The sequence below is a fragment of the Sorex fumeus genome, unplaced genomic scaffold, assembly GCF_029834395.1.
Source record: "Sorex fumeus unplaced genomic scaffold, SorFum_2.1 ptg000122l, whole genome shotgun sequence".
Lineage (NCBI taxonomy): Eukaryota > Metazoa > Chordata > Mammalia > Eulipotyphla > Soricidae > Sorex > Sorex fumeus.
Genome location: NW_026606179.1, coordinates 27,447,956 through 27,520,044, shown reverse-complemented (window position 1 = coordinate 27,520,044; position 72,089 = coordinate 27,447,956). Strand labels below are relative to the sequence as shown.

The window sequence follows — 72,089 nt, the reverse complement described above, 5'->3', positions numbered from 1 at the left end:
TGGGATGAAGATCCCAGTTCTTCTAATAGCGACATAGACAATAGGGAGCAGAGAGGGAGAGTGAAATCCATTTCTGTATATGGACATGGTTCCTTGATGTCTAAATAACTGGATTTAACATTAATTTTGCCATTTGGACTATGGAAAGTTTTATATTTTCATTTATAGTTTATTGGTTGCATTTTGTTTTCAGGGAGGTCTCCTATATATATATGACATTAAGGCTACCAGAGGTCCGCAGCAGCAGAGAGATGTGTGACACTAGATGGCAGTGCAACACAAAGATGGGATGCTTCCCTCTGTCTTCTCTGTGTCTTGAAGTTATTTCCAAGCCTTTCAAACCCCCAGTTTATTGGTTCCTACTAAAAGCAGCAACCTTTGGGGTCCTAGGGATAGTATAAGGCTAAAGCACTTACCTTGAACACGGCTGATCCAATTTGATCCACAAATTTTCCCCTGAGCACAGAGCCAGGAATAAGCTCTGAACACCACTGGATGTGCCATCCACAAAATAAAATAAGCAGAAGCAAGGCAAAACAAAAACTTTAAAGAATATCCGCCTTAGTACTAGAAGCCATAGACATCAGAAGCCAGAACTGTTTTCCCATAAACAGTGTGACAATTTTTATCACACCCTGCCAAAATGTTATGAAATCAAGTGGTTTAAAGAAAATAAAAGATCCTGGAAAATTGCTCGGTCACTAAAATCTCCTCCTCAGCAAGCATTAGGCTCTGAGTTCAAATCTCAGCCCTACTCTCTAATCCTTGATAAAATTAAAAAAATTAAAAATCAAAGGTTAAAAGGAGAAAGAAATTATGAGATCCTGGGGATGATACATAATGTCTATGACATTCAGAAATTGATGGTGCATCAACAAAGTGGAAGGAGAGGAAGGAGAAGCCATTCTGCTAGAAGGATTCATGGCAAGATTGTCAGTCTGTTATAAGATTTGTTGGTTTGCTTTTTAGAGGTGCCCTTTATTCCTTTTACTATGAAATGATTTTCTGCCCAGTGACCTTGTTATTACCACAGAGACATGCATCCCTGCAGAGTAAATAATAAGACACTGGGCAGTGATGTATAGACATGAGCTCATGAATTTCATGTGACAAGTTTCCTTTCCTGTGTTTATAGAGGTAGAAATTGAGACAAAGGGAAGCTTAAGTTACTTAGCAAAATTGCTACCAATTAAGCTTTATTTATTTCCTTGACATTAGTGACTACCTGGTGACATTTTTTTTTTCATGACACGTGAGTTTCAAACCATTTGATTTCCCTTCTTCTCCGCAAAGGACAGAAAGGCAGGTGGAAGAGAGGCCTGGGTGAGAGAGGAAAGTGGGATAGTGGGCTGTATGTAGTGATACCAGTGTAGGCCCCCATATCAAGAGCCATTTGTAGCTTTGGACTTGAATTCAATGAAAACCATTCCAGAAGAGAGTGACAGAAACTGAACCAGCTGAGAGGCTAAGAAATCTTGAGTTCAAGAAGTAGCATGCTAAGCATTCAGTTCTGGAGGTTCCACAAACACCCCTGCTCCCAATCCCCAACAGTATAGCTTGCAGATCCTACTACAGGAAAACTGCGTGCGTGGATTCAAACATGGTGATTGTTTCAGATGCAGAACCTTTTTTCCCATTTTTATTTTGAAAGAGAACAAAATTAGCAGTGCTGTCTCAAATATGAAGAAGGAACCCTCATCCACTGTTGGTGGGAATGCCAATTGCTCCAACCTCTTGAATGACAATATGGACACTACTCAACTAATAATTAATCTTGCACATTACCCAAAAATTTCACATCTCATCACCACCCCAAAGACCCCAAGACACGATTTTAAGAATTTATTTGTGTTCCACTGTTCATTGCAGCACTATTCACAATAGCTGAGATATTGAAACAACCTGTGTACAAGAATAGTTGACTAGTAAAACAAACTATATATTATATATAGTTCTTTATATATACTATATATGCAATGAAATAGTACTAATATATAATATATAGTTATATGTATAACTACATAACCATATACATATATGTATATGTACCTACGTATATAAGTATATATATAAATGTGTATATATATATGTATATACTTGAAATACTACTCAGCTGTAAGAGAAACAAAATTATGCAATTTTCTGTTATGTGGGATGGAAACAGAGACAATTATACTAAGAAGTCAACCAGAAGGAGAGAGACATATGCACAATGATCTCTCTCATATATTGCATATAAGAAGCATAGTATGGGAATAACAAACAGCCAAAGACAACCAAATGTGATAATGAATGTACAGAATCTGTTCTGAGTTTACCAAGGGTGGAGTATGGGATGTGGGGTTGTTGGGATGAGACTCTGAGACAGTAGTGGAGAGAAGTAGACACTCATGAGGATGTGGTGTTGGAATACTGTAAGTATTAAACCCTATCATTCTAGTATTGAAAATAATGCTACTTTAACTAAAATAAATTAAGTAAGATAAAATATATGTGCCCAAAGATCTAAAATTTTTAAAAAATGAAAATGCTCTCAGGGAAGGTAATAACACATAAGACTGTCTCTGACAATATGAGCACAGACCTGGCAACCAGTTAAGACTAATAGAGTAAGAAGTGGTTGGGGGAGGAGGCAAAGAATCTCTGGGAAGAAAAAAAGAAAAGATAACTGATTGACACACTCTTGGATTTTTTTCTTTTGGGTCATACCTAGCGATGGTCAGGGGTTACTCCTGGCTCTGCACTCAGGAATTACTCCTGGCGGCACTCAGGGACCATATGAGATGCTGGGAATTGAACCCGGGTCGGCCGCGTGCAAGGCAAACGCCCTACCCACTGTAGTATTGCTCCAGCTCCACACCCTTGGATTTTACCTTTTTGTCTCTATGCTGAAAACCTGGACTTTGACTATGTCTAAATAAAAGGATAGAATCTAAAATATGACTGAGAGAGTCAGAGACTGAGACAGAGACAGAGAGAGAATAAAAGCCCCTGCCATAGAAGCGGTCTGGGGGTGTGGTGCGGGTGATGGAAAGGAACCTGGAGACACTGGTACTGGGAAATATACACTGTTAGAGGGCTGGGTGTTGGAATATTGTATGACTGAAACCTAATCATGAACAGCTTTGTAAGGGTCTATCTGACAGTGATTCAATAAAAAGATAGAATTAATTAGTTAAATAAATATGACTGGGTACAACAGGAAGAAGTAAGTCCTTCCACCTTTTCCTGGTCTCCCCCTCCACAGAGCATCTGGATAAGCTGGAATACAAGCTCCTGTGAATGCAGGAACAGAGAAGTTCCACTGTGGGTCCTTCCCCTTCTGTAAAGTCTCCTGGGCCTGTCCAGATGTGCTGGTATTGGGTCCTCCGGACCCCATTGGTTGCTTCTGAAGGTACTCCAACTCCCTATACTCTCAGAGACAAACAGCTTTCCAGAAAATCCTACCAAGGCATAGAACAGACTCTTCCCGTAGTGCCTGAAAGATTATTTGTTATGACTATTAAGTCTGGAACAGAGAAGCAGGCCTGAGGAGTAAGTGCTGCAGAGACAGCACATAAATTCTCTCAGAGGCCAAGGAGGCCCTTCCTTTTCCCCCACTTATTAGGTAATTGATCAGGAAAATTGATCAGGAAAAAATTATGCCTTGTTGACCTTCTTGGATGAAGATCAATGGAGTTAATTTCCAGCACATCAATTCCCACACTGGGAGCTAACAGGAAGGGCTAAAACTGTGATGTGTTGTTTGGTGGGACCCAGAACAACCGTACTCTCAACAGAGAATTGATTTTAGCAACTTGCTCAACAGAAAACAAAGTGTAAACCTGCCCTGTTCTGTGAACTCCAAAACTGTTCAGTCTTACACGACACTCCTAGGTGTTCACTGGGCTGGCCTCTTCCTTGAAAGGCAAAATGTAGTGCTCCTGCTACCTGGATCCCAGATGCGAGTCTCAGCATTTACTTTATTTCCCCGATGTCTTATTTTTTAGTTTTTTTTGCCTTCCCGTAGCACTGCCCACAGCATAGGCAGGTGACTTTCAGCCCTCCACACTGACCCAGCATAAGAAAATGTGACTTTTCCAATTATTACCACTGTAGTGAGAGGAAGTCCTGTGTCTTTGACCAGGAAGCTTGTGTTTCCACAGAATCCATAGCACTGCCAGAGACTGACTAACTTGCTCTCAATTAGAGCGTGAAGGCAGACCTTCCAGGTTCCCGGCAGAATCTCGATTGCCAGATTTATCCTCCTGACTCTTGAAAACAGTGCTGGGTATGTCTTTAGCCACAGACAACTGATTCTGAGTGCAGAATTTTGATAAAGGATATTTTATTTATTGGATAGCTTTGTCTCTCTGTTTTTTAAAAGACACACAGAAATCTCCTAAGGAAAGATATTTCTCCAATCCCTTTTCTTAGCAGGATTTAAGAATCTGTAGGCAAGAAGAGGGCAGGTGGGAAGAGGGATTTTGGATACCTAACAGAAGGAGATAAGAAGTGCCTGTGACTGTTCACTAAAGCTTGAAGGACCACAGCTTGGCAAGGTCAACCATACTTCAACATGACCTATAACAAAGACTTTACTGAGCACTTTGTCAAGATTTTCTATGTATATGGTTGTCTGGACAACTTGGGCTTTGACATGGCCAATTCAATCTTTCATAACCAAAAAACACAGATTATGGCTATGTATATGGCTCAGTTATAAAGTTCCTATCTTGTATACATAAGGCCCTGGAGTCTATCCCCAACATACAGCGACTCACACAACATATTTATTTCTCATACTTCTCGAGGTAAGATTTTTCAAGATCAAGATGTCAGCAGTTTCAATTCTGTTGAGTACTCTTCCTTCTGGCTTACCAGCAACTGTATTTTCATGTGATAGAAAGAGGAAACAAGTTCTCTGATGTACCTTCTCCATGAGGCACTCATCTTACTTTGGGAGTCCACTCTCATCACCTCATCTAACCCTAATCAATTCCCAAAGGCTCCATCTCCAAAGGTCAGAGTTCAACATGGGGACATAATTTATTTTTCCATAGTCTAAGGTCTCCTGACCTTCTAGTACAGTTATAACTGCTGACTTATTCTACTGCATTCATGCAGTCCTCAGTCTTCAATATAACAGAATCATTATCATTTACTGGTTTAACCTTATGTCAATGCATGGAGAATGTCAGTGTTATTGAAAGTAGATGACCCTTCTCTCAGTCAACTAAGTATTCTGAGGGGAAATCTGACTATATTCCCTTTTGATTCAATTTAAGCCAAATTTCTTTAAAGACAGGCCTCTGTGTTGGACACCGTGGGAGGGAGGGGATGGAGAGATGTGAACATGTTAGTCTCCAGGAATAGATAGGCCTATGTCTTAATAAAGGACCATTACTGACAACTAAACATGTACTATGACAAGTCCCTCTTGGGATAGTGAGTTTGCTGGCTGAACTAAATGTTCTGAAGTTGATTTCATTTACTTATGGACTCTTGTGCAAGTAGCTATTGTCTCTGCAAGAAGAGCCCACTCAATCACACTGCCTTTGTTGATAGATGGGTTCAGACATTTCCTATTAATTAGGTATATTTCTCATTTTGATTATGGAAAGAAATTTCTTGAAGATTGAAACACCTCTGTTCTCACAGCTTCCCCTTAACAGAAAGACAGAAATCCAAGTTAATCTGAAAAATGTCTGCCGAGAATTTATAGTGCACAGAGGGGCATTAGGAATATAGGAAGACAGAGGCATTAATGAGAAATAGTCTCCATTTTTCATCAGATTTAATCCAGCTGGGGAAGAAAGGGTGACAGGGGAAGTGTCATGTCACTGAGTGATAACAATCCTGTAAATATGCAATAGATAATAAGTAGATTGTTGCAGATGTTTACCTGCATCTGGAAATGGAACTTTATTATTTATAACTGCAGAGAAAATCAGAAAATCTAAGTGACTTTTTAAAAGAACACTTAATGTGTTCATTTCTGTGGGTCAGGAATTTGAAAATGTCTTAACTGGCACGAGGCTATACCATGCCATCAGCCAGGTGTTATTCATTTACAGGAGGAACTGGAACTGAGAGTTCTGCTACAAGAGGACAAGTTCACATGGATGTGGGGATGTGGGCAGGGGTCATGGGTCTTCGCCATGTGTGCCGTTAGGTTATTTGACTACTGTTACTGTATAGGATCTGGCTTTTCCTAGAATAAATGTGTTAGAGAGCAATGTGGAAGCTTTATTGTTCCTTGTTATTTCCTTTTCAAGGATTATTTCTAAAACATTAATCAACTAAACTGCTCTTATCCTACTCAAAGTGAAATAAAGGCAACAATACCAGGAGGTGGGGATTATTGGGGGCCATTTTGAAAGTTGGTTCACAATGATTTATCTCCTACTGGCAAAAAAAGACACAGAAAAAGAGAACAGAGGGCCTCCACTTCCAATCAAATTTCCTAGAATCTTTTCTTTCTCTAGAACAAACTGATTCCTATGCAGGGACTATTTGGGAAACTTCTACTTCCTGTCCCAGACAGCAGAAAGAACTTTATTCTGGACTGCAGATGTTGTTGGTTCTCACTTGTGAACATGGAAGTTCTCATTTTGAAGGACTCTCCTGGCAAGGCACCACATGGCAATGCATTCTGTTTGTCTCTGCATCTGCTTCTGTAGGTTACTCTCTGCTCCACTCTGCACCTCAGAGTGAAGCTGTTTCAGCCGTCACATAAGCTGTGGGGTCACCTTCTCCCAAAAAAGTTTATGCATTTCTCACCTTGATTGGTCTTAGAAGAAGCAAACTGCATTTTCTCCTAGGCCTTGAGGCAGTCAGCCCCAAATGAAGTTTATTTAATAAAGGAATTAGTTCCAGTTGAATTCTCAAGGTGAATTATAGGCTCAGTTGAAGTAAAACAGAAGGGGCAGCAAGTTCAAAGATTAAGGAGAATCTAATGAACTGTTTTGAAGTGTATATGATGCACCATCTGAAAAGTGCAATTTCCAGAGGGACATTTGCATTTCCCAAGCTTGAAGCTCTTTGTCTCTGTTTCATGTGTTTGTGTGTGTGTGTGTGTGTGTGTGTGTGTGTGTGTGTGCATAACCATGGCCCCTGTATCTGTGTTCCTTCTTTCTTTCTTTCTTTCTTTCTTTCTTTCTTTCTTTCTTTCTTTCTTACCAAACTTCAATCACTTTATTGTTTCCTTTAAATTCCATTTTATATTTCACAGATATAGAACCAGAATATAAAGATGTTTTGTAACACATATAATTTCAAGAAATAAAAGCATTTTTCTTCCAGAGTTACCCTGCAGTTACCCTGCAGTTTCTTCCGTATGTTACCCTGCAGTTATTACTTCATACACATATTTTTATTTTGTTAAAGCCCATGATTTGCAAAGTTATTCATAGTTGAGTTTTAGACATAAAATATTGCGACACCAATCCCACAACCAATGTTCCCAAATTCCCTCCCATATCCCCCTCAAGCCTGCCATCTTGACAGACACCTTTCTAAATTAGGTTGTTAATGTTTAGGTCTCTTGATTTCAGTGTTGTTTGGATATTTGACTCTGTCATTCCTTAACACCACCTTCGTACCTGAGTCCCCTGACCTGGTCCCATTATTTTTCATCTGCTTCTTCTTCCTCTCCCCTTCACTCTTTCTTTCCTTCTTTGACCTCTATTCTGGGGCCATGGTTGATCTGGGCATCACTCTTTAAAACATTGCATTCCCTCATCCACTTATTCTAAATACCACATAGGATTTACATCATTATCACTATCACTATCACCCCATTGTTCATTGATTTGCTCAAGTGGGCACCAGTAACATCTCCATTCATCCCTGTCATGTGCTAGTGCAGCCCTATGTCATATTGGGGGCTCTTTCAGGGTCAGGGGAATGAGGACCATCATTGTTACTGCTTTTGGCATATAGAGTATGCCACAGATAGCTTGCCAGGCTCGCCATATGGGCAGGATTCTCTTGGTAGCTTGCTGGGCTTTCTGAGAGGGATGAAGGCTTTTGGGGCAGCCTCTAATCATCTTTACAGGTATTCCCAGTCAGGCATATATGTGGGCAGGAGACTCTTGGTAGCCTGCTGTGTTCTCTAAGAGTTAGACAATAAGAGGTCACACGGTCACAAATGCAGCTGCGCGCTTCCGGGAGCTTGGTTTTATAGTCTCTGGATCTTGGCCATTGATGGGGTTATGGGGCAGTTGGTGGGTGTAACTGTCTATCAACTAGGAGGTGGGGGATCTGGGTGGAGGAGGCCCAGTCCTGAACCGACCAGGCTTGTAGATCTCAGCCCCGGGTTCTGCACATCTGGGTTCCTCTGCCAGTTCCTTCATGCATGAGGTGCATCCTAGTGTGTGAAGAGTGGTCTCAGCATGGCTGTGGCTGGGTCCTGGAGGTATTCAGCTGCTGGAGCTCTGCTCAGGGCAGAGAGGGAAACTCAACCCACCCTCCTCCAAGGGGCCCCAGTGAGAACAGTCAAGGGGCCAGGAAAATCTGCCCTATGTAATAATTTACATCATTTTAATATAAATTATGTAATAATTTACATAATTCTGTGTTTATCCTTATTATTTTGACTTGCCCAACTTAACATGATGTCGTCCAGTTCCATCCACATTGCTTCAAAATGTATAATTCCATCATTCCGTTGTACGTGTACAGCACATATATACCACATCTTCATGATCTACCTATTTGTTGTTGAACATCTAGATTGATTCAAAATCTTAGCTATTATACTGAGTGCTACAATAATGGTGTGCATACATTCTTTTGAATGAATAGTTTTCTGTCCTAGGGATAGATATCCAAAGGTGAATTGCTGGGTCATATGGGAGCTCAATTCTTAGTTTACCGAGTATGTTCCATGTTGTTTTCTAGAGCGATTAGACCAGACAACAATCTCACCAGAAAAGGATGAGGGTTCCTTTTTTACCACATCTCTGCAAACAGATTGTTCTTTTCTGGAGAATTTCCCCCCAGGTGCTGCTCTGGAGCATACTCCTCAATGTTTCTGTAGGGGGTGTGAGGTGTTCATGTCCCCAGTATAGACTGCCTTCTGGGAGTAACTTACCTGATGGCTTTGGCTATCTGAATGCAGGCAAGAAGTACCTGTTCTGGGCTCACCCAGTTAGTACATGTGGTCTCTCTGGTGTCGGTGGTTGCTTCCAAATAAGCATATGACTCATGCCAAGACTGTCAAATCAAAATTCAATTCTGGAGCATTCATTGAGCTGTGGACTCGCTGCCATCAACTCATCACCTAATATAGACACTTGTGCACCAAGAGATCTGAGAGGTGGAGTGTTCCAGTCATTACACTTCCAGTTTTGGGAAGTAGGAAAATCCAGTCCTATAGACAATCATCATAGACAATCATATTAAGTCACTTGATGCATTTTTACTTTGTAGAAATCTGGCAAGCTCCCCGTGACGTATTCAATATGTCAAGCACAGTAACAACAAGTCTCACGATGGAGACGTTACTGGGCCCGCTCGAACAAATCAATGAACAATGGGAGGACCATGACCATGAGAAATCTGGTGGTTGTCTTTTTTCTATGTGGAATTGAACGCTCTTGAGAGTGGATTTTTTGAGCATATTTTGTATGCCACAGCATTTTCACTGAGGTGAAATTATTGTACCCAATGTAGTGTGTCATACTACCCATGAAGAAAGACTCTTAACTCCAGTGCATTTATGGAATTTTCTGTCACCAGTCATGGTGTAGCAATAGCGCAGCGGTAAGTCGTTTGCCTTGTGCACAGCCAGCCCAGCAGAGCCGGATTCGATTCCTCCGCTCCTCTTGGAGAGCTCGGCAAGCTACCAAGAGATTCTCGCCTGCATGACAAAACCTGGCAAGCTACCCATGATATATTCAATATGCCAAACACTGTAACAATAAGTCTCAAAACAGAGATGTTACTGGGCCCGCTCGAGCAAATCGATGAACAATGGGAGGCCAGTATTTGTTTGTTTTGTTTTTCTGTCACCAGCCACAGGTGCAGGTTAGAGTTTGCAGGTATGGACGAGTAGAAACAAATCTGAAGCTTGTGGTCAGACTGCTATAGTCTAGCATATGACCTAGCTGTGAACTGTAAAGCTGTCCTATGGGAGAGCAGTATTTGGATCACAGAATTGCTTTCACTCAGATCTGGATCTACAACATTCTCTTCTTCTGTCATTCTTTTTCTTTCCTCTTGCTCCTATCTCCTGGGATCTGGCTCCATTAATTAGCCTCCTTGCATTTCTCAGCTTTCTCCTATCAATGACCTTTTCATCCACAAACTATGCACAGATTGGATACTGAGCAGAAAGTATTTCTCCTCCTACTTCTGTTCTTTGTTCCTGTAAATCATCTTCCCCTCTATGCCAAGTTTCTTGAAAGTGTGACCTCCCTCTTTTCCCACCACCCACACATATTCCCGAGGAAGGGAAGGGTGTTCCAGTACTGACTACTGCAACCAGAACACACACTTTGGATCCATAACACAATATCTTGTCTCTCAGTGGCATTGATAAACAAATTTCTGGGGCATTAGATATTGTGTTTTATTGATATTTTCTGACAATTCTCCAGGATCTGGACTCTAGTATCTCAGTCTCATAATTATTTTCTGTCTGCCTCAGTGGCCACAAACCTTTACAGGTTTTACTCTGTAAAATACTGTCTTTCCTCTGTTATACGTTCTCTTAGTTCTCTAGTTCTCACAGTTGCACACATGATTTCAATTGCCAGTTATATATAGTTGCCTATATTTTTCTTGGGTTTCGAGCTCTCCCATTACTTACAGTTTACCAGATATTTATTGAATATTCCAGAATAATCTCAGAGTCAAAATATCTGGTATATATTTTTAATACATGCCAGAGAGACAGTAGAGGAACTAAGGCACTTGCATTGCAGACAGCTGACCTCAGTTCATTACCCTGGCATTACATATGGCTCAACCAAGAATTTCCAGGGATGATCCATTGAAACAGAGCCAGATATAAGATCTGAGTACTGCTGGGCATGGCCCAAAAACAAAGAGGATGAAGTACACTTCTATTTCTGCTTCTGACAGGAAAGGGACAAAGAAAGAGAGAGAAACTGGGGACATTGGTGGCAGGAAATGTACACTGGTAGAGGTATGAGTGTTGGAACACTATATGACTGAAACCCTACCATGAACAGCTTTGTAACCCTGTACCTCAAGGAGATTCAATAAACAGCAACAACAACAACAACTGAAGCAAGATGTATGTAATGGTTCTTGAAAAATGAAAGAAAGCAGAGAAATGATTCTGGTGAGAAGGAAGAACAAGGAAGTGAGAATGGATTGCCTAAAATTTTTGCCTAAAGTGGTAAACTTCTAGGGAGAGAGTGGCATCCCTAAACTGGGACTCTGAGTGAACAGAGGTCAAATTAGCTCTGATTTGCAAGAACAGTAGAGCATTAGAGGGGAAAAGAGGGGAAAGAAGTGGAGAGAGTGAGAGTGGAGGAATAGGGGAGAAAGGAAAACTAGGATAGGGAAGAGAAAGGAAAAGAGAATGAGAAAGGGAGGGAGAGGGAGGAAGGGAGAGAGAGGAGTGAAGAAGAGAGGAAGCGAGAGGGAGGTAGAAGAGGGAAGAAGGAAGAGGAGAAGAAACCTGTAGGTTCTGATTATGTTTCTGAGTACCAATGAATACATGCATCTGAGATATTGGAGATGACTAAAAGAATAACTTCTTCTTGCAGGTCAAACAACCTCTGAAATTCACGTTGTGCTAAAACAGATCACACTTCCAATACCCATAGTGAAGAAAGTTGATAATACACAAATACAGGAAGAATTACTTAGTACTTAGTACTCAATTACTTAGTACTCAAAATTTAGACAAAATGACATAATTTTTAAAAAACAAAAAAAGTACCAAAGTTCACTAAAAGTCGTGTATGTGTGTGAGGGGGAGGGGCAGGAGTGGCAATTACAGAAATAGTCCCTTATTAAGAAAATGAAATTTGTAGTTAAAAAATTTTTATACGAAGAAAACTCCAGACTATGGTGACTTTTGTGAGTTATTCTATCAATCATTTAAGGAATAAAAAGTACCTGTTATATCTAAACTCTTCTAGAAAATTAAAAATTAGCAATTATTAATTAGTATTCATCATTCAGTGGGACCAGAATTAGTCTTTAATCTCAAAACCAGGAAAAGATATTACACAAAAGAAAGTCAATAAATTAATATTTTTCATTAACAAAGATGGAAAATTCTCAGCAAAATTTTAGTATTTTATCTAACAAAACAAAGAACATACTACATTTAAATGAAGATGATTTCACTTGAGTGGCTTAACATTTGGAAATAAATCAATATAATTTACTTTTGACAGACAATTCAATAAAATTCTGTAATTATTTCAAAATATGCAGAAAATTTTCTTTCCCAAATCTATCACCGAATCATGATTTAAGAAATCCTTAGCAAACTAGAGATAGGATCAACTTGATAAAGGGTTTCCATTCTGCTAACATCACAGTCATAATGAAAGATAAAGAACTTTTGTCCTAAGATCAGACAGAATGATTTCTGTTCTTGCCACTTCTGTTTAGGTCTATGTTGGAGGTTTGAATGAATGCAGTAAGAAAAAGTACAGCATAAGTTTAATAAAGAAAAGTAAAATCATTTTTATTTGTTGACAATATGTAGAAAACATCTTGTATTTCTAAATAGCACTGTCCTCCCATTGTTCATTGATTTGTTCATGCGGGCACCAGTAACGTCTCCATTGTGAGACTTGTTGTTACTGTTTTTGGCAAGTCAAATACATCACAGGTAGGAGCTGGAGTGATAGATCAGCGGGTAGGATGTTTGCTTTGCACGCGGCCAACCCGGGTTCAATTCCCAGCATCCCATATGGTCACCTGAACACCACCAGGGGTAATTTCTGAGTGCAGAGCCAGGAATAACCCTTGTGCATCACCGGGTGTGACCCCAAAAAGCAAAAAAAAATACATCACAGGTAGCTTGCCAGACTTTGCCGTGTGGGCGGGATACTCTCAGTAGCTTGCCTGGCTCTCTGAGAGGGGCAGAGGAATTGAACCCGGGTTGGCCGTGTGCAAGGCAAACGTCCTACCTGCTGTGCTATCGCTCCAGCCTGTATTTCTAAATACTAACAAATATTTCTTTAATCATAAAATAATACAATTTTCATTAGCATAAAAATTTGTGATACCTGCAGATACATTTGACAACACAAGTCCATGTTCTGTAGATTGGAATCTAGAAAACATCATTGACTAAAAAACAAATAACAGAGAAAAACACTATTGAGAAAAAAATCACAGACACCTATCTAAATGGGACAAGATATACCATTTTCATGAATCCAAAACTTGGTATTATTACCATGCCAACTCGCTCTAGAACCAACATAATACTAAACCCCAGAAATTTTTGGCAAAAAGTGGCATGCTAGTTTATAAATTAATAAGGAAATGTGAAGGTCCTAGAATTCCTAAAATAACTTTATAAAGAAAGAGCAAAGTGGGGAGGCTAATACTAACTAAAGAACCATGTAAGTACTTAATGGTGCTTGAGGTTTTATGACCAGGATTGAAGTCTGCAACTCTCCTTCCATACACATTTTACTGTCAGAGAAGAGTTACAGACTAGCTATTGTGAGCCTTGGCATACTCTGATACTCTTAGCTACTTTATCCATGCATCTATACAAGCATCTATGGGTTTTCACTAACAGACAGCTTCTTCAGTCTTCAGTGGGATGCTCTTGGGCACCAAAGCATCCCTCCCACACATGTGAAAAAATATTATGTTTTCTTCCCATCGGCTAGACTAATTGCCTGGGAGAAGAAAAATCCAATGTCTCACTTGTGCAAGTCAAATTCTGAGGCATGATTTGTGCTCTAACACTTCTCAGGATCCGGCTCAGTCTGACTTTTCAAATGGACTCAACTCTGCCTTCTCCCCTTTTCTATCCTGGAATCCACTCCTCCCATACTGTCTCAATCTTTTTTATGTTTAAAGGGTGGATGGGATAGAGGGTTCCCAAACAGTGCTCAGAGATCTCAAGAATCCACTATATGTAATACTCTGTCAACAAAGTGGGGAAGTTCAATGCTCAGGCCTTGAGTATTGAACCTCAAAACTACCAGCACCACCCTTACAATACTAGGGCCCACTGGTACTATACTCATCAGTGTTTGGAATACCATGTGGTGCCAGGGTTCTAATTTGTGTCCTGGACGTATTTTGTACTGAGACTAAGCCATCTCCTGATTCTGCCTATTTATGTCTAATTTTTATTATAGACACAGTCAGGTCTAGGTTTGCCTTCATTAAGAAACATCCTCAGCTTATCTTTATCACTCAGTGGCTCTGTTAATGTGGATGTTTCCTTTCACTGTACTGATGTCTGCAGCCAGGAACTAAGCTACATTTATCCATGTATCTTTGGTGTTCACACAATCAGCAGCAAGCATGTAGAAATTGTTGGACATATGCCTCCTCAAAATTCATGTCTCTGCATGTGTCTGCTTCAAAGGCAGCATGAGTGTGACCCTAGAGGTTTTTGTTCTCTATCGCCTCTCTGTTGTGGGAATCTGAGATGTTCTAGAAGGCAGCTAGAGAGGGAGAGCACTCTGGCTACTGTTGTCTTTGGGCCAGTTTTCCAAACTCTGGGCTTTGCATGAAAAGCTAAATCACCCTTGGCCCCCAGGCATTATAGTTCCAGAATTACACACTCTATTGCTCTGCAATTAAGCAGTAATGCAATCAGACAGAACTAATGCAGCAAAGATGATGATCTGTGGCGCTCAGTTCATGAAAATGCTTCATTTAAATATTGAGCTCGGTGCAGAGAAAGAATAAATAGACATATTTCCCTTTTCTTTTCTACATAAAAAGTAATTGGTCTCAAAACAGTTGTGGGTTTTATGAGTCATCATTTCTGTTCAGCCTGAAGTTTTGCTGCTAGATGCAGAGGAGGAGCCTCTCCCCTGTGGCCTCCACTTCACTCTGCTCCACCAAGCGGGGGAGTGGGTTGGGGGGAGGACAGGCAGATCAATTCCCTAGCCACTGTGCATCCCTACAACTCTTTGCCTGGTGATATGATGACAGTTGCCTTCTGTTTCCCACTCTTTTCTCTCGCTGAGATTGAGTCAGGGGATGGGGGAGGGATACAGAAGCAGGTTCTATCCCTGGTGCAGAATATGGGCTCTCGAACATTTCTGTGTCAAAATATGAACAGTTGTCCCTGAAGAGTTCAATGTGCTGTACTCCTGACTTCTAAAACTGGCCCAATGAGTGCACCCCAGACAGCACAACAAACACTCCATAAAGCACTGTGTCCTACATTTAGAATGGAGACCTAACTTCCTTTTCAGTTAAAATGATCTTTCCTATTTAAGATGGTCATAATATTGCCCCCTTATAATATTTTCTTGCTTACTAAAACTGATTTCCCAAATCATTTCCTAATTGGATGGACCACATAAAAATGGTAATATTGGACTGTCTTGACCTATAAAATGGTATATTTTGCTATTAATTCACCTTTTTGACCAATAAAAACAATTGATTTTGGTAGCTGAGAATTTAGCTCAGTTGTAGAGCACATGTTTAGCATGTTTAAGGCTCAGGGGGTGTCTATCTCTGGCATCCACATGTAACACAAGTCATTTTGAATGGTGCAATATAATTACTAATTCATGAAAAAAAAACACATTGAGAACTAGTGGTTTTAAGGAATGACAGTAGGATATGCAGGGTTTATATATGTTTGATTTCTGTATCTTCTACAAACTTTGGAAGTCCTTTGCCTTAGATAAGTTTCAACCCTTGATCTGAGCTGAGCTCTATCCACAACCTCCCAATTCAAAAAGTGACATAATACTATGGCATTAAATTGCCTCTTCAGTGAGAGAGTGTCCAGTACCTGCACAAATCCTCCACTGAGGCTCTGAAAGAAAGGTGATCCTCTTTAAACCTAGATTCTATCTCTTTGTGCATAATGCATAGGAGTACTCATTCTAAGGACTAAGACCATCCTTGAGATACTGCATCTTTGACTTATTGTGGTAGTTCCCATCAAAAGTCAAAACAATCGGGTTAAAAGTACACAATTCAAAAAAAAAAGTACATAGCTCAATCTATCATTTTCCAGAAGGTTATGCAACCAGTTTGGATCTTTCAAAACAAAAAAAGAAATAGACTTTATAAAGAAAACTTAAAATTCAAATTTCTTTCTTCAGGGTGACTTGGAGATGATGTTATTTAAAATGTTGTGAAATTCATATAATAATATCAAAAGAAAAATGTCATCTTCCAAAATGACATTTCTAACTTTTAAACCTCATAAAGTGAATTTACTCATAAAATTTACTCAGGATACCCTGTGTCTCTATTAAGTGTTCTTTGTAAGCAACTTGATACAGCATTGGTGTTACTCCTATTATAGACCCTGAGGAATGAAGACATTCTCTTTGTTTGTTTGTTTGCTTATTTTGTTTTAGGGGCCATACTCAGAGGAGCTCAGGGATTATTCCTACATTTGTGCTCAGGGATAATTCCTTGTGGACCGTGGGGGACAATCTGGGGTGTATGAATTGATTTCTGGTAAATCATATGCAAGACAAGTGCTCTACCCTCTGTACTATGTTCCCAGTCCCCAGAGACATTTTCAAATGCTGCCAGGACCTGCAGGACATGTGGTTCTGCTTTATCTTTGGAAATCACAGAAGTTGTTCTTTTCCAGTCCCTCTTTTCACTCTTCACATTTTAGTGCACACCAACCCCTTCAGTACCCAACCCCTTGGATTTTGCATCACAAGAAACCTTTCATCTCTGGGCATAGTAAATCAGGGAATCAGCAACTCTAGGAGCAATTTTCAGAAACACCAGATACTAAAAGTGTGATCTATGATTTTCAGTCTTCCAGAGTTCCTATGGTGATCAGATATCTGATGGTGGTAGAATTAGCTTGAAGATGTACCTTTCATCTTCTCCCTTCCCAGTCCAGTCTAATATTGCCTTTCTTCTACAGATATTTCATTCGAATCCAGTATGAATTTTTGTTCAAAACATTACCTCAGGATCTAAATCTGGGACCAACTAAATGAATTCATTTAGTGATGTGGAAATGGCCAAGATGTGACCTCACAATATTAACAATACAATGCTATTGAGGATTATGTAGGACATATTATTGGACATATCAGATGACTGCCTATATTTATTATGGGTACAATAACTACAATTGTCAGAACTTATGCTTTGTTCCTTAGCATTTCCTTATTATAACCAAACTATAACTTTCTTATCTTCTTTTCTGAATTTCTTCTTACTTCCCTTTAAGGAGGGCACTTCTACAACTCTTGAGCCTAGAAATAACTCATGACTCCCACCAGCCAATAAAAATTCCACGAATCCTTGGTCTGTAGGTTTGGTTCTCAATCTGCACATAACCTAAGCTGAACACGAGACAACTGGGAAATTTTGCTGGAATTTTAGAAAAGAAGTAGTCTCTTTCTACTAGCCAACAAATTTATGGAAGGTAAGTATGATAAGTTGGCCATACTTTTAAGCATCTATTTTCCCATTACTTGCAACTGAACCAATCCTAAACTTTCTGTTGAACTGGATATAGGGTTTCTTTGGTAGTAGTGCAGGTGCCCTTCTCAGAAATTGTTTTTTCCCCCTTTCTCACTATTGTTGTGAAGGCTAAATATGTTGGATCTCAGTGGGGCCACTCTGAATCATACTTATGCACAGTGATGCTCAGAGTACATCAGGGTCCTGTCTGGTTATGTTGTGGGAACATTTTGGCTTCACACATACTAGGTATGTGCTCTGTCACTTGGTACCCTGGTACAGAAAACTGCCACATTTTCTTTTATTTTTCTTTTCCTTTCTTTTCTTCTCTTTTCACTGTCCTTCCTTTCCCCAGCAGTTCTTGAAAGGCCGGAGCCACTGATGCCAACCTAGCATTGGGGGCCTGACAGCTTAGTACGTGGGTTGGCTTGCTAGGGGTAAGGACAAAGGTGCTCACAGGTCCGTAGTGCTGGGAATCAAACACAGGCATATGCCCCACCACTTAAGTCATATTCTGAGGTCCTAAAAATTGCTTTCTTGATGGGTATATGGACAGAAAAGGAAATTCTTAGCTCTATATGCCAGGCATACACAGAAAATTAAATTTTGTGAGAACCACAGAATTATTTGGAGTCAGAATCCTACGTCTAGAAATATTGGGAAACTTGCTTTTGGTGGTCCACAGCATTGAGTAGTACTGTGTTCAAGTTACACACGTAATCTCAGGATATTCAATCAGAGGCTTTTTTATACGAATTTAGATTAGGATTCCCCCATGTATGTCTGTAAGCACACATGTAGGTGTCTGTTTCAGAGTATGAGAGGGAAAGACAAATGAACCCAGTAGGGTGTATAATACTCTTACTTGGGAGTCCAGAATGACAACTGAGGACACTTTAGGGACTGAGCAAAGAAAACTTAAAAGTAGACAATTTAAACTTGGCCAGTTGATAGAACTATGCCAAGTGTTGTGTTAAAATGTGAAATATCACTGTTTTAAGTTAATCAGCAATGTTCTCATCATAATCCCTGACAAATGAGGGATGAGGCTCAAGGCTAAGGTTTGATTTGATCAGATTTGATCATTACCTGGTGTAAGTAATTACTTGGCTGAAAGTTTACTGGTTTGAATTGTAGGCAGAGGTAAAATTCCCTGCATTAAATCAGCAACAATAACAAACCATCAAAATATCTCTGACAGGGGCCAGAGTGGGTGGGGTACTTGCCTTGCATGTAGCAGACCTAGGTTCAATCCCAGCCATCCCATATGGTCCCATGAGCCCACTAAGAGTAGTCTCTGAGCACAGAGCTAGGAGAAAGCCCTGATAAAAATCAAAATAAAAAAGTCAGATCCAACTCATTACTTCTCCACCTGCAATAATTCTTCTTTTTAATATTCAGTGTAGCAAAAACTCTCTCCCTTTTGGATGTGGATATAGATGGGGCTTCCTTAGGGATATTGATACTGACTGGTGAGGGATGCATGTATCCTTCTGAGCTGATACTGCAATGCCTGCCCCTCAAGTCTGGGTGACTCTCAGCTATATCAGCAGCACTGTGGGCTGGCTACAAATGTGAACTCTTAAGGTTTACCCAAAACTGTAAGTAAACAGGTCCTCTGACCTGTGTGTATAGAGAAGTGTGGAGATGAGAGTAAGTGTCTGCTGTCCTCTCTTCCAGTTCCCATCAGCATTCTCTCCCCTTACCAAAAGCAAGTTGGAGGAGGCAGGCAGCCAGATTGTTATAATGACCCCAGCAACCTGTCACACATGAGTGAATTAGGTTGATCCTTTGACTTAAGGAAGGTCAATCAGAGCCCTTTTATAGGAATTGCATTGGTATTCCCTGTGTGTGTCTGCATGCACATAATCATGTGAATACAGAGTATGAGAGTCAGCGACAAAAACACACAGTGGGGTATATAATACATTTACTTGGGTGTGGGTAATCTCTAAATGTCTGAAGGACCCTGAAATCCAGATGAAAGGCCAAGCCTGGATTCCATAAGGCCCTGTTCCTGATAAATCCCCTTGTCATCCTATCCTGGAGGAAGGTGGCTTCTGTTACCACTACTAACCATGTCAGATAGAATTGTGAAGGTAGCAATGAACTCTGAATCTGACTGTCTTCAGTCCAGAAAAATCTCTTGGTGGGAGATGGGATTACAGAGAGGATGGAAAACTAAGAAAGATGGCTCAATGGACAGCAGAGACCACAGTCACACAGCAAAGACAGTCCAGGAAAATGATCCTGACTTATCTTGTTCACCCTAAGGTTCTGCTTGGGAGTCACGAGACTTCTCTGGGGGTGGAGAAGGGGGATATCTGGCCCTCTTGGCTAGTTAGTAGAACCCTCTTTGAGTACAACTCTTAAATTTTCACATACCAAGAAATGGTACATTCATACAGGAATGCCTGATGAAAGAAGAATGAATGCTAAGAATCACAAACCTTCATGGCTTCTTTATGATCAGAGCTTGATATCAGTCCTTGAGGGAGGTAATTTACTAGGAAGTGATTTGAGATAATGGAAGGGACAGAGCAGATAGATCATGTCTGGGAATAGGAAAATCCAATAAAGGAAATACCCCCCAGATGATAAGAATTTCGCACTGAGTATCATGCACTGAGAAACAATATCTTTTAGGATGATCTGAGAATGCAGAGGCAGTGACATTTAACCACAGGATTTCTCAATATATTCTGCTTTGTCTGCCCTTGAGATGAACAGACTTTGGGTAGAAAGACAATGAGCACCTATGAGGTGGGACTTGGTCAGCATTTGGAAGTCTGAAGTCACAGGAAGCTAAAGGGCATCCTGTATTACACAAAAGTATCTGCTAGTCACAACATGGTAACCAATGTGCTCTCCATGTGCCTGAGACCTCCCTGTGGGGGATATTATTAATAGATGAAATGGCTGAATAGAAAGGTAGACAAATAGTACAGGAATTAAGGCACTTGCCTTGCATGACTCATCACGATTTCAAGCCAAGTCCCCCAGGTGTCTCCAAGAAGGATCCCTGACACAAAACCAAGAATAAGTCCTGTGCACAGTCAGGAATGTGCAACTGCCCCACCAAAAGGACTGAATAATTATCTAAGAGACATTAATCAATGATCTTTTAGTGATAATTCCCACCTTCTAATCTTTATTGACAACATAAAGTGGTAAATTAAGTGCTTTATGTAGAGTAACATGAAAAGACAAAATCTCTAAACTTTTTCTCATGTTTTATGGATTTCCACAATTTGCTTTTTAGAAAATACACACAATCACATGTCAAGTGCCATACATCTCTTTAAATAAAAACCAATTGCTGAAATATTTCCTGCCTGATAGATCATTTTCTTAGTCCCTGCCTCATAAAATTTAGGTGGAAATGGCCAATTTTTTATTGATTTGACTGATTTTAGATTTCTACACCATCCACAATTGTATCTTCTGTCCTTGAATCTGCTTTTCTCTTTATAAACACTCACACATCTCCTTCTGCTGTTATGGGTGAGTCTCACTGTGCAGAATGCTGGCTCTGGCAAAGATAGGAACAAGGATTTGATATTTCTTTATTTTTATTTGATCAGAGTTTTTCCTTGTTATTTTTGATTTGTGGCATGCCAAGCTTCCTCCATGTGTGTGCATCATGGCAGGGGTCCTCTGATTCATGCCTCTCAGGCTGCACAGGGATCCATATATGTTCCAAAGAGGGTTTAAAGACCCCCCACAAAGGTTGCCTTTTGCTCAGATACCCTAAGACTTATAGAGTCTTGCTTTTACATTTCAACACACCTTAGGAAGAGATGCACAGAGGTGACTTTTGCTGACAATCACTTTTTATAAAGCACCATTTGGTTTTTCTTTACTTTTTCCCCCTAAATGACAGCAGTTTGAATTGTAGGGGAAATACAGCTAAGTCTTTGTCTAATAGGGCTCTCCAAGCATCAAGCATAGGGAAGGAGGCCTCTTCAGGGCCAGCTCAAATGCCACTTCAATTCAATTCCACGGATGTTTGATGAGCTCCTGCTGTCCTTCCCCCAACCTGTTACAATTAATTATTCCCCTCCTGGGTCCTTTTCTGCCTCATTACTTTGCTTATTGTGGTCCACAGTGAATTCCAGATAACCATAGATTGTTTATACTTCTTGCCAAATTATCAGCTTCTTCATGGGAAAAGGGAGTCCTTCCAAAGTCATGGCCATCTACAAAGTAATAAATACTCTATGTTTTGATTGAATAAATACTTCTTTTTTTGCTAGTGTGCATATGAACCGTTGGACCCATGACATACACATACTCAGCCTCCTGTGGTTATTGCCTCTTCAGTGTGTGGACAAACAGGTCCATCTTTGGGGATGGTGAAATATAGTAGATCATGGACTTCAGGCATGCAAGTTCTGTGCTTAATCGTGGCCTCTACTTTTGGGGCTTCCACACTCAAAAGTGTAAGATTTGATAAATATATAGATGTTTATAGAGCAAGTTTTCTGAAAACCACTAGGAGATTGCACTTAATACACTAAATTGTGCATTTAGATAGTCTGTTCTTGAATTAAATATATTTATTGCTTTTACCTTTCATCTTTTCTGTTACAGAAGTATAAATTTTCATCCCATATAAATCAAACTTTATAATCAGGAGTGCAAGTACACATAATGCCATGTACCCTGGATACATAAATTTTAAACCGTGCTGATTAACCTTTCAACCCTTGGTGTATATGTGCTTTTCTTCCTCTATATGATAACATTGGGATACATACATATTCTACGTTAAATACATATTCTACAGGAGTTTGCTATTTAAAACAATTTTAAAGTTATTCCTTTGGGGACATCAATAATTACCCTGGGATTTATTTGTTCTACTGGTTTAAACAAAATCTGGACATTATAAACTGTTTATACTTGGGGGATGTTACTTATGTGTGACAACCTTTGAAAATTTCTATCTGTCTCTGACTCCATAGTCAGTCAGCCTGCCAGCCAGCCAGCCAGCCAGCCAGCCAGCCATCTATCCATCTATCAGCCAATCATATATTCTTAATTGAGTGTTGAGAGATTGGCATAAAGGTACAGACAGAGAACTGGGGCTGACTTGATTGAGTGCCCTCCGCAGGGAGCTGCATGCACTCAGTGCCACAGATTTATGACGTTCCCCAAGGACTGGATTACTCGGCAAAAGATTAACATCCCTGCTGCACAAATTAAAAATGCTCTATTATTTGCAGCATGGAGTGGACGAGCTGAAGATCAGCATCTTCTCTTTGAACAACATAATTGAATGTCTCTCAGCCTGAACCCTTCACTGTATTGATTTGAATTAATTATTTGTGCATTTGTAATCTCCTGGCTTCCTCAACTCAGGGGTGCCCCACGTGGCTATGCTGCATGGCCGCCTCCTCCCCAGCCATCACCAGGAGTCTGGAAGCCTTTGACAGTTGGGAGGACAATTAATCAGTCAAATAGAATCAGCTTTTGCTGATAAAGGAGAGTCTTCCCTGTAAAACTGACATTCCATTTTCTGGAAATTAAGGTTCTGAACAATGACTATGGGCTGTCTTAGTTAAAAGTCTCGATTCATTAGGGCCCAATTTGGAGAAGCTATGGGAAATGGTGGTAGCAAGATCAATTTTTAGTATTGAGGGGCTTAAAGCTGATTCATTGGAAGAGAGCTGGAACAGTTCCAAACGTTTTGGTATCTGGACGGTAAGGATATTTCCAATTGCAAATGGACTTATTCACTTATGCAGATGAGAAGAAGTCAGTAGATTTTGTTGTTAGAAACATAGCAGACTTTCTTTCAAAGCAAAATAGGAAATCTTGTATACTCTAATTTACTTTTTAAAGGCTCTGAAAAATCAACACTTGAAAGGAAAATAAAACTCAGGTTACCTGCAATCCAATTTAACATTTTTGCTGTATTCTTAAATTGAAAAGTGGATTCATTTTTATTGGGAAAAAAAAATCAATTACCTGTTTAGCTGCTGGGATTCTGATCAACCCTAAAACTTCTTTCTTTTGCTCCATTCTTCTTTAGGAAGCATTTTAGATAGCTACAGTGCCCCTTACTCTGTAAGCTGAGTCTGCCGACACCAGATGTAGGATGGAAATCAGCAAAGGACTTCTTGGTTGCAAAGGCAAATGGGAGGAAGGCAATAGGGAGTGGGAGAACTAGAATAGTAATGGAACTCCATGCGCAGGACAAACACAAGGCATCTGTAAGCAAGAGCTGTCTTATAAGAGCCAATTTGCAACTTCCGGACGGGAGTTTGAATTAGATATAAATTTGTCTTGAGGACTGTGACAGAGGAATGTTTTGTTTTTTCTTTAATATAAATTCCCAATGGGGAATGGTTCCTTTGTGTGTGTAGAAGTGCAGGGTGGCAAGGATCTAATTTATATGAGCAACATTCTTTACCATTGAGTTACATCTCTAGAAGTTCTTCATTCTTAATTTTAACTTTACCCTCACAAGTCTGACTGAACACTTCCTTTGTTTGTGATATGTTCTTACATTGATTTGTGCATTGCACAATTCATTCATTTAAAACAACATGTTTTAAATGAAGCAATAGTACAGCAGGTAGACTGTTTACCTTGCACACAACTGACCCAGGTTTGATCCCTGGTATTCCATATGGTTCCCGGAGCAATTCCAGGAATAATTTCTGAGTAATTATTGAGCAGAGCCAAGAATAACCCCTGAGCGTTGCCGGGTATGACCCAAAAAGCCAACAACAATAATAACAACAAGAACAAGAACATGAACAACAATGACAACAATAATAATAATTAATAATAATAAAACAACGTGTAAAGTACACTTTCCACATTGTTTGAAAACTAAGATCTTGATAATCAGTTATGTCCAACTGTGGATCCTCTTTAATTTCATCCCCCCTCCTGTTCACCAATGTAATTTTCTTCCTATATTCATGTCCATCATTGTCCTTTTCCTTTTAGATAGTTTTTGTCTTGTTTGGGGGCTACACTCAGCGGTGCTGTCACTACTCCTGACTCAGTGATCCAAGGTCACTCACAAAAGTGCACACAGACAATATTGGATTAAAACTGAAGGCACTAAATGCAAAGAATAAGTCATATACAGCCCATTCAGGAGCCTCCCATGCTACTTAGTTTTTTCCTCACCTATAATTTTAAATGAGTCTGTCTAGCTGTCCATTCCTCCCTCTATTAATTAGATTTTAGTAGGTTTTAGCACTATAAAAAAGATAGCAGTGTAAGGAAACTTTTCAAATTTACAATTAATAGATAGCTAAGATATAGTTAAACTATTTTTACTTCAATATAATATCTTTTCATGAGAATACTCATTCTCCTATTTGTGTAAAATGTTTCAAGATTATATGAATAGAGATATCATTAACATTTTTATATTTTTCCTGGAGCAAGACTTTTTGCCACTTAGGAGTGGAATTTCTGAGCTACAGAGTAAATGACTAGTGTGGGGAAAGTGATTCTAGTGTGTTAGTGCCAAAGTGATTCTTCTAAGCTTCTGCACCACAAAAGAAACACTGACCAAAATACAAAGATGGTCGACAGAATGGGAAAGGAAATTTTCCCGATACACATCTGACAAGGGCTTGATATCAAGGATGTACAAAGAACTGGTTGAACTCCACAAGAAGAAAACATCCAACCCCATCAAAAAATGGGGCAATGAAATGAACAGAAACTTTCTCAAAGAAGAAATCCGAATGGCTAAAAGACACATGAGAAAATGCTCTACATCATTAATCATCAGGGAGATGCAGATCAAAACAACAATGAGATATCATTTCACACCACAGAGACTGGCCCACATCCAAAAGAACAAAAGCAACTGGTGTTGGCGTGGATGTGGCGAGAAAGTGACCCTCCTTCATTGTTGGTTGGAATGCCGACTGGTTCAGCCCTTCTGGAAAACAGTATGGACGACTCTCAAAAAATTAGAAATTTGAGCTCCCATTTGAGCTAGAAATGCCACCACTCCTGGGAATATATGCCAGAGAGGCAAAAAAATACAGTTGAAGTGACGTCTGCACTTGTGTTCATTGCAGCACTCTTTACAATAGCTAGAATCTGGAAAAAACCTGAGTGCCCGAGAACAGATGACTGGTTAAAGAAACTATGGAACTTCTACACAATGGAGTACTATGTAGCTGTTAGAAGGGATGAAGTCATGAAATTTATATACAAGTGGTATTACATGGAAAGTATCATGCTAAGCGAAATGAGTCAGAAAGAGAGGGACAGACATAGAAAGATTGCATTTATCTGGGGAACATAAAGTAACAAAACACCCAAGAATAGCCAAGATAAGTACCAGGAGGTTTACTCTATGGCTTTGAGGCCAGCCACACATGCTAGGGGAAAAGGCAGCACAGATAAAGAAGGGAGCACCAAATAAAGGGTGTTGGGAGGATCCTCCCAGGATGGTAGACTATAGACCGAACATGATTGCTACTCAATGCCTCTTTTGCAAACCACAGCACCCAAAAGGAGAGAGAGAACAAAAGGGAATGCCCTGCCACAGAGGCAGGGTGGGATAGGGGTGGTGGGGGTGGGAGGGATACTGGGATCAGTGGTGGAGGAGAATGGGCACTGGTGGAGGAATGGGTATTCAATCATTGTATCACTGAAACCCAAGCACAAAAATTTATAAGTCTACAACTGTACCTCATGGTCTTTCACTAATAAAAATTTTAAAAAGAACAGCAAAGTGATTCTTCTATTCTTGTTTTTGGTTTGGAGGTCTCACCCAGTGATACTGTGCAAGAATCATTGAGAATTATACACTTGAGCACCAGCATTTAAAGCCCCGTAGCCACAACCCTGGAAGCTCATTGACTCTGCCATAGTCCACCCAAGAAATGCCCTAGATTAGGCAGGCAACAGTCTATTTGAGGAAGAATAGTAACTAGGATGTGGAACAGAGATGGTATGAGACTAAGACTGCAATGACCTCTGGGCACATCACTTTCCATAAAATGCAGAGAATTTCCAAGTCTGAATATAGCAATGCTGATAAAAGGACCCAAGAGGTTTGGCAACATTGGGCAGTATCAGCCAGGAATGTCCTATTACAATGGGTGGATGCAAGTTCCCCATCAGTGTTAGAGTTGAGATTCTGTCTCCCCAATGGATAACTCTCTTTATCTCCTTTGTCTGTTCTCATTCAGCAGAGGCAACTTTGCTCTGCCTTCTCTTTTTCTCCACTCCTACTTCCCTGACCTTATTTTGGTTGGTGTGTGAGCAGGACCCCAATTTCATAGTCCTTTTGAACAGACTGTGTAGTATTCACTTTCTGGAGCCAAAGTTCCCAGGTCATGTCTGATGCATTCTTCCTAACTTGAAATAAATCATCTTGTCATCATTCCCCAGTTGTCTGCCTTAGTCTGGAATTAAGGGCCAGAGGAAGACATTATTGGGGGCGTGGGGGATGGGGAGGAGGAGAATCTCATTCACGTTTCCATTTGGGGAGGTTGCCTGTCCTTCCTGGATTGTGTGCTTCTTGTGAATTCATTGCACACAGTACATTCTCCATCCTTACCTTGGAATATAGCATGAGGGACTCCAAAAATCTGTGCACAGCTCTCCATCCTTCTTTATTGTGGATCTGCAGGTACACACTTCCCTTCTTTAGGGGTGCTATTCCTAGTGGACTCAAAGCCACAAGAACTTTCTTTAGCTTCTGTGAACTGCACTTCCTCCTTTGTCGTACTCTGGTTGCTTCTGTTATGGGGATGGGGAGGGGAGAGGGGCTGGGGTGGCAATCAAGTTCCCATTTGAGAAAATTTGTCCAACTTCATCCTCAACCTCTTCCTTAGTCTCTAGGAGACTGGGGGATTGCTCCTTGCATGTGAGACACTCATTTCTGTGAAGAACATGGGCATACCAGGAGAGCAGTTTCTCCCAAAACTACTGTCTGCCTCTCCCTGTGTGCATTAAGTCAGGCCGTGGCTTCCAGGCAGCAAACTTGCTGATGGCTGCAGGCAAGTGAGCCTGGTTCTGTGCAGCTCCTGGTCCCTGGAGTGATATGCACAGTCAGATCATCACAAACACATCACTACTATCCAGTATAGTGTCTGGAAGTGCCTTTTTCTTTTCAAGCACAGCAGGTCCATATTTAACATGACATTAGTCTGCTGCACTATTGAGTTAACTATAAAAAGAGATGATCCTTCTGGACAGAATCACTATCCACCAGACAAAATGATTAAATTTATAGCTCAATTGGTGCTGATCAATAGAAATGAAATGTGAAACAATAATGTGTCCAGCAGAAATAGCAGCCAACGAGTCATCTCAGGCATCCCATATGTCCCCATGTCACATTAAAGGTCTCTGCTCATGTGAGACTGTCTAAACTAGGGGTGGAGAATATTTTTTCTTCCAAAGACAATTGAGATATTTATATTTGAGACATTTATAATCATTCGTGGGCCAGAGAATACAGGCAGACTGGTCCTAGGCTGCCAAGAGAAATTATACATGTCTGGCCTTCCATGTATCTGGGCCAAACCACATGATTTGTGGTTTATGTAGCCCACTTAGACAAAATGGTTCCCAATTCTTGTCTAAATGTATGTTTCCCTTTTTCTTTAAATAACAGTACCTAGTCAGTAGGATAGTCTTGGTCCCATGAGAACAACCATTTCAAGGGTCTAAGGCTGACACAATGAAGGATGATATCTCATTCTGCTACATTTTCAGTGTTTGGAGGCTCCTACCAATTGTGCAGTATCACATGGTCACATCGGAGGTTTGCCTGAAATGTTTGTTTCACAGAAAACATGGCTTTCCAAAGGAGAAATATAGCCTGTTCACAACTCAAGGCCAGAGTAGGTGATGGTTCCCCAGGGCCACGGGATACCCAAAATTAAACTCTTGAATCCCTGCTTATAAGCAGACAGATGAAAACTTTTGATCTTTTTATGAACAACATCAACAACAAATATGTATATGTATATATAAACTTATTCTCCATTCTCCATCTCCACCAAGTAGACTGGTCCACATCTCAACTTAAGATGTGCATTCAAAGCTTTCTCCCATTGGAGGAGTCTGTGTTCTGTGTTCCATTTTATACATGTCTTTTTCTCTCTTACTCTTCCTTCAAACTTATCTAAGTAAATTTCTTTAATTAAAACTATTTTACAAAATGACAATTTTTTAAAAAATCTATTATTTATGTGCATCACAAGCTCCTGCTACTTGGGGCCAGAGTGATAGTACAGCAGGTAGGGCGTTTGCTTTGCATTCAGCCAACACGGGTTCAATCCCCGGCATCCTATATGGTATCCCAAGCAGTGCCAGGAGTAATTCCTTTGTGTAGAGCCAGGAGTAACCCCTGAGCAATGCTGAACCCGACCCAGAAAGCAAAAAAAAAAAAAAGAGAGATCTTGTTACTTCATACAAATCTATTATAGAATGAAGAATGATAGCCCCAAGGTAGGTCTCCTTCTTCAAGACATGTAATCTGAGCAAAATGCATGCATTGCAGAGAATCAGAAATGTCAAGATACATGAAAATACTGTAGAAATAGCATCTTTCAGCAATTCAAAGTAGTAGTAAATCCAATAACTGCAAATGAACCTAAATGTCTCATCTGTGAGGAATAAATTCATTTACAGTTGGGTTCTAAGGACAAGGGGAAAGAATAGGTCTGATTTACATCACACTTCTCCCAATGACCTCTTCCTTGAATGATCCCAATGGAGGGTGCCTCTAACTCCAGCCTCGATGAAGTCCCAGAAGGCTACATAGATGTCCTGACTACTTACAGTGCTGTGCACTGTGTCTTAGTTAGGCATCATCTGGCCAAGAACGAGAGATTAAGACATTTGGGCTGCAATAGGCCTTAAGGTTTAACATGGATGTATGTATGTATGCATGCATGCCTATAGAAAGGATATTTCAAAGTCATTCTTTATTCAACTGTTATTTATCAATATACAATAGTTTATAAACAAGTGTCTGACCTTGTTTCCAATCTTTATTTAAAAATAAATATTATTGACAGTGAATTTTTAATTATGATGTGTCTTTTTTAATCAAAATGTCTCAAACGAAATAATTTACTTCAATAAAAAAGAAAATCCCCCAAAGAAAAAAGGTAAATTAAAAAATCCCGAAACACATAATTTGCTAAAAATATTTTGCTTTGTCAGAAAGGCTTTGATCCAACATTTTTACATGGTATCCTAAAGATAACTGCTCAACAGTTCGTGCAAAATGAAGATTTAGAGGAAAAGTTTAGAAAATAAAAATACCTAGAAGTAGAGAAATCACTGATCCCATGCAGAATGCATGGGCCAAACTCCATCTTACTTGGAAACTAGATGCATTTTTTTTAGTTGTTCTACATTTTTTATCTTCCAAAAAATATGATTGATTTATTTTCCATGTGGACTCTTCATGCTTCTCTCAGTCTGTGTATGTCCTTCTGGCGCTGTGGTCCTCTTCCAGGGTCTAGCAGGCCTGGAATCCCCACAGGGGTGAGCGATCAGCTGTGACATTAGTGCCCCAGAAGCAGGCGAAGGAACTTATGCAGAGCTAGCAGGAACAGGGACAGGAGGGGGTCTGTGGTGTAGCTAGGATCAGTGCCTACAGGGGATAAGAAAAAGGGAATGGTTAGCCAGATCCTCCATAATTTGAGGCTGATGAACAATCCTGGGAAATGAGACTTCTCCCTTTCAGGCCCTTGGGAGCACCACAGCAGCTGGTTGCATCCCAGCATAAAGAAAGTATGTTTCTGCTGCTTGTTATCTGCTGATAACAAATCTGAGAATTTCACTGTGGTCAGATTCAAAGTGACCATGACCTGGAGGAGGGTGTAGTTCTAAGTCATCATTTCAGCTCTATATGCTGAAATGACAATATGCTTTTTCCCCACCCTACAATGCAAAGCATCTTCAATATTAGAGGCCAAGCTTTCTTCCTCCATGAACTCAATGGGATACTCCATGATTCAACTCAATTTTATCTCTCCCACTTCCTCTCTGGAACCTGCCTGGGCTGCAAAACTTAGCCTTCACAAGTTCCCATTTTCATGGTTCCAGTTCTGAGCATTCTTTTCGCATGCTATCACTCAACCTTCAGGATGCCAGTGGAAGTTCAGAGGTCATTGGTTGGTAGATTCTACTCCTAGTGTTCCCAAGGAATGACTTCCAAGTCACCGACCTGCTTCTCCAATGTGTGACCTTCTGACCAGAAGCATGTGCTTTTATCCTGCTTCCATTGGGATTTTTACCCGCCTCCTCATTTTTCAGCAGAGTTTCCCTAGTATTGGGTGGCTGCATGCATTTGCGGAAAAGCTCACTGAGAAACCATTAGTTTGAGTCAAATCCATTTTGTCTCCAACTGCCACAGTATAATTTCTAGGTGAGAAGTAAGAAACCTGACAACTCCTGGAGATTAGTAGAAAGACACCAAGGATAGTTTTCACTATCATTAAGAGAGAGATATGGAGGACTCTCACTCATTGTTACCAAATCCCCCACTTCACCAATTTCTTAAGGTACCTATCAAAAACCAACCCAACATTCCATCAATGGCCCGAGTAGTCAGACCACTTTCCTGCTGGGTCCTTTAAAATATCCCTCTGGCTTGTTCCTAGCGGAACACCAGGACACCCCTTATTTGTATTCTAATCATGATGTCAATTCTCAGATAAATATTTTCTTGTACTTTTAATGACAGTCTGATATTTTTCTAAGTTAACATGTAAAAGGCAGAATGCTTCTTTCAAGTTCTGAAACCACTGGGAAATGGATTCCCAAATCCTGGGATCAGCAGTGCTCACTTGCATAGAGTTGCCTTCCTGGTGGAAGTTATTACCAGCCACATTCTACAGCTAGTGGCCTCTTCCCATTCACCCTGCCCAGCCAGCTGGACTAGAGCTCTGCCCCTAGAGGAGAAATACAGAAGGTCCTACTCTGCCAGAAGATGGTGAGGTTATGGCCACTCCCACTTAGCCTTCTGAAAGAGTAGCTACCAGACCAGCTAGACTTGAGGATTTCTGACCATGTGGGGGCTGAACCCAGGACTTCTCTCCAATTGAAGGAACCATCAGTACTTTCTATCCAAGACAATCCAATGCAAATCTTCCCTGTTCTGGGTATGGTTGTGTCACAGAATTCACTTTATGGGTAAGAGAGGTTTTCACTCTGTGAAGAAATAGAATTGGACAAATGTCCAGGGGCTAATTCCAGTTGGAGCCCATAGAATTCCACCTGTCCACATGCAGGGTGATGGACTATGCCTAGACTTTTGAGTGAAAAGGTAGTATAGGCCATCAGTTGTGCAGATCCACTTAAACTGTCTCAGACCAGTGCCTAGTCCCTGTCAAGAAGCTGGGAAAAATGAATCCAGATGCGGCAAACTATCTCTCTATATTTTTTCAGGCAGCTGGCACTTCTGGAGGTTCTCCATGAATTTTAGCCCAGTCTTTCTGCTGCCATGGGTAACACAGAGGACTTCTGAGTATGAGGATTGCAAAGAATGGGGCCCTCCATTGCTGCTACCTGATGCTATGTCTCCTGGGAAGGATGAGAGTGCATGCCATGCGGAATAGTCAGGAGCCTGGATGTAGTCAACAAGGTGCCAGAGGCTTCAGGGACAATAGCAGCAGAGTGTCTCTTGATCTCAGGTTCATGGGCTAAAATTGTGGCCAGACTGGCCCGAGGATTCTTGAATCTCAGCTCAGACCTTCATGCTCCTGCAAACCCTGACACTTAGGATGGTGGCAGGTGGGATAGAAACACTGTTAGGCATTTAAAATGTGAGTGTTGTGAACAATGGATTTCAGAACCTTCAGCTCTGCAGAAGCCTGAGTTAAATGGAAGATATTGAGAACGTCTAACTTGCATCCAATTGTTGCCTCAATAATATAGCCATTATTACCTACTCATTCATTATTACCTACTAGTTTTGCTTACTTGTGTTGAGGAGTTTTTAAATTGCATACAACATCATATAGTCCCAGACATGAAACTGCCCCTGTATGTTGGGTTAGAGAAGGAGCAGCAGGGACTAGAAATGTGGTAAGGTGTTCTCAAGATAGAGTCTAGGCAGAGTGTACCAAGATTTGTAGTATCTGCATCCACAGAGGCTGCTGAGGTTTGGCTGGCTCAGCATCCTCATGGGACAGAGCATAGGAGGCAGGATGGGGCCATGGACTGGCACTTGGTACAGCTTTCAAGTCCAGCTCTATTGTGGGCTTATGTGATACTGGTTGACAGTGTCCACCACACTAGGTTTTGAGCAAAACTGTATTAGGTATGCAGGGATGCATCTATGCATAAATTTATATAGCTCAAAACCACAGGATTCAAGGGGCCCTGTATGAAATACAGATATAACAAGAGCATTGCAAAGAATGTCAACAAATGTTTCCCTTCCCTCAGAATCGAATCCTAACATCTTTATCCTAGAAAGGCATGCCACACCCTGAACTAATGGTTTGGCCATATAACTTGCTTTGGTCAATGAACATTGTCAAGAGAAAATCATGAAGAGGTTTAAAAGAGTTTGTATATGAAGTGTTGCCCTTTCAAGGTGAACCACCAAGAAAGAACTGGGAATGACTGCCTGCGCTAGATAACAATCTTGAGAGGTTTCCACTGAAAGCTTGTAGTAAACTAGTTTCCAACCAAAAGGACAAATGGACACTATGGTGTGAAAGAGCCAAGCAAAGCCTAATAGAAGCGACTATTAATCCACAGCCCCAAAGTTAATAAATGCTTCTTCAATCATATAAAAACTTCTGTGTGTCACGGTTGCTTGTTACTAAGCAAAAGCTCACTGTTACAAGAGAAGTACCTGAAACATGGGACTGGAGCAATAGGACAGTGGGTAGGGCATTTACCTTGTAGGTGGCCAACCCAGGATCAGTTTCTGTTATCCCATATAGTCTCCTGAGTTCTTTCAGGAATGATCCCTGAGTACAGAGCCAGGAATAAGTCCTGAGAACTGCTGGGTGGGATTCAAAAATAAAACAAGACCATTTTTGAAAAAACAGTGACTGAAACCAGTGTCTTACAAACAGACATCAACCAAAAGGACAACACTGCTACTTCTCCAAAAGGTTCTAAAAAAGAGCATATTTGGGGATGAGGAGGGAGTCTGTACCTCCTTCGAGAAATATTTTCCAAGAGAAAAGCAGGGCAAATACCACCCCTGACTATAGATAGACTCCCTTGGATCTCTGTAGGCAGAAAAAGGATCCACATTTTAATCACAAGATAACCTTAGTCTATTGTTCTTTTCTTTCCTCAGATGATTCAGAACAAGCCCAGCAAGTCGGACTCCCAGCCTGGTTCTGGAGGAACAGGGGTTGGGATTTAGGAGTCTGGTAAGCTACTGTTTATTCAAAGAGACTGACAATTGTCTAGAACTCAGCTGAAGGATCACTTAGCATCTATGGAGGAGACAGAACACCCAGTGCTGTTTGTGCTTATCCAACTCCCCAGGAACTGAGATGGCTCAGCATGTGGGGTCTCCTAGACTGGACTCTGAGTATGTGACCTAGAGACCTCTGTGTCAGCCCATGGGGGCTGCTGTGTCGATGGAATGTTCATGGCCTCTTTATCTATTTTTTTCCTTTCCGAAGCAGTGCCTGGAATAACAACGGAATAGGCACTCATTTATTTGTCATGATTCAGCTGGAAAATCAGGCTGCTTGAAAGTCAGGGAAGTCCTTGGATGGAATTGAAGCTGATTCATTCTTTGTATTAAACAAGTTTCAACATTTGGATAATCATTGATAAAGAAATCAAAGCTGTTCTGGCTCTAAGAATATAAATTTTTATCATTTAGAGAGTGGGATAAAACAGGACCTAAGGCCATTTAAGGGAGAGGACCCCCCAGAGAAAACAGAAAAGCGCCAGTCACTGGAGGCATGCCAAAGACACCAGCCCTGATGGCTCTAGCTGTAACATTTCCCTTCTCCACTGATCTGCAGGGGCAGCTGGGAAGCCTTATTAAGAAAACATGGAGAGCAAGCGGCTGCTAGGGTTGGGGAGGAGGGGGAGGGAGCTCTACTTGGGTGGGCACAAGGTTGATCCCGCCTTCCCCAGGCTGACCCCAAACCCATGTCTGATGATAATCAATTAAGAAAACAATTCAAGAAAAAAGAAAACATGGAGATCCAGAGACCATCCCAGGCCCACTGGTGAAAGAAAGAAGGAGGCTTAACTGTCCCAGAGGGAACAGCTATTACCCTGCCAGCCCTTGGAAGATCACAGAAACATCTCTCAGTCTTGAAGGTCACTTCCCCATCAGGAATCCATAGTCATTGCAGGTCTGCCAGTATTGGTGGACAAGGAGCTGGGCTTGGAGTTTAGTATCCCTGAGGGTCTGGGAAGTTCCGTGAGATTGTTTCCATCCTAGTATGCCCTACCCTTCATTTAAAATCTTAAATTTATTTCAAGAGTAAGCAAAGTTCAGATATAGTTGAGGCCTGGCTCTACATATAAGAGTAAAGAGAAGCTCATTCTAGTTTGTGTAGTTGAGACCCTGGGAGTCCTGTCCAGAGGTGACACTGGATTCTTTGCCTCCCTCTCCATTTGCTTTAGGAGCTATCCCATTTGGTCAGCTAGAAAGAACTCACTGTGACCCTGTGGGAATTAAGTCCAGAATAGGGGGTGACCAGCCACAACCCCAGCAATCTCCTCTCTAGGAATCTAATTTGCTGGCAGTGTAGGCATAGACACAGAGAGCAGGGTGCCAGAAGAGAGCAAATCAGTCTTAGTAAACAAAGCTATTCACCAGGATCACGGACATACTCCCAAAAGGTCTGGGCCAAGGCTCTCAAGGCCAGTGGTCACCTTGGGTCAGGCTGAACCAGCTACTGGCATCTGTTCTGCACTTTGGACTCTCATCACACATCTTTGGGCTTCCTGACTAGGAGGCTGGATAATGGGCAGAAGACCTGCATGCTAAACTTCGTTTCCTTTCCCTGTGCTGCCATCTGAGTATAAGAAGGCAACAGTAGAAACCAGACTGGACTATGTGATTGCTGAGCCCTGACATCCATTAGTACCTAGGCACAGGGGCCTGACTTCCTGGGATACCTGCGAAAAAACTGTCTCTCACCTGTAGGGAGGGCAGAGTCCCAGAGGACAGCTGAGCCAAGCTTCCTGTCCATCCCTGCCCTAACGTGCTCCTGATCCTTGCCAATCCCTATTTGTGACAGAGGGCCACGCCCTACCAAGCTAAGGTCTCCTTTTAAAGTTTCCTGTAGCCAAGGTGCAGGGGTTTCTCTTGGGATATGCAAGGGTCGATAAAGTAAAGTCAAGAGGGGCATCCAGGCTACTATGCCTTTAAGGTGGAGCATGCAGTATGGTCCAAGGAAGCAATAGGCCAATGGCCAGGCATTGTTGGGGATGCTTCAACATGCTAACCTTTTCCTCTCCTTCCCCACCCCGCCTCTCTGGATATACATCTACAGCGTCTAAGGGCAATTTTAGGAGTTGGTCTGATCTACAGAAGGGTATGCTTTGGTACAAAGAAGAATGTTTTTAAAAGTAAATTATAATTCAAATCGGGCTAGAGCAATAGCACAGCAGTAGGGTATTTGCCTTGCTCTCGGCCAGCCTGCCTGTCTGAGCTGGGTCCAATTCTGCCGCCCCTCTCGGATAGCCCAGCAAGCTACTAAGAGTATCTCAACCACATGGCAAAGCCTGGCAAGCTATCTGTGACGTATTCAATATGCCAAACACAGTAACAACAAGTCTCACAATGGAGATTTAACTGGGCCCACTCGAGTAAATCGATGAGCAATGGGGAGGACAGTGCTACAGACAGTGCTATATGAAAATTAAGGACTCTGGCATATAGCTACAGATTTGGGAAGACCTAGCAACCATAGGCCTGCTTTCCCATACTACTGTGGCTCAAACCTCATAGTTTTCTCAGCAGAAATCCCTCCCTCATCTCCCTTTGCACACTCTGACCCTTTAAGTAAGCTGTCTTCTCTTTGCTTCACTTCCCTTATCTCATCGCTAACCTGGCCCTGCAAACCTTGCTAGTTTGTAGCCTTAGAGCTCCATTAGTACAGGATCTGAGAGGCCTGCTTCTTCTAATTCTTTACTGCTTCCATGAAGTTAGGGCTTTAACATTCCTGGCTTTCTGATGTCTGCTGTCCCCACCACACTGATTTTATGCCTTTCCCTGACCCCTGTACCAGACAGATCAGCAGACTAGCCATAGCTGAGAGAGAAAATGCCATTTGTAAGCTGCTTCCATTGTTGCTGGTCTAATTAAAGCCTCTTCATAGATACTTATCCCAAGGGCTCAGTTGGGTAAAATTGGGTAGTAATAGAATTGGAGAGCATTTCTGCCATGAAATGAATGTGTTTGTACTGGAAACACTCAGTGCTGTTGAATTTTAAAGTAAGTAGAGAGCCTTGCATGCAGCCAGCCCCAGTCTGATCGCCAGGACTTAGTGCTATAGTTCCCAGAACACTGAATGACAAATGGACTCTGAGTACTCCTAGGTGTGGTTTAAATCATACTCTATACCCACAGACAATAATAAAATTAAATTAAAGTGATGGAAATGGAGATATTTGAATGAAAGGTGTTTGTGATGCAGACGCCACTGGTCTTGTACTACACTGACCACGTGTCTGCAGGTCCTCCCCAGGCTCCCAGCTGGCTTCTAGATACAAGGGGAAACTGTCCTCCTGGTGGTGGTGGACATCCTCCGGAGTGAGACCCACATAACAATCCCAGTGCATAGTCATGTGGCATCTGCTGACACAGCACCAGTGCTCAGGCAGGTTGCCCTACCTGGAAGTGCCTTCCAGCAATGTCCTCTCTCCTTTGCATAGCCTGAATCCTGGTCACTGGTCTCCCCAGTGAATCCTAAACTTGTTTTCTGGGTCATGTGTCACTACCTCCTTCCAAAGATCTGGAGAACTCTCCAGAAAGTAAAGAACCTCCAACAGCCCCTCTGTTCACTCCTAGGACAAGTCTCCATCTCTATGCCACACCCCTGCCAACAATCTCACCCTCACCATTCCCATGCGCAAGCCCAGTCTCAGCCTCTCTTCCCTTTCTGCCAGGAGTAGACTCGGGAATTATTCCTTCCTTTTGGTCTATGTTTTTACTCTGCCTCTAGCCTAGAAAAACTGGCCCCTCCAAAAAGCCCTCCCTGAACACCCAGGACAAAGGAGTCCTTTGCCTGCATCTCATGTCCTCATAAGCAGGTCAGAGGCAGTGGAAACAGTTGGAACTCACCTGACAGCCTATTCTGGGCCCCACTTACAGCTGGGGGTGGTGATCTGTGTTGGAGCTTATTCACAGATAGGAGTGAGCTGCAGGAAGCAGACCCAGCCTAGCTCAAGCAGAAAGAGTCAAGTAACTTCAGAACAATCAAGCAAAACTAGCTAGTGCTTATGAGAGACAGGCACTAATCCAGTCTTCCAAACTGTCTGAGTCACTATTTGACCACTATTTTATAGATGAGGGATAGAACAACGACACAGGAATTACAGGAAGTTCAATTAAATTGTAATTTCATATAAATTTTCGGGTCATTTCAAGTCATTTCAAGCACATGTATATTATAAACATTAATCGTACATACTTCTATGAAAATGGTGTTGGCTGTCTATTGAAATTCAAACTTTATCAGAATCCTATGCTTTTATTTAGTAATCTGGCAGCCCTACCAAAACTATGCCAATAACTCAGAGCCTTAGTTTGGCTTTTTTTTCCCCCACATGCCTCACTGCCAAGAATGCTGCTTCTTAGAATCAATAATAGGAACCTCCTTCCCAGTGCCTTGCTTGATCACTCTACACTGTTTCCAAGAGAAAAGTGTGTGTGTGTGTGTCTCAGGGGGTTGGGGAAGGAGGTGCTAATTCCCTGTATTTTAACAATCATAATGACCTTTTAATGTAGTCAACTTTCTTGCTAACTCCTTCTCAGTTTTTCATTTCTTTTGAAATGAGATCTTGGCCCAAATGATCCTTTAATAGCATCACTTAATGAAAATGGTTAACAGGCCTTTCCCTGGGAAGTTCTGACCATAGTCAGCATTAGGGTAGTACCCAAGAGAGACGACATGGGGAGTCCAACAGTGCTGAAAACAACTCTCCAGGGGAAACCCACAGGCAGGTCCAGCTTCTCTAAGTTCTGAGGCTGTGGATGCTAACTGGCACTTCTCAGTGACAGGAAACATTTTCCCTTTAACTCTCTCTGGCCTGTGACCCAAACTATAATGGAGTTACTTAAATCAGAAAGAGGAGTACTCACAGGGAACCTGCCTCACCTAACAGCTCTTCTCAGAAATCAGCAGAAGATACCAATCAATTCCCAAACAAAGTCTCTTCATGCTATCTCTGGACTTCCTTCTTCCCCAAATCAGCTACCTGTCTCAAATATTCTTAGGCAATAAGACCACTAGGCAACCAATAATAAGACTATCAGGTAACCAATAAACTGAACAAATCAAACAGCTTCCATTATTACCCATAACTATCTATATCATCCATTTTATCCGTAAATCCCTGGTGCAATTTGCAATCCAGTGCTTCTTGCAACCTTCATAAACATAACAAACTCTTCCTTCTGCTTTGCTTTTTCAGTAGGTAGAATTTGGTTTTGGATCAACTTTAGGAAATCGGTGAGAGCTGAGCCCCTGCCAGAAATATCTTCACCTCCCTACTCCTTTAGGTGTCCGGGCTCCAGGCATGAGGCATTAGGTGTCAGGACTCCCACATGAAAGGTATACTCATCATTCAGGCCTTCACTCTTACCCCCAGTCCTTTACTCCCTACCCTCTGACTGCAAAAATCCCATCAATCTTCCCAGTCTAGCTCAGAGGCCCCCACAAGTCAATCTCCAAGATCTTGAGACATAAAGTATGTCCCGTTTGTTGCTTGGATCCCTTACCCCTCATTTATCACATAATCTCTCATCTGGTAGCAGTCACATTCTTCATTGGTTCCCCACATCCACTAACCACAAATTGGCATGTGCCCATTGCTCAGGCCCCAGCCTCAGAGCTTAATCCCCCAACTCAGGTTGAAGGTCAAACTCCTGACCTGTCTCCCAGCTCACTATCCAGCCTCTCATATCCCTTTCAGCTCCATGGGCCTCAGACCACACTGCTCTCTGGTACCCACTTTTCAATTGCTACTTCCTCCTCCTCTTCCCTGACTTTTGTCCTAAGAGCTCCGAAGAAAGTGCCATTTTTTCTCGGTTTGTCTATCATGGGCATATTTAACTTCTGGTTCTTGAATCCCCCATCAAAAGGTTCACTCATAACCCTGTATCCTGCCTGTCCACTGAGATGCTCACAGAGTGTTTGCTGAAAGACTGAATGGAAGTCGTAGGTGTAACCAGCTTAGTGTCCAGTATGCCCTGGCCATTGTTCAGATGCTTTCCATTCAATTCTACCTTAGAACTTCAGTTCCAAGCTGGAGTTAGAGGCCTATCCAGTCACAGTGGTATGACATTCCAAGTACTCACAACTGCATGCAGACAGCTCTTTGTCTAAGTGATCCTCAGAGAAATGTCACTATGCCTTCTTTATTTCACCTTTTTCTTATTAAATTTATTCCATTTGGTCACATGCAGGTTTGTAAACCATTTCAAATTCCCCCTTCAAAACTGGAATACAGACTTTGATATGATGAGATTATATTCATAAATATTTATGTCTATAGCTATGTACAGGCATTTCTATATTTGGAATACAGTTAAGTTGTTTTAATTGCTGCATGGACCCCAATATATCAGATCATTAGAAGCAGAGCTGTTCTGGTTGAAGTTGGGATAGAGTTTCTCTCTAGAAATCTGAGGAAGGATTCACCTCTAAGAGGGACTCTCCTCTAAGTCCTCTACGACCTTACCCAGATCGAAGCTACATGGACTGAATTGTGCACTGGAGTGCCCTGAGGCTTAGTACACAGTGCTTCAGATGAGTGGGTGTGCCCTATTTAAATCCCACTCATCCTCCCACTACCTAGTTTCCTTCAATGTTTCCCCAATCCTTGGAGTTGGGCAAACAATGCCTGCTCAATGAAGGTGGCACAATGTGAGTGTCCAGACTTCAACCTCTTGTTCTACTGGCTCTTCTGGGCCTGGTCAAGAGAAGGCAGAAAGGAGAAAGGCCAGTCACAGAGAAAAGGTTGAGAGTTCCAAGCTTGCAAAGGCAGGAGCTACCAGAAGTTATCTCCTCTAAATCCTGCCTTGGCAATGCCTGGCTATTTTTCTATGTAACACTGAAAACTTTTCTTTAGAAATGGAATTTAATCAAAACAGTTAACAATATTTTAATTGCCCAGGGATAGTGCTCTGAAAATTCTATAACATGTGCTCATTACATAAAATTAGCACAGAGGATCTGCCTAGGATATGTATTAAATGTCATTTTTATGTATGTATGTATTTTAATGTCATGCATTAAAATATGACTCTGTAGAATAGAATGCCTTATGAATTATTGCCTTGTGTATTTTTGTTACATTAGTCTTAATATGTTCTGATATATTACATTAGTCTTAATATGTTCTCGACACTACTTCCACTACCCAGCCGTCGCCACACTCCAGGATGCTTTCCGGACCCGCACGACACATCATAAGACACTAAATACCCGTCTTCTGGAATTGTCATACCATATTTGATAGGGTTCAAATATGGTAACACCTACAAGGGTGATTAGAGGTCACCCCAAAAGCCTCTATACCTCTCGGAAAGACTGGCAAGCTACCGAGAGTATTCCGCCCGCACGGAAGAGCCTGGCAAGCTATCCGCTGTGTATTCGATATGCCAAAACCAGTAACTACAACTGGTCTCATTCACCTGACCCTGAAGGCTTCACCGACATGGCAGCACTGAGAAGGATGAGAAAGGAGAGGCCGACAAAATCTCAAGGCCGACCTAGGCTGCCACAACGAAGGAAGACAAAAATGATCGTCTGTACTTTCAATGCACGTACGCTAGCATCAGATGCATCCATCGAGGACCTGATGGTACAAGCGCGAATGATCAAGTACGACATCATTGGTCTGACCGAGACAAGAAGACACGAATCTCACCATGCCGTTTTTGACACTGGAGAAGAATTGTTCCTCGGAACATGCGATAAAAGAGGTGTTGGAGGCGTCGGTGTCCTTATCAACACAAACTTGGCCAAGAGCATTGATTCATTCGAATGTCTAACAACCCGAATCGGACGTTTACATTTGAATAGATGTGACTCACTTGCCTGCAGTTTCTATCTTCGTTGTCTACGCACCAAAATCTCATTATGATGAAAGAGAAATCGAGAAGTTCTACATGGAGCTAGAGAAATTCTATAAAGAAGACCACACCTTCTACAAGATCATTGTGGGTGATTTTAATGCCAAGATAGGACCGAGAAGATCAGCTGAAGAACTTCACATCGGAACCCATGGCCTAGAATGGAACGAACAGGGTGAGAGACTGTCTGAGTTCATCATGTCGACCAAGACCATTCATGGTAACTCACAGTTCCAGAAGGCAGAATCTAAACGATGGACATGGGAGTCTCCCGGTGGACGATTCCACAACGAAATAGACCACATCATATTCAATCGACGGTTTTGCCTGACTGATGTCGCTGTTGTCCCAAAATTTCGAATGGGATCGGACCACCGTCTCCTTCGTGCAAAATTCTACTTCACAGAGCGGGGAGAAAGGGCTGCAAAGTTCAAAAAGAGAACTCCCAGAACGACCACCAACTGGGAACTCTTTGGTACTATTGCGGCAACATGGGAAGATGCCATTGTTGACAACATTGACGAGGAATACGATCGACTGGTTCAGCACCTCCATGAATGTGCGAGGAACGCCAAGAGAGAGATAGCCACAAAAAGTCGCCTATCTTCGAAAACTCTTGAGCTAATTCGCCAGCGTGGTTTGGCGCATGCCTCAGGCAACCACAAGCTAACGTCCGAGATTGCAAAGCAGTGCAGAGATGCGATCAAGGAAGACCTCAAAGAGAGAAGAGCAGAAGTACTGGTAGATGCGGCAGAAGCCGGGAAAAGTATTCGTAACGCCCGCCTGTCCTTCGCCAACTATAAGACCAAGATGACTGCCCTCCGACGTCCTGATGGATCCATCACATCCTCCAGAATGGCAATGGAGAAGATTATCCATGACTTCTACTCAAATCTCTTCGATAGCCATGTCCACTTGCCGACATACCAAATTCCACAGGATGGGTATGTCGTTCCCAACATTCTCCCTTCCGAAATCCGACACGCCATTTCGTCAGTAAAGAAGCAAACAGCACCTGGCCCAGACAAGGTCAGACCTGAACACCTGAAGAACCTGCCGTCAGTACTCATCAATACACTGGCTCGGCTCTTCACTCGCTACCTGTCTGAATGCAAGGTTCCGTCCCAGTGGAAAACCAGCAGGACCGTACTACTGTTCAAGAAGGGAGACATCCATGACATTGGCAACTATCGCCCGATCTGCCTATTGTCTGTCATCTACAAGTTGTTCACTCGAGTCATCCTGAATAGGATTGGCAGAACACTAGATGAAGGACAACCATGTGAGCAAGCAGGGTTCCGCAAAGGATTCAGCACCATCGACCATATCCACACGATAACCAAACTCATTGAGGTTTCTCGGGAGTTCAAGATGCCGCTCTGCTTAACGTTCATTGATTTAAAGAAGGCCTTTGATTCTGTTGAGACGGAAGCGGTCATTGAAGCCCTAGCCAATCAGAGCATTCAAGCCCAATACATCAGGATCCTCCGTGAGCTGTATTGCGGATTCACTACCAGGATCTCACCATTCTACAAAGAAGTGATCGTTGATGTCAAGAGAGGGGTGCGGCAGGGTGATACCATTTCACCAAAACTCTTCAGTGCCACCCTCGAGAACATCATGCGACGACTGGAATGGGAAGGAATGGGAGTGAAGATAGATGGTCGGCAACTACACCACCTCCGCTTTGCTGATGACATTGTTTTAATAACACCAAACATCAGCCAAGCGGCACAAATCCTGGCCGACTTTGACCGTGAGTGTGGAAAGGTAGGACTACAGCTGAATCTTACGAAGACAATGTTTATGAGAAACAGCCTTGTTCCTGACGCCCCATTCGCTCTCAATGGAACGACCATCTCCGAATGCAACAGCTATGTGTACCTAGGTCGAGAGGTCAACATGACAAATGACCTGGCACCCGAGCTGCGCAGGAGGAAGAGAGCGGCTTGGAACGCCTTCAAGAACGTCGAAGAAATAGCTAAGAGGACGAAGAACCTCCGGCTCCGGGCACATCTCTTTGATTCCACTGTTCTTCCTGCATTAACATATGCCTCAGAGACCTGGGCCCTACGCAAACAATATGAGAACGCCATTCAGGTCTCCCAAAGAAGAATAGAAAGAGCTATGCTTGGAATATCACGTTTCACTCAAATGAGAGAACGAATCCGGAGTTCTGACATCCGTCGACGATCAAGGATCAGGGACGCTGTCTCATTTGCCAAGGTGTCGAAAATCAGATGGGCTGGTCACGTAATGAGATTTAAAGACGACCGTTGGACTAGAGCTGTTACTGATTGGATTCCACGGGATGTCAAGAGACCGTGTGGCCGCCCACCTACCAGATGGTCAGACTTCTTTGTCAAGGTCATGAACGATCGGTTTGAGGCCCTCCATGTTCCCGGAGCGAAGAGATGCCATTGGGCTACACTAGCACGCGACAGGGACAAATGGAGACGTTACTGGCGCCCGCTTGAGCAAATCGACGACTAACGGGATGTTAAGTGATTAAGTGATTAGTCTTAATATGAGTAAAGATAACTCTCCACCCACTTTGAAATCTTATTTTCTAATGTTTAACTTTCTCATTGACATTAATCATCGATTCTTGGGCCAATTAATTCCACCAGAGTACTCCACATTCAGCAGATGGGGTCCCAGTCCAAGGCTGGACATTGTGGAGTTAGAAGCAAGTCAGGACTGACTGTCCCTCTTGTGGTCTGGGCTTGAGTAGGCAGCGATATGTACTGGCACAGAATTCTGCCAGTTGGTTCCATGCAATTTTATGAATCTTCTCGCCCTGTGGTTTCCTTTTCGAAAGATGTGCATAGTCAGATTTGGTAACCTCCCACCCAGGCTGACCTGAAATTCTAATTCCACTCATCCCACAAGGATCAACTATGCATCCCCTTTGCATTTATCTTCCACCTTTCATCCATAGATACACTCGTCCTTCATTCACCCATTCAGTCCTTCATCTACCCATTCAGTTTTTGCCTCAACCCCCCAGCTCTTTATTCGTCATACGCTCTCTACCCATTCATCCTTTCATCTACTCTGTCCACCACTTTCCAGGCACACTTCTTTCCCTCCACTCACCCACAGCTTTTCTACTCATCTCTCTACCTCCATGCATCTATCCATCCAATTAATCTAAGTCTTGTTATCTCTTGGCTGGATGATGATCTCCCCACAGTCAATCAGCCCCACCTCTTCGATCTCTACACTGAAGCCAGAGAGTCACTCTCACATACATCATATCACACCATTCACTTTCTCCCTCATTCTGTTGTCCTAAGACAATGCCAAAGATCCAATTTCTATCATAGTGCTTTATGGAGCTTTGCCTCCTGAATTCCTTTTTCCTCCTGCTCTGCATTCTGACTTTTTTTGAAAGTAACTTTTAATAGAGCTTTGTATATCTCTGCTCTCAGCTGCTCCAGGATCTTTGTACATGGTTCTCCCAGAAGACCCTTTCCTCTCTAGTTATTAATCTTTATTTAATCATCTTCCTAAGGAATTGACTGGATCAATTTCTCAGCCCCCAAGTCTCTCCTTGAGAGTACTATCTATGGATTAACTTTCACTTGATATGATACTACTTGACTTACATCTATCTCTCCTCTGTCAGACACTCTAGATTGAATGGGTCTTAAGTTATGCCCTCAGTTTCTGCATAGCATACATAAAGGATGCCCCACATACAGTTCTCAAATACATACATGAACAAGTTAACGAACTAGTGCCAGACTCCTGAATTGAAGGCAATGCAGATATAAGAAGCAGGAGTCAGTCTGGAGAGGGCTCTCATCCAGGAATTGATTCAGGGTAGGGAAGAAAACAGAGGAGGGCAAAAACTGCTTTGAAGTCACTTCTGAGTGCTCAGAATAAGAATAGGAATGGCAGTGTCATGGAAGTCTTCCTTCCTTCTGAGAAGTGATTTTCAACTACAAGCCTGCCACATTTTCTGAGCAGCTACAGGGTCATAGAGTGTCCTGAGTCCATCTTCAGAGTCCTTTTTAATGAATTTGGTCAAGTGGCTAACCCTGAGACAATAATGGTTTAAGTACGCATTGGGGCATTCCCCTGATTAGATAAAATTTAGGAACTCCCGCCCAACTTAGATTGAGCTGTGACTTGATATCAGCGTTCCTTCCTCAACCTTATTAAAAACCTTCCTTTTGGGACAAACGAATAAGACTTGATAGTAATTAAGGAGGTTATTAGGAGGATTGCAATTGAAATTTCCAGACTTAAAAAAAACAAACCTTTTTTTCTGAGATGTGCAGATTGACAGAGGAATAGGGTCATAGAGAAAGGGGCTCTCTTCTGAATACAGTCACTAAAGGTGGTAGACCTCTCCAGAGGGCCTTCAGTGGGTTTTATGTTCTAGGTGAGGGGTGGGAGTGGGGACAGGCTCACAAGCTATGGAGGGGAGCAGCCTGCTTTTTATTTTACCTTAATTCCTCTGGTTCCTGTACCATCAGGAACAGTGAGCCATGCAAAGGCCTCTGGAAGAATGTGATCACAAAAAAATAAGATGTAGGAGCAGATGTGTAGGGCCTTTGTGTGAGCATGAACCATAATGGTTCTGAGGTCCTTCTCTTCATCTGTTATTACTGGAGGCAGAACAGGATTCTGTCTCATCTAACAAGAGTCCCAGTGAATGTTGGCTCTCTGCTCCAGATCTATCCCAAAGGCTCTGGCTATCTGACCCTCTCCAGGGGTCCTTGTTCCTTCTGCTCCTGTTTTCCATGGAAACACCCTTGTTTGGTGCTGCAAACACTAGTCCCTCTATGGAACTTGGCTTCCATGGAAGGCCAAAGGTCCCCACCTGAGCCAGTCCCAGTTACCTCCCCATGGAGCACATCATAGTGAAACCAGTTAGGTACTGTCAGCAAGGCAGTAGTGTGCAAAGGTGGTGGCCTGATTTGCTGGCCACTGAAATGATATTGAACTTGTTCTTTCTAACCAATTTTCCTCATTCATGGAAAATTCCTTCAAACAGGTCATAAGGAGGATGCTCATCACCTCATTTCCTATGACCACCATGCTCCCCGCTCCAAACAGCACAGAGAGATAAAGGACAGAAATAGAAATTTATCAGCCATTACACTCTGATGGCACGCTTGTGGAGATCCAACAGCTTCCTTCCCTCATTGTCATCTCGTATTTAACAAACAGAAGCAACTTCTGAGGGTGACATGTCAGCTCAGAGATCTCTAGTCTACCACCAACCTTGTACAATTATCCTAGATCATTTTCCTATACCGCAAACAACTGACAACAAAAGTTGACATCAAATGAGTGATTTTTAAGAACCGAATGTTTCACAGATCAGTCTTGAATTCTGTCCTGGTACTCTGGCACATTGCTGGTACCATCAGAAATTGGTACAGGTAGAAGTAGTAGTAGAGGTATAGACAAAGGTACTGGTTCAGGGACTAAGTAGTACTTGAAATCGCAAATAAATGAACTCTCACAGGGACCAAGAAGCAACGGATAAGGATTCTAATTCAAGTGGTCAGACTGACAGAAGATGAATCATACACACCAAAGAAAGTGGAACTAGAGTGATAGTATAGCAGGTAGGGCATTGCCTTGCAAGCAGCCGATCCGGATTTGATTTCCAACATCCCATATGGTCTCCTGAGCACCGCCTGGAGTAATTCCTGAATGCAGAGCCAGGACTAAAGGAGTAACCCCTATGCATCACCAGGTGTGACCCAAAAAGCAAAAACATAAATAAATAAATAAATAAATAAATAAATTTTAAAAAATAGGGGGCTAGAGTGATAGTACAGCAGATAGGGCACTTGCCTTGCATGCGGCCGACCTGGGTTCAATTCCCAGCATCCCATATGGTCCCTCGAGCACCGCCATGAGTAATTCCTGAGTGCAAAGCCAGGAGTAACACCCTGTGCTTTGCCAAATGTGACCCAAGAAGCAAAATTTAAAAAAGAGAGAGAAAATAAGACATGGCACATATTCTGGATTTTGGGTGGATAGAGGTCTGTAAGTCCCAGAGAGGAGGAAGATTTCTTGGCATGCCAACCTGAGTTGCTTCCAAGCAAAGAAGAGATGTGTGAAATATGAGCAGGAAGAATGAAGTGGGTAGAAACAAAAACTGAGTAGAAAACTTCCTCTTCAAGTGCTTTCAATTCCTGGGAGCAGTGTTGTTGTTCTGTCTCTTCCACTGGAAGGGGAAGCACAGGAAAGGAATGACTTTGTCCAGTTGTTCCTCCAGGACTTGCCCTGCAACAGGCACCTAGTGTTCAGCTCAGACACGACTGGTCTCTCCGCATGGCAGCCCTTTTGGCAGGGTGCAAATTCCCGGGTTGGACAGAACAGAGACCCCAGGCAGGCCTTAGTAGGTGGTGGATGGGGAAAGAGCCATTGAAAGCCCACTTTTGCTCTTTTGTGTGAACACTTCTCCCTCTAAAACACTTGAACCATAACAATCAGAAACCAAACCAAAGTAGCTTTGACCATAATATGAGACTGATACCCAAGGACAGTAGAGACAGGGCCAGGAATATTGCTCCATGGTTGGAAGCCTGCTTCATGAGCTGGGGGAGAAGGCAGCTGGAATAGAGAAGGGATCATTAGGTCAATGATCGTTTGAGGGATCATAGGGATGGGAGATGTGTGCTGAAAGTAGGTAAAGGACCAAACATGATGGCCTCTCAGTATCTGTATTGCAAACTAGATAATACTCCAAATTACAAAGAGAGCATAGAGGCAGGAGGAGGGGTGGGCTGTGGAGGGCGGGGATACTAGAAACATTGGTGGTGGAAAATGTGCACCTGTGGAGGGATGGGTGTTTGATCATTGTATGATTGAACCTCAAACATAAAAGCTTTGTAATTGTATCTCACGGTGATTCCATTAAAAAAAAAGAAAAAGAGTTTTGACTTCTCAGTCCAGAGCAGTAATGCCTCTCAGGGACAAGGTATCAGAATGCCTACCTCTTCCAGCCTTCCCCAGAGAAGAGCTCCTGAGCAGGCTCCTGCCCACCCTCTGCAGCTGCTGCCATGCCTTTTTGCTCAGCAGCAGCTAAATGCACCCATAACATGCCGAAAAGGGCAATCCACCTTCACACTTACAGCACACTTTCCCCAGACATACAGGATAATTTCCTAGAAGCTCTGCTCTATCCCAAGGAAGCTTGTGCCTTCAGGGGAAATAAAGAAGGCCAGGAGTTAGGGGACCTGGACCAATTTTCTTGTAATCCTTCAACTGTCATACTGCCCTTTGGTAAAATAAAATGAAGCTTCTTCTTTGAATACAAGATTCCCCTGGTAGTGGCCATCAAAAGCCTAAGGGAATAAAAAGATATTTTTCCTGTGCTTAGAAGATATCTTAAACCACGCAGGCACCCTGCGTAAAGCTCAGGGGTTTAGATCACAGTCAATCCTTGCCACTGTCCATGCGGGCAAAATTAATCAATATGGTATTACAAAAGCACTTGACATCGTTTATCCCCATCAATGCATGGCAATATTTAATATTCAGCGTTTTAAAAATGTGTGTCTGAGGAGCTGGAGCAGTAGTAGAGTGGATAGGGCACTTACCTTGCACAGGGCTGACCTGGGTTCAATCTCTGGCACCAAATAGGATCCCTGAGAGGTCCACCAGGAGTGATCCCTGAATGCAGGGCCAGGAACAAGCCTGACTGCAGGGCCAGGCTGGATTGCAAGGTCTGCCCCCAAAACAAAAAAATAAGTAGGTGCAGGACTTGTGGATTGGCCCTTAGTGACATTTAGAAAGGCTAACGCACTGCTCTTCTCTCGGAGGCTGCCATCTCAGCTGCAGAGAGGGTTTGGATCTTAGGGAGGGAACTGATGGATGACATAAGAGAAATCACAAAGGAGGAAATCCTGAGATGTGAGCATCACAGCAGTAAAACGTGTTCAGTAAAAAGCGCTCACTATTAGAATCAATAACACAGCGTGGCTGTTTAATCCTTAACCGGGAATCCACCTGATACTGAGAAAATGGTTGCACAGGAGAGTTAGGTGAATACACATGGAGGCCAAAGGTCAACCTCTTTGGCACAATTTTCTCAATCCATGGAGAAAGAACAGGGGATAAAAGGGAAGCCCAGGGATAGGGGAGGGGAGGGAGACTTTAGAAGATTCTCTAAAACTGATCTAAGCAGAAGAACATGAGACCAAGATTCTAGTTTATGCCTGAAATCATGCACTGTTTATAGAAAACCTTATGGTTGCCTTGGCTGAATTAAGATTTTGCCCCCTGTGTGGAGGGCTTTTTCCGGGAGTTCTGTAAGAGGCATAAAAGCTCCTGGCCTAGCTCTGTGGGTCATCAGTGTAGCCAGTAACCACACACATGTGCTGCTGTCAGGGAGGTCAGCTGTGTGGGATGCTTTATGAAATCATTCCATTTCTCCACCCTCTATTCTACATGACGGTTTCTGCTTTATTAATTTTCTCCTTAGTTGTGATTCTTATGTCTTATCAGAGCATCAAAGAAGAGTGGTTCATTCAAGATGAAGATTCGGGTTCCTTGTAGTTCTGGGGTGATAAGAAGAGCCAGAAACTGCCTACTGGTCATGTTGCTTAAATGAGTGCGGGCTTCTCCCCTGCCAGGAGACTCACCTGGGTCAATCCAGCACCACTTCCACCAGCCCTGCCCTCCACCAGTGGCACCATCTAAAGTGAATGCCTTCACCTTGCCCACAGACCCCTATGGCCACGGTTTATGGTTGCCATGGTGACACCCAAGGATGCTTCCCTAGATGGCTCCCAGCAGTCAATGCCTCTAAAAAGCTGTCACATCCATGACCTTGGCTGTCTTTCTTTTATTAGTAGTTGAAATACTGAGGGTCTAGTGGTTCGTGTGGGTGGCTGGGCAGCAGTTTGCTATATCCAGTGACTCTGGAGGGACCAGGGTGCCTCTCCTCCCAGACAGAGCACTGAGACTAATTAGAGGCTCACACACCATGAATCTGATCCCAAGGTCACTGTAGAGGGAAACCTCTCACCAACATGCAAACCATTCACTAGCAAATAATATTCTTTTCAATCTTCACCACAAAGCTTTTCTAGTTCAGAGTTATTTGTCTGGAAGATAGTGTTTTTGTTCATTCTCTCTCTCTCTCTCTCTCTCATCCTCTAGAAATGAAAACCAGCAACAAAATATTCATTACAAAAATAGGTCAGCATTCAGATTAATTAGGAGTCAGATTTACTAACGCGGCTAAGAAGGACCTCACTCCTGCGCCATGCTATGCTAATTCAGTTATTTTTAAGCACAAATATCAAAATGTCTCTTGACAAATGAGACATGAAACAAATGAGTTTTTGCATATAATTTTTAGTGCAAGTAGGTAGATGGCTATGCCAGGCATATGTGGTCACTGGGAGGGTTTTCGGGCCCACCTGTGCAGCTGCTGAAGAAAGGTAAGAATTAGTGCCCACCCCACCCTCTTTCCTGGCATGATGGATGGCTGTTGAAGAACTTGAGCAGTTCACCCATATCCAAGACTTGTGATAATTTTGCTCAATTGCTTAATAAATGATTGAAGAGATGGGCTGCTTGGAACCATCCCTGAAGTCACCATGGGAAATTGTCTACTTAAAGCAGGCTGACTGAAAGAGAGGGACAGACATAGAAAGATTGCATTCATCTGGGGAACATAAAGTAACAAAATAGGAGACTAATACCCAAGAATAGCAGGAGTACCAGGAGGTTCACTCCATGGCTTGGAGGCCAGCCGTACATGCTTGGGGAAAAGGCAGCTCAAATAGGGAAGGGAGCACCAAATAAAGGTGTTGGGAGGATCCTCCCAGGATGGGAGATGCATGCTGAAAGTAGACTATAGATCGAATATGATTGCCACTCAAAGCAAACAAAGCATCCAAAAGGATAGAGAGAACAAAAGGGAATGCCCTGCCACAGAGGTGTGGTGTGATGGGGGGCATGAGGGGTGGGAGGGATACTGGGATCCGTGATGGTGGAAAATGGGCACTGATGGAGGGATGGGTACTCGATCCTTGTATAATTGAAACCCAAGCACAAAAATTTGTAAGTCTACAACTGTACCTCATGGTGTTTTACTAATAAAAATTTTTAAAAAAAGCAGCCTGACTTCTTTAATTTCTAAGATAAAGGTGTGGAACTCAACTCTCAGCTTTGGCTTTTTCCATCTTCCTCCCTCTGACTATGCCTTCTAGCCCCACACTTTATTGCACTCTTTGAATGACTGCATTAACCAAGTGCCTTTGCCCTCAACTCTCAGGAGTATGGCCAACTTCAGCCTTTAAGACAGAGGAGGTGAGTTTTTAGTTCAACCACGTTGAGTTGGCTGTGCCCCTCTACCACATCCTTACTTCCTGCCTAACAGTTCTCTACACATAACTTCTATGGGTTTTAAGAATTGCTCCCTCCCTTTGTGCCTTTAGGCTAGAGGTGCTGATGGCTTTTGCTTTTGCTAGTCCTAGGGACTGGCCCTAAGCTTGTCTAACCCTTCAAAAACATTCTTTATTGACTCTCATGACCTGTTTGAATATGCTGCTTGCTTCTGCAGCACCTAAATATTCAGACATGCTTGTGTGTTAACTTTATTGACCAAGTCTTTTCTGTATGCCACCCCTCCAAGCTGCTGTGTACTATGAGATAGGAGACCAACCAAGGTCATACTGATGTTGGCTTTGAGCTATCCACTGGAGGCTGACAGTGAAGCACAGGACATGGTACTGCAAAAAGGAATTTACTATGTCCTTTCCCATAGAGAAACCCTACAGTCTGATGGCTTCATCTACTCAGCTGCTCAGCCTGGATGGCCTTGGGTGGTGGGTGAAAAGACACTTAAAACAGCATTATTTTTAAGCTCAGGATCAAGGTCATTGTTGGCATCTGACTGGATTTCACCTATCACTTCTCAATGTCACCTCAATATGTTCACAGTCCAGAGAATCTCCCAAGTGTTCCATCTGAAAAATAGAGGACAGAGCCCTTCTGATCTTTTACCTAAAGGCGCCCCTCCTGGGCCTTTCCAGTGGAGCTGAAGAAAACCTAGGGCTCTTTCTGAGATAAAATTTCATGGTTCATGAATAGGAGTACTCCTACATAAAAAAAATTTCATGGTTCCTGGCCTATGCAGGAGTTGGCAAGGGATTTTGGGGTCACCACACCCCTATCTTACTGGCACTATCCTGTTATACTTTATGGATGCCTACTTCAGGGACAGTAGAAAAGCCACCTGCTAGGCTGTTGCTCAGATCAATGTAGGGATAAATATGCTACCTTGTGGCTGGCAGGTGCCCAAGGTCCTACCTGTTGGAAATTGCTTGGCACTGTGCTGTCTGCTCTGAGCTGACAGGAAATCTTCTCATCTTTCTGTAAATAGGGCACTGACAATCCACAGATAAGGATTGATGAGGATCATTGAGGCCCCCTTGTGGCCGACATAGGGATTGGTGTTCTGATCAAGCAAACCAGGCTGCGTGGAATCAGCTTTGGTTGGGTGCAGGGGAGAGACACATTCAAGCAAGAATGAGGTCATGACCTTGACCTTAGTAACATTTGTGTGAAAACTCACATTGTTTCTTTTAAAAAAAATTAAAATTCAGTCATCAGGTGTGCATCAGTGAGAACCAAATGTACATTTCTACATAATATTCACCACCGAAAGTTCTATATTATGTTCTTTATCATGCATTTATCCCATTATTACTCTTACTTAATCAAAGACTTTAATGAATCCTGTTGACTCCACCTGATATTCAAGACCCTCCATACCTTTCTTTCAACTGTAAAATGATCAGCTTTATTTCCATCATTTCTCCTAACTGCCCAAAACATCCAATGACCATGGAGATAACAATGAACTCCATACTGAACATCTCTGAGATCAGGGGTTACCATGGCTGTTTTTCAGGTAAAGAAATACAATGAGATATGTAAATCTCTTGCCGCAAGTCACACTCTCACAAAGTTGTGAAGTCATAATTCATGTCTGGACTTCTGCTTTCCAAATCTTCTATTTTGAACCTGGGACATTTACAGAACACCCTACAGTAATGTTACAGACTATAACATATATGTTGCTTTGCTGTTATCCATGGGGATAGGGCCTTTTTAAAAACTAACAATAATGAAATAAGTCAATCACTCTACAAACCAATAAGCCTTTTCTAGCACATTTACTGTGCTACACAAAGATGACTAATACTTCAAAGATTCACCTTCTTTTATAAAGGAACAATACTGAATGCAGCTGCCATACTGCCACTATGTAGTCCAGCCTCCCCTGAATGTCAATTGGACCTTATGACTGAACTCTGGCTAATAGACGAGGGTGGGATAACTGTATCACTTGGATCCCGAACCTTACACACTACCCTTATTTTTATCTACATCAACTCTTCTCTGCAAGAACTACAATACCAAACTGAGAAAAAAGGCTATTTTATCAACCTTCCAAGATTAACACATGTAGTCCCATAAAAAAAATCTTGTTCATTATGCCTGAAACATTAGTGCTCTGTCTTTCAGGGCTCTATGTTGAAACATGTTGCTCCCGCCACTTTCCCTTCAGTCTTAGTTTTATGGGATGCTCAGAGATACCTTGGAGGCTTAAAGGTAGTCTGTCAGCTTGGGTTCCTGTATCAAGGTATTAAACAGAGCCACCGTACTTCTCAATGGAGGACTGACTTGAGTCAGAAAGAATATATTATAATTGTATTAATCCACAAAACATTTGGAGTTTGTCAGAGTAGCTAATGCTATCTCACACTAACATGAGTTGACTTAAAATGCCAACTCTTGTGGAAGAGCTTGAGGTTGTTTGGAGAATCTCTCCCTGGGTACCAGATGATCCACTTACTCCCATAGCCCAGGGAAGTGCTGTGGTTCCCCTTGAGAAGCCTACGAGAGAGAAGGCCTTGAGAATCAGCAGGGAGCATGAACAGCATGGGAGAGCCCCTATAGGGTAGAACTAAGTGAGAAAACTTTACTGTTTGTGTGAGAGATAAATTGGCAGTTATCAACTTTGTGGCTGTAAGGCTCAGCAAACGGAAGGCTAGGATACTCGTTCCTTGCTTAAGCAGAATAGTTCCAGTGCCTACATCTTAACAAACTGATGCTGGTCACAGATGAACATCACTTTGAAAACCAGGACTGTAAGGTGTGAGTGTGCCCTCTTCCACACGGAACTCTGCAGGGCTCACGTTCCCAGTACTATGCACCTAATAAAATCAAGGACTGGAATTCAGAGAGAGGAATTTTGTCTATAATCAGGCAAAGGGAGTGATCACTAGATCTGAGTCCAGCTCTGAGGTCCACTCTTGAGCAAGCAGAAGGGACAGGGGACACTCTGAAGAAGGGACAGACACACAGCTTTATGTATATCCGTAAGCCCTAGGACAATCAGTCCCTTCTTTTTGGAGCCTCCTGCCCTGATTTTTCTTACCTTCTTTTTTTTTTGCTCCCTTATTGCCTCCCTGAACCTCTTCAGTTCCCTAGCAAAGCCTGCTTTAACCTCTGAGTGCCCTTCTAACCATGCTTAGGGTCCTACCCTCAACCTTCAGGCTTCTGAAAAGCCTGAACCTGTACCTGGGATCATTCTAGACTTGAAAAACACGCCTATAGCATCCTATTTCTGGGCTCCCCTTCAGGGTTGCTGAGACCACTCCCTGTGGTGCCCAGGGGACGATGCATTGTCTGGGTTCCAACCAGGCCTCCTGCATGCAAAGTAGGCACTCCACTGAGTGAGTCCTCTCTGAGACCCACATCTCTGCTCTCTGGAAGACAGCTCCAAGCTCTGCTTCTCCAGACTCAAGAGCGGACTTCACTCTCCAGTCCTATGTGACCCCCTTTCGGTCCCCGGATATCTGCATGGCAGGCCCACATTAACCTGGCTGATAAGGAAGAATAGAAGAGAGAGAAGACCGGGCAGCTAAAGCAAAGCACACCCCTGGGTCACTGGAGTTACAGGCCCAAGGGGGCCCTGTGCTCCCTTACCTGAGCCGTGCCTTTGGCGCAGGAGAACAGCCTGGCCTGATGGTGGCGACGCTGAGGACGCAGCGGCCACAGCTGTGACAGCGGTGGTGGCTGCCTGGTCGGCAGAGGCAGCGGCAGCGGCGGCGTCCAGGACGCTGGGACCGCGGGCAGAGGGTAGGCTCCGGGGAGGCAGGTTCTTGTCGCCCTGGCTGGGCTCCGAGGTGCTGCGGCCCGCGGGGTCGGCGACAGCCACGTGGTTAGCATTGGCGGCGCTGGCGGGGCCGTGGCGGCGCGGACCGCTGCTCTGGATGTGGGACACGGCCTCGGCTGCCTGCAAGTGCGGAGGCGCAAAGCGCGAGAGCACGCGCAGCAGCGCCTGGGCCTTATGCTCCTGAGTATCGTCGTCGCTGTAGTCCGACACTCTGCACTCATACACTCCCTCGTCCTGTCGCCGCACCGCTGAGAGCCGCAGCCGGTGCGAAATGTCATTGCCCTGGACGCGCACCGTCTGCAAGAGAACGGACTGGATCAGAGGCGGCACTGGGCGGGCCCTAATCATAGCAAACCAGCACTCCCTCGTCTGGTTTCCCTACCTTTCCTTTCACTGAATCCCCAGTAAGATAAAGCTGCCAAATCTGGTCTTTCTAATGCCTCCTGTTGCACCCATAGGCGCACACCATCTGAAGCTTGCCGTCTACTCTGAGTTTCCTTCAAGGACCCTGGGACTAGGCATCCAGCCGGCTTTCCCCAAGTCTGCCTTAACTAAGCTTGATTCTAGAACAGCAGAGCTAGTGCACAGTAAAGCATCCCAACACTCAGTGGGCAGACGCACCTACCCTGGCTCCCCAGTACCCCACAACTAACTGTTTGCTCTCCCTTGCTACTTACTGACCTGCTATTTATGCTGAGAACCTTCTTTTCCGCCCATCCCAACCTCTATCAAGTACCACGTGACCCGGAGGAGACTTGGGGAAGGGGCCACAAGTGGCTCTAATTTATTACCCTGGGGTACCAATTCAAGAGAGGAGAGCCTGAATGTCTTCCGAATCCTATCCTCCCTTGCCTCAACTGGGTATACTTTAATACACAGCATGCATCTCTTGAGTTAGGAATCTCAGGATTCCAGAATTGCTCTCCATCCTCCTCGGAGAGAACTGATGTCCGCGGCGCCTCCACCCCAGCACCGGGGTTCACGCAGGAGAGGACAGAGTAGGGCATCACAGGTGTGCAGAGTGTGAGGGACCAGGGAGTGGTAGCCATAAACTAGAACACTAAAGTGGCTCCCAGGGAAGGAGCTGTGCCCTCCTGGTGCCAGAGAAACTCCTGCAAAGGCGATGGATGCGCTGGGTCTAAGTACACGGTTCCCATCAAGGACAGCCGGGACTGAACTGAGGAAGACGACTCAGATATATATTCTGGATTTACACTACGGGGAACCGGCTCTTGCTACCAAATATAGACACGCTCCGACACGCCCCGCGCAAGCCCAATCGCGCCACAGCCAACATTGCTCAGTTTCGTGCAGGGCCCTAAATCGCGCGACCCCTGGGAGCCTTTCTCTGAGAGAGGAAGCTGCGCGGCGCGAAGTGGCCAGAAGGGGTCTCCCGCGGCCCGCTCTGAGCGCCACACTTACGCTGATTTTAGTTGCATCCTTATTTGTTACCTAAAATGCAAAGAGGGAGAGAGAGACATTAAGCTCTTGGCCTTCAGGTTTGGAAACAAAACATGGATCCACCTCCAGAAGAGGGGGGACCCTTCACTGGTGATCAGGGAACTGGAAACTGCTGGCGATGTGGCAAGACTGAGGGCAAGAAGAAACATCAGGATTTCCAGCAGTTTTACCCAGAAGGAAACGAGGCTCAGTGCTAGTATGGTCCATGATCAAGGAAGGGCTATTCTACCACACCCACGGCTCAAGACCGAAGGCTGGATTGTCACCTGAGTGGGAAGCCAGGCCCATTAGTTCACTCCACCCCAGGATTCTTATTCCCTGTTTTGTTGGTCTAAACTCCTTAAACGGTGAATAGGAGGACCCTGTGTCCAAACAGGATCCATGAGGAATGTTGAGTAGTGATGCTGGGAGTTACCTTGGGAAGAGGTAGGGTAGGTGTGCATATATTTGTGCTAGAGCAGATGAAAGAGTGCGAGTTGAGTCAGAAAGATAGTGGCTGTCAGACACAGGCTGTCCCCTCTGCCGCTCTGGGGGCTGGAGGTGACCTGCTGGCTGGCTTTTCTTGTACACGATGCTCTGTCGGCTGCTGGAATCCAGCCTGGAGGAGCTTAACTCCCTGGCTGTGTGCCCTGAGGACCTCAGTGGCAAGGGGTAGGGAAAGCCCAGACAGACCTAGTGGTCTTTCTTCACCACCCAGCACCCGTCAGACTCTGGGCCAGCAGCCAGACAGAAGGAGGAGGAGGAGGAGGAGGAAGGTGAACTGGATTAGGTACCGCTCTTTAGGGTCTAGATGGAGAGTGGGGTGAGGGGTTTGGGAGAAGGGAACGCACTGACAGAATGGGGACAATGAATTGCTGCTGAAGATGCCGTGCGCTGGAGAGGGTGGGAGATGGGCTGCGCCACAGGGCGGCGCCCTGCGTCGCTCCCCCCCTGGCTGCGTTCCACCCTGGATTCCCCCAGCAGCCGGGACTGCGCGGCGGCGCCGCGGGGGCGGCGGGTTACCTTGCTCCGGGCGCCTGGCACGCTGAGCGCCAGCTCGTGCAGCAGCTCCCGGGGCGGCTCCTTGAGGTACCACCACTGTATCTCCAAGGAATAAGAGGTGGCTCCGCTAGCTCGGAACGCGCAGGGCATTTCGATATCGTCTCCCTCTCGTACTGTCACATCTTTGGGGACTTCGGTAAATGTAGCTAGGGGGGGATGGAGGGGGAGGGGGGGAGAAAGAGGCGTGACCAGCTGTGGGGCGGGGGCTGGGGCAACCCTAGGCGAGATGGTCGGTCCCCAAACGGCTTCCCACCCTGGGCTATACGGTGGCGCACGACCGAAGGCGCCGGCAAAGTTCTGCGGAGCAGCTGCCAAGCCACCACGGAGGCTGGCTAAGGCTGTGGCCGGCTTCCTTCCGGATCTAGGGTGGGGGGGCGGGCAACCCGGGTGGCTCTCGCTTTTCCCCGGGGCCCCGCCGCACTACTGCAGTCAGACTGGGGGAGCAGCAACTCCCTTGCCCTTCCAGCCGCCTCTTTGCAGCGGTAGCCCCGGTCCGAGTCCGAACGCCACCGGTGCGGGCGCTGCCCAATGCAGAGACCCTTCGCTGATCGCCTCCCCCCTTTATCCCTCCGGGGCTCCCTACCGCACACGGAATTAACTGGAGACCCGGAAGCCTGCCCTTCTCTTCTTGCGACTTCTCCGCGGCCGCGACCCGGGCAGGTGGGCTCCGGCGGCCCTGGCAAAGGACCCTCCCGAGCCCCCCGCAGCAGCAAAGTTCCCGCGCTCACCGTCGGCCAGGAAGAGTAGCAGGGCGTGCAGCAGCAGCAGCGGCGGCAGGTATCCGAGGGTGCAGAGCGGGTTCCGCTGTTCCATCTCCCGCAGGGGCCCGGGCGCGGAGAGGCGGCGGCGGCAGCAGCGTGGAAGGGATCCGGCTCGGATCGGGCTAGGACGCCTCCGAGTCTGCCATGGCCCCGCGCGGCGCCCCCTCCCCCGGCCGCCGGCGGCCGCCAATCAGCCCTGCTCCCTCGCCGGCTGGCCCGGCGCGGCTCGGGCGGGGGGCGCGCCGGTGGGTGCGCAGAGGGTTAGGTCCCGCCGGGAAGCTACCGGCGATCGGCTCCAGCCGCTGATATCCCACCGTCCGCCGGACGCTGGGGAGCCTTAGTTCAGTCTCTGCGTGGCGGGTCCGGCAGGGGCTGGGCCACGCCGCGACCCATCCCTGGTCCAGGGAGTGCGCGTCTCCGAGCCGCTTACTTCCGTTTTCCGTTCCCTTTAGGGTTTTTTTTTTTCTTTTTCTTTTTCTTTTTTTTGGCTCCCAACTGCCACCTCCGCCGCCCCCGCCCCGCCCCTGCGGGTCCCTAGGCAGCTCTTTCCGCAGGGCGAGTGGGCGCTCAAGCGCGGCGCGCAGACCTGGCGTCCGACCCAGCGCAGCACGGGGAGAGCGGGTCCGGCGTGGTGGACCCAGAGCCGGAGAGAGACGGGGAGGGGGAGGGAACGGGAGGGAAGGCGAGAAGGAGGGGGGCGGTCAGTGGCCGGGCGCCGAGCCGCCTCCACCGCTGCATCACACTCCCCCCCCCCACCGCCCTCCCCTCGGGTTCCAAAGCCCGCACCGCCCCACCCCGGAGCGCGTCCCCGGCTCCCGCGGGGGGTCTCCTGGAGGGACCACTGTCTCAGCAGTCGGGGCATAGCCCCGCCCCGTACCCGGTTTGCCTGGGGCGGGGGAGATCCTCCTCCCATCCAAACTCTCCCTGGCTTCTTCCCAATCGTGATCGCCCGAGACGCCGCTAGTCCCTGCACCCCGCGTGGCCAGCGGACCTCTCCGCAGCATCCCCCCCTCCCTCCCTCCTCCCCGATCCCCGCCCTCACTCAACTCCTTACCCCGATTTGGGCAAAGAACTACACGGTTCTTTGTCCCAGGCCCAGGCCATCTCGGAGGAGTGGGCACCCGGGGCTGGGGAGAAGGGCGGAGCTGCTGTGCGGGGACCGGGACCAGGCCGGGTGACCGAGGCGACGCCGGGGAGTCTGCAGTACGCGAGCGAGGAGTGAGCGCAGAGCGCCGGCAGAGCAGGTGCCTGTGGCGCGGAGAGTGAAGGAGCAAGCCAGCGAGCAGCGGCCGTGAGTGACGGCAGAGGCGGCGGGGGTGGGGTGGGGTGGGGTGGGGAGCGCCCGGCACGACTCAGGGCCCAGGAGGTTTCCAGGCGGCGGGGGTGGAGTTCTTGCACCTTGATCGGTAGCCCCTGAGTCGTCCCCGTAGGTTCTTCTCCAATCCCATCCCGGTCTCTGCTTTACTGGGCGCAAAGAGGGAATCCTGAGGCAGCAACCTGCCAAGGTCGGCTAACTCGTTCCCCCTTTGCTATATCCTTCATCCGGCCGCCCCTTACCCGGTCTCCTGTGAAATGTGTTCCGTTCAGCCAGAAAGAGGAATCCGGGGAGAAAGGATGAACTCCTGCCTCAGAGGGACACACAAGCTTAGTGGCGCCAGTGCCCACACCTGGGTGAGGGTTGCCTTGCTTCTTGTGCCCCTTTTCAGTGACTTAATCTCAGTCCCTGCCTATCGCCCTGCCCCGTCTCCCTCCCCTGGCCTCTCAGGTCGCTCTGACCAGAGGTTGGGGTGAGGAGATCCAGTTGATTCACATCTGCTGTCCCTGCTCACTAGTCTGTATCTTCAGAGGATTTCCCAACACTAAGGAAAAGGGAACAGAAAGCAGCTACCCACACTCTGCCCCTACCTGTCCTGGTGTGGGTCACAGCCTTAGAGGGGTAGAGGGGCAGCCCTTTCCTCCACTTTGTCTTTCCTGTCAGGGGGCAGCCCGACAGTGCCTGGCACCAGCACCCTTCCTGTGCCTGGGTCTCCCTTTTCTCCTGTGTGATCTGAAGTATTTCCCATCCTCTCAGGTCACTGTTCCTGGTGAGGTCTCTGGCTAGGAGAGGCTGGGACCTTTCTCCTCTTTCTGCAGTTCCACGCCAGGAGCCACAAGGAGGCAGTTGCTAACTTCCTTCTGTCATTACATTCCTACTGAATAGACATTTCCCTTGAGAAATCTCAAGTTCCCTTAGAAATTGCTTTTTGTGCATGACTGTTAGACCTCAAGGGGTCCCACTGTTGCCATCAACTTCCAGAGCAAGAGGGCAGACTTGCACTGTGTGACATGGATTTGCATGTCATATATGAGGTGGCAAGAACTATCCCACTGCACACTGACCTGACTAGAGAGGAGGCAGAGGTGCTCCAGTCTGATTCCAGATCCAAGCAGAGATCATGTGATCAGGAATGTATAATTCCTGCAGCCAGTGAGAATGACCTTTAAGGGCTGTGACTCATCTAAGCCTGTGCCATCAAAAGGTTAAGGTGTGGCCTGTCTACTGCACAAGTAAGAATAATGACTGCACATTAGCACCTGCTTTTCATGTCCCAGGCACTGGCTATGTACTTTCCACTGAGTGATCTTTCTTTAACAGAAATCACATCACCCTTCCTCTGCTCGGAACCCTGCAGTGGCTCCCCTTGCAGTGATGAATACTAGTGCCCTTGCAGAGATTGACAAAGTCAAACAATATGCCTTCCTCGTCCGTTTTTATCTCCTATTTTTCATCCGTTCCCTAATTGATAACATTCCTTTGGCCACACTGCCTCTTTCCTAGGTGCAGTGCCCTAGGACCCAAGGCATATACCACTAGCATCTGACTTGTTGCCCCTTCCCCAGACACTTTGTTGGCCAATGCTATCTTGTTCTCTGGATTTATGTTGTGGAGTCACCTTCCACTGAGAGCTCATTTTAATAGTGTGAACTGCAATCCTTGCCCCTTTAACATGCCCAGCACTTCACCCTGTTCTCCTTTTTCTCCTTTCTTAACACTACCTTCCAACATATGGTGTATGTTCTTATACTATTTGTGGTCTGTGAACTGTACTAAGATGAGACTCTTGCACTTTTTTGTTCATTGATGTATTTTCAACACCCAGAGTATGATTGGAGTAGGGTAGGAGCTCGTTAAATATTTATGGCAGCAATTAAATGGTTTAACTTGTATAACAATCTTGTAAGTTAGACACTGTGATTTTTATCCCATTAACAGCTAAAGCTCATGGACTTAACCCAGGGTCACCTACTAATATATCCAGGTGTACATTATCCTCAGGCTCTTGTTTTGGTTTGGGGGCTACATCTACCAGTGCTCAGGGTTTATGCCTGGTTCTGTGCTCAGAGGTCTCTCCTGGCAGTATTTGGGAGACTATATACAGTACAGAAGATTGATTTGGGATCAGCTGCAGGTAAGGGAAGTGCCTTACCTGCTGTATTATCTTTCTGGCCCTTGGGTTCTAATTCTTGCAAAAAAAAATCAAAACTTTCCTTGATTGCATGTGGAATTTTTCCCATTGCACCTGGAATTGCCTTAGAAAGCAAAACCCCTAAGTCCTTGGATGTTGGCAGTCTGGTAAACTCTCAGATATCCTGGTAGCTTCCTCTCTGCTTACTCAGCTGGTAGATGGATAACCAGAAGTTTGGTAGTGAAGTACCTATAGACTGTTCCATCTTAAAGATTGTGATGGCAGCAGTTACTCTTTTTTTCTCTTGTTTTTACCTACCAGATGAGCCAGTAAAGTGTTTAAGGTTGGGGCACTGTTTACTAACAGCATCAGGAAGGGGCACTCTGCTCTGCTTCCCTTTTGCCAGGGATCCCTAATGGGAAGGGAAAGGATTTCTTTCTCTTTATTTGGGTTTTTGCAGATTGCAGAATCAATGATCTGATAGCAGACTGCAGCCCACACTCATCCTTGCCAATTCCTGGCTGGCTGCCTTCCTTCATGGAAGTCAGTTTCTTCTCCCTGTTGTTATGAGGTGCCATGAGTTAAAGAGTCCAAAGACAACATCTGTCATGGAGCATATATATTGTTTCCCCAAAGAGAAGCTTCTTTCTGGGACACAGCCACAGAACATACCATCTGCAAAGTTCCATGGCTCCCACAAAAATTCCCTATTTGGAAGCTGGACTTGTAAGATGAAACTGATCTCACCTGGACAGTTTGTGAGAGCATTTGAAAGTGTTGGGGCCCAGGCACTCATGTTTGCTGTGTGTCACCCAAAATTCTCTTTGGACAAGATTGTTTCTTTTCCGCCTTCTCCTTTCTCCGTGCATGAGCCCTGACATGACTGTGAGGTCACTCTGTGCAGTCACCTCGAGGATACTCTTCCTGGCATATGACTGTAAGTCATATGGTGCCCGAGCACTCATGTGGCCTTGCCTGGCTTCGCCTGCCTGCTGCATAATCACTGTGCTGCCATGCAGAGATGGTAGTTTCAGCACCACGGTCAATACCATTTTATGAATGGATTCACTCAATTTTCCAAGGCACTTCAAATAGTGATAAAAAAAAAAGTGTGTGTGTGTGTGTGTTTGTGTGCGTATGTGTGTGTGAGAGAGAGAGATAAAGAAAGAGAGAGGAGAGACAGCAGACAGACAGAGACAAAGATAGAGATAGAGACAGAAGAAAACTGTCTGCCGTAAAGTCTGGGTGGGGGTGGAGAGGGGTGGCAGGAGGAAAACTAGGGTCATTTATGGTGGAAAATGTACACTGGTGGAGGGATGGGTATTAGAACATTGTGTGACTGAAACCCAATCATGAGCAGCCTTGTAACTTTGTATCTCATGGTGACTCAATAAAAAATAAATTAAAAATATAAATAAATAAATAAAATTTTTTAAAAGCCTGTCTCTTGTGAAAGCACCTCGAATTACAGCCCTCAGTGAATATTTTCATGTCCAAAATTTACCTATTTTAATGTTGAGGACTTTTTGGGTTTTTGGTTTCTATATTCTTGTTTGATTTGACTTTTCCTATGCTCTTTGTGCCACACATAGCAACATTGATTTGGGGTAATATGTTTTGATTTTAAGATGCAATCCACCCATAAATTTTTCTGTCAACAATACTAGAATACTCTGTGTACTTAGCAGCATAAAGGAAAATGTAAGACTTAGGGGTCCTCTTATTTTTGGTGAACTTAATCATTCACTTGCCATCAGTGTCAGAGAATAAAGGCCTAGGGTCCACACTTCAAAGACAGATAGTCGGCCAGCAGCTTTAAACTATAGGGGATAGAGGTTTTTGTGGTCTTTTTGGTCAAATTTAAATATATTTGTTTTGACTTTTACTTTGAAATAATCAAATTTATAGGAAACTGCAAGCCAACAAACAAAAATGACAGAAATATCCTTTCAACCAAGTTCTTGATAACCTTTTATTTAGCTACAGAATTATATTAATAATAGGAAAATTATCATCGAGTGATCCATAGAGTTTGCTTAATTTATATACATACACATACACACAGAGATATTTTGCAGGTGGAACCCATGTCCTCACACATACAAGGCAATTGCTCTATCATTTAACTATATCTTAGTCTCCAATATATATGTTCATTGTCCTCCCATTGTTCATTGATTTTGCTCAAGTGGACCCAGTAACGTCTCCATTCTGAGACTTGTTGTTACTGTTTGGCATATGCAATACATCACAGGTAGCTTGCCAGGCTTTGCCGTGCAGGTGAGATACTTTCGGTAGCTTGCCGGGCTCCCCGAGAGGGGTGGAGGAATCGAACTTAGGTTGGCCATATTGGCACATGCAAGGCAAATGCCCTACCTACTGTGCTATCTCTCAAGCAGTGTTTGAGGAACATGTGTCACTCTCAGCAATACTGTGCCAATCAGGTTGGGTGCTTTAATGCCATCCAAGAGTGTGGGCCCTGTGGCACCAAGGACCACCAAGGTCACCCTGCTGGGGAACATGCAGTGCCGGGAGACTGCTGAGCTATCTCCTGACCCTTCAAATATAGCTTGCAATTGAGGTCAAATACTTTACTTTACTAGCCATCTCCACCAGCTTCCAAACTCTAGTCTAAGCACAAAATTCTAGATCCCTTCCTGATCCAGCATCTACCTACTGGAAGCTGCACATATATGTACCAAAGCAGGTTTGCTCTAGCACTCTGGAGGTCTCATTGTGCAGGACTATGCCCCACCTCCCAGATGCTACCAGACTGCCAGCATTCAACAGCCTTCCCTATTTTCTGGGTGATAGCAAGAGAGTGCATGACTGGGAACCTCGAAGGTGTTAGGGAGGCCTGAAGTTAGGGTTCCCATTGTTCTTGTCTGTCTTGTTGCCCAGAAGAGTGGGAATCCAACTCTGTCAAGAAAGGACCTTCTGCTATACCACAGGTTTCTGAGACTCATTAAAGGGATGAGTCTGTGCACTCAGCAGGGCAGGCATGACCTGCAGCTTGTGCTCAGCTGGAAACCATTGGGGAACCCATAGCTGTCAGCCTCAAGGCCTGTCCTGTCATTGCTGTGTTGATGTCACTTCGGTGGCTCCCATTTGGGCTGTTTGTTTGCTTGTCAGAGAGAAGATTGATTGGGCTTGGGGACTGTTGGCAGAGAAGGAGTGAAGGGGATAAACTCCAGGCAGAACCTGTCTCACCTCAGATATTTATTCTACAACATGACTGAAAAGTCACAACTTCATTTTTATAGCACATATACAGGTATTGACTTGGTCAGCACAGCACTCCTGCCCACAGGGAATGTGCATTTGAACCCAGGAGGGGGCAGAGACATAGCCACTAGAAAAAACAACAGCTGAGCTTAATCATGTGCACATGAACACAGAGTGGGTGGTCAGGCCGATTTGAATTGATCAGCCAGGAGGATGCTTGGGAGAAGACAAGTGCTTCAGGTGCTCAGGCTTGGGCAGCGAATGCTGAAGGGATGCTGGTGGGAACAGGGAGGCCATGCATAAAAACCTGCGAGAGAGACCTTATAGCCTGTCAGTATACTGAGAAAAGTGGAGCTTTCAGAACTGAAGAAGACATGGCTATGGGTGGGCTCAGACCTAATGCAAAAGCAAATCAAGCACAGAGTAACCCCAGTCTTGACAGGGGACCTTTAAAGAGTTGGGACGTAGGTCCCATCTGCCAAGATTTCCTGAGTTCAAGGCTTTTCAACTCATTCCCTGAGTGACCAGTAAGACTGGAACAGGGTTGTCAGCTATCCAAGACAGTGGCTGCCTATGCAAGGTAGATAGGTGGAGCTCTGGGGGACCTGACAGGAACAAGGTGATGGGATTGTATGGAGCTGAGAGACAGGACAAGCTAAAGCTTTGACCTTGAAGATGCTAGTGAAGAGGTCAGAACCTGAGAGCAGTATGGGGTAGATTGTGGAAGCAGGAAACTCAAGAGTCTGGAATCACAAAGGTCCATTGTGTGTGTGTGTGTGTGTGTGTGTGTGTGTGTGTGTGTGTATTTAGGGGCAGAGAGAGTTCAGGACCAAGGTAGTCTATTGACTTTGGAGTCAGCTAGAGGAGAAACATTTTGATGAGTTCTCCCCAAAACCCCTGCTCTCTCTCTCTCTCTTTTTTTAAAAATTAGTGGAATTAGTGAATTGGAGAGCCCGGCAAGCTACCGAGAGTATTCGATATGCCAGACACAGTAACAACAAAGTCTCCAATGGAGACGTTACTGGGCCCGCTCGAGCAAATCGACGATCAACGGGAGGGCCTTTACCGTTTTACCTTTTAGTGAATCACCGTGAGGTACATTTATAGACTTACAAACTTTCGTGTTTAAATTTCAGTCATATAATGATCGAGAACACATCCCTCCACCAGTGCCCATTTTCCAACACCAATGATTCCAGTATCACTCCCACCACCCCCACCAAATCCCCCTCACTCCACCCCGCCTCTGTGGCAGGGCATTCCCTTTTGCTCTCTCTTCCTTTTGGGTGTTGTAGTTTGCAATGCTTGTCAAATGTAGGCTATAGATCAAACACAATGGCCACTTAGTGCCTCTATTGCAAACCCCTGCTCTCTCTTCCTCTACACCTTCTCATATGGGATCTAGCTCTGACAGACAGCAGCACATTTGGCCCAAATGTGCAAGGATTTCAGGGCGAATCCCATGGTGTCTGAGGTCACCTGCCTAGTTCCTTTACCCTTGCCTGCTGAGGTGCTCTGTGCTTCTTTACAGGTTCGTAAATTCCTCAGGCCTCAATATTTGCAACTGCAATATGGAATTCCAATACCTGCCCTACCTCTTCTCTTTGCACTGTCTCCCAAAGGTGCTGAGCCAGGGTTGGGCAGGAAGGGCTAGTAGAGAGTTGAAGTGAGGGGGAGAAGAGGTTCAGACACCAGCTGTGAGGAACATCCATAGATAAGGCTCTGCCCCGAGTTCGTTGTTCAAGAGAAAACTAATCAAAAGCAAAACAAAACCAAGGGGGTCTCCAGGATATGGAGTCTCGTGTGTGTTTAGATGATGACCTTGCCTTAGTTTCGTAATGCTTTAGTTTTATCACCTGTAGAGAGGAGAAGGAGACCACATACTGGTCCAGAGGTGGAGGAGGACTTGGCATGAGTGTTCCCCAGGAGAATTTAACATATTCTCACAATGTCTACATCTAACAGCACATGCCCTGTTGGCGATGAGAATGTGAGGTGCAGGATATGGGGAGCGAGGGACTTCAGGTATTGCCTGGTCTTCTTAGAGGCTGAGTGCTTGGGAGGGATGATGTTACTGTGGGGAGATGACCAGTGGTGTTAAGTGTCCCCTAATTGATTTTATTACTGCTTGTGTGTTATTTATTTAATCATTTGCCAAAGTAAATCTTGCAGACCCATGGAGACTTTTATTTTTAATATTCTCAGTACACTCGGGATTTTATTTCCTGCTAGATCTATTAGTTTAATTTAGTAGAAGACAGACTGTGTACTTAACCAAAAATTGCTTTGACATTATGGAGAATTAAGAGGTGAGGGCCAGGCAGATCTGAATGGATTGATCTGTTTGAGATAAAACTGTTCTTTCTCTTGTGAATCTTCACCTTAATGGTGATGATGTTGATTAAAACATATAGCTGAATAGTGCCTAGGGGTTGGTCAGAGGACCAAGACTTTCTACAGACACACCTGAGCTCTCCCCATTAGGGAGATGTTGTTTGATGGTTCCAGCAGAAATTCTTTCGTGGCAGGAGGTGTCTGTGGCAGCTTCCAGTGTCTCTGACTGAGAAGCCTTCTCAAGAGTTGCCTCATCACTTCAGGAACCCAGGAGAGCACAGAGCCCACGTGTGGCTGAAGCCTGGGGAATCTTGACTGAGTCCACCTGAGCTAAACGTTAACAACCCCGTCATAGAGCACGTGTATTCCTACAGGGGGGCATACTAATAAGTGTGGGCCTGTGTTCCATGCAATTTTGGGTCAAATGAGCCATTCGGAAATACCATTAGGCTGACAGATAGTCCCATTTTCAGAACCTCAAGGTCTTCTACATCTGTTTGGTCTACCACCCAAAGTTTATAGCTAAAGACTCCTCATACAGAAAACAAGAGACAGTCAGTGATTGCTCATATACCAAGCCATCTGGACTTAGGGCTGCTTCTCTGCAGCGTGAGGGGGGGCTTAAGGGTCTGTTGTCCACTATGGCAAATGTGGGCCCAGCAGACTGGACTCAGAAAGCTGACTTGAGTTTCCCACCTCCCATGATCTTGTCATGCCCGACTTGCTCCTCTGGGACTTGCTCACTTGCCTGTCCTACCCTGCCTTCTCACAGAGTCTGGCCACCTGAAATCTTTCTCCAGAGAGATTTCCTCATGATGCCTTATTGCCACCTTTGTTTCTCTAGAGCAACTCTCCTGCCTGGGTTTCGATACCATTTTAGGGCTAAACAAAACTACTTTCTTCTTGCAATCTGACTCAGGTGAGGTCAAGTACTACAAGTACTTGTCAACACTGCTGGAGCTGTGTTGACAAGTACTGTGAGGCCACACTAACCTTTGGCAGGAAACTGTACTATAATTGATTAGTGATGTCAGCCATTTGGAAGAGGGGATATGGTGAGGAAAAGAACAATATTTGCTACTACAAAAGTGGTGCCCTGGGTTTCCAAACCAAACTTCCTTCTTATGCATTCCCTGAGTCCAAGATATGTAGTTCTATGCCTATAGTTGACATTCATTGGGAACAGGAGAGCTTTCCAGCTTCCCCCTTCAGTGTCACCTATGTGGCAGGGACAGGTGTCCAAGAAGGAGCACATGTCCTGACAACACCTGATTTCAGCCCACCTCTCTGCACCTAGCCAAGAGGAAAGGAATGTTAGGTGATCTGCACCCACCTACAACTCAAAGGATATGTGACAGATGCTCATGGGTGCTGAGGTTTGAGACAACTGTAAAGCTCCTAGTGAATTTTAGGCCCTGGTTATTCTCAAAAGAGACTCTCCTGATGCACACTGGCTGGTGGCTATTTTCTGCGCTAGGATTGTGGTCAGTCAGCCTTGGTTTTGTGGGCAGGCATCAGCACTGGCTGGCTCAGTGGCTTTAGCACCCTAGACAGACTAGTCTGGAAGGCCCCTAGAGATTACCCTACTCTCTGCTCTGAAGGGAACCTCAGCACAGAGTCCAAAAGGACAGGTCTGTCATTCAGGGGGCTACCATGCTGGCCTGAGCAGGCTGAGCTCTGGTTCCCCATCCCTTGATCCTCTCAATGCTGTCGACCAGGCCTGGAAGAGACTCCTCAGCTCTCCCATGACCTTCACGCCTGACTTGTCCCTTCTGAGTTCCTCCTGCCGGTAGACTGGCAGCTGCCAGTGCTGTTCAGTTTGTGAAATGTCAGTGGTTTAATATCAATTCTGGAGGTTTTATTGCCTTCTCCCTCCCCCTGCCCCCATTTTCCAATGGGATTTTGATCCAATCAAGGCCGATCCAGAGTGATGGTAGATTTGTGTTCACATCTGAAGTTGACAAAAGGTCACCCTGCTCTGGGAGCCAGGGCATCCAGGCTTTGCATGAGTGTGATTAAAGTCCGTCCCTGGTTTGGAAACTAGCCAGCTGCCCATAGGAGAACATTTTAGGTGGGTGCGGGTGCTCTGCTAGTGGGACCTTTAGGCTGGGCCTGACTAGGGATTTAAATTCAGCCACCAGTTACAAAATACGTTAGGTTTCCTTGCAAAATATATTTGACATGTCAGTTTTAAATTAATATTTTATAGCAATATTGTAAAATGTTATTTCCCCGTGTTTAATAAAAATCATTGAGTGAGACTCTGGGAAGAGGCCTGAAGTTGGGGATATCCCCCTGAACCAGTGCACTTTCCCCACCCTGACTCATCATCCTGCTTTCCCCGGGGCTGTGGTGGGGGACTGGGGGAAAAACATCCTATTCTGTTTATTCCAGGGAGAATAGTGGGCTTTTTGATCTTGTCTGGTGGCACCCATTTAGAGAGGTATTGCCACAGACTCCCCCCCACCCCGCCCCGGGTCTGGGGCAGGGCTGGGGCTCAGTGGTGTAACATATGCCCAGAGACTCAGTTCAACTTGGAGAGACTTTAGAACAGTGGTTTTCATATTCTGCTCTGCAGGAGTGAAAATGTTGAAAACAATTGCTTTAGAGAGTGCCTGCAGGTGGCCCAGGGAAGCTTTGGAGAGTGGAAAGGCAGAGGTTCACCTAAATGGAAATGCAGATGTTGGTGGACTCTGGCATCTCTTGCTGGTAGAGCTAGGGTGGACTGACTCCTGCTGCATCTCAGCAGTGACAAGGCCTGTGTGGAGGTGGGAGGGGACTGGCATATAGCTTATGGCTTTCAGACCCCACCCAGCTGACTGATAGTGGGGAGAGAGACATTCCTGTGCAAAGTGACAGCGCTTACGGTGACAGAAAAGGTATGCTTCATGAAAGCCCCAAAGTGTACCAGTCATTAACTTGGAGGATCGGTGAAGAAATGCAGCCCTCCTATACCATCGCTGACCTGTGGAGGAACTGGGAGGATTGCAACCTCTGGGTCTGACTTCTGTTCCTGCTGGCCCCTATCCCATCTTGAGTTCTCCCACAGGAAGTAGGGGCTTGACTACGGGCTCTGTGCTGGCACTATGTCCCTTGCTCTGATACTGGAAGTTTCTAGGCTGAGACTTCTGCTTGTCTCATCCCAGACCTTTCTGAAGTGGCCCCAAGTTCATCATTACCTCTCACTTCACTGTGTCCTTGCTCTGTACATGTTCTTTCTGTCCAGTCCATAGCCTACTTGACACCCCACCTTTCACAGCAAGTACTCCCAAGAAGAACTTTCATGTGTCTGATGTAAAGGCCACTTTAGTCTTCATTTGACCTAGCACATTCCATTCAGTAGGGTGGAGTCTACTCTTCTTCCTGAAGCAATAACTCTTGTGGTTTTGTGGCTTGTGTGACAAGATCTATGGCTTCCCCCCCCCCCCCCCCACCGCTTTACCCACTAGTTAGTCTCCTTAGAGAGCTGCTTTTTTGCTGAGTTGTGAAATGTTGGAGTCCTTTCTTAGTCTCAAGCTCTTTTTTTAACTGCACATTATGAATGGCCTTTGTCTTTAGAAGGTTTCTTGGTCTATTTTATTTGTCACAGAGGGACCATATGATAACTGGTGATTTCCCTGACTCAGTAATTTGTCTGACATAGGTTGTCATTGACATCTTCCTCTCCATCACTTGGTGGTGCATTACTATGAATATCAGAGTTCAAAGTAATGGGCCAAAGGTCTTTGGGTCTTTCTCAGATCTGTTTATTTCTCTCTACTTCCTCAGTCACTTCCCCATCCTGGCCTCCTTTACTACTT

The 72,089-nt window shown here is 44.4% G+C and overlaps 1 protein-coding gene across 2 annotated transcripts; it reads right to left on the bottom strand.

The window, feature by feature from the left end:
- Positions 1-29,559: 29,559 nt before the first annotated feature.
- VSTM2B (V-set and transmembrane domain containing 2B) lies at positions 29,560-60,596 on the bottom strand. Of its 2 annotated transcripts, XM_056135925.1 has the most exons (6): positions 60,339-60,591; positions 59,252-59,870; positions 58,485-58,669; positions 57,444-57,473; positions 55,832-56,318; positions 29,560-30,190 (listed from the first exon to the last, which is right to left on the bottom strand). In XM_056135925.1, the coding sequence occupies exons 2-6, from the start codon at positions 59,334-59,336 to the stop codon at positions 30,102-30,104; spliced, it is 876 nt and encodes a 291-aa protein (XP_055991900.1). In that variant the 5' UTR covers positions 59,337-59,870; positions 60,339-60,591; the 3' UTR covers positions 29,560-30,101. The 2 variants fall into 2 exon arrangements, with proteins under 2 accessions (XP_055991900.1, XP_055991901.1); XM_056135926.1 differs by lacking the exon at positions 57,444-57,473 and having other exon boundaries at positions 60,339-60,596.
- Between the last annotated feature and the right edge of the window lie 11,493 nt (positions 60,597-72,089).

Coding starts and splice junctions, on each gene's coding strand:
- VSTM2B (XM_056135925.1), bottom strand. CDS start 59,336: ATGGAACAGCGGAACCCGCTCTGCACCCTCGGATACCTGCCGCCGCTG. Junction 57,474..58,484: donor TGCCAGGCGCCCGGAGCAAG/GTAACCCGCCGC, acceptor TTTGCATTTTAG/GTAACAAATAAGGATGCAAC. Junction 30,191..55,831: donor GCGCCAAAGGCACGGCTCAG/GTAAGGGAGCAC, acceptor TATCCCCTGTAG/GCACTGATCCTAGCTACACC.